This window comes from Microtus oregoni, unplaced genomic scaffold, assembly GCF_018167655.1.
Source record: "Microtus oregoni isolate MIOR12 unplaced genomic scaffold, Mior012 000025F_ref0000491, whole genome shotgun sequence".
NCBI lineage: Eukaryota > Metazoa > Chordata > Mammalia > Rodentia > Cricetidae > Microtus > Microtus oregoni.
This window is the reverse complement of record NW_024543084.1, coordinates 7,621,223-7,693,064: the sequence shown is the minus strand read 5'-3', so window position 1 is coordinate 7,693,064 and position 71,842 is coordinate 7,621,223. Positions and strand designations below refer to the sequence as shown.

Sequence of the window (71,842 nt, the reverse complement as noted above, 5' to 3'; positions counted from 1 at the left end):
TATAAAAACATTTCAGACTGGGGAGGTGATGAGTAGAAAAGAAACAGGTTACCAGTGAGAGTGATCATACAGTGAGAGAGGACACCAAAAGGATGGAGGAGTCAATCTGATACTTTCATAACAACTATTTCTCAGGTGAACTAACTGGGGTCTCTCAAGAACTATGTCAATCCATGTTAAATTAATCTAATATTATGCTAATAGAGTAAAATATTATATTAGCGATGTTAATCTCCTCTGAGGTTGGAACACCCAGTGACATAATCCCTTTTCTCTAGGCTCCTTTCACATGGTTTAATATGCTTTTAGTATGACCACATTGGGAACCAGTCTTCCATAAACACCATGGGGCATACTCAAGCCATATCTAAACCATACCAGGAGTGATGATGATAAAGAGGAGGAGCAGAAAACAACTCTTGAAGAGCAGCAACTGAGAAAGTCATCCAGAATTCTTATCTCAGAAATGAAATGGATAGATATTGTGAATATAAGGTCCCCTAGCATCACTTGAGATGATTACCAATATTAACACTAGCTGTTGGACCATGATCATGTTGCTTAAAAATGAGGCCACCTTAAGAGATGTGGCAGGCTGAGAGGGATCTAGTTATACCTCCCTCAAGCCCTGGTCCTAGTTCTTCTATTCTATAGGTACAGTAGCTATGTCAATATCAAGGGTCCCTCTCCCATCTCTGCGGCTGCAAGTGAGCACAACCTTACGGTCCTGCTCAAAACAGAAGTGTCCTAAGTTATTCTAGAATGTTAGATCACAGATCCTTTCATTGCCAAGTTGTTATCTTTCCCCTGAAACTCAAGCCACATCCTCCCCAATTTCCTCTACCCTGCCTCTCCCTCCCTGCCTCATTACAGAGAACTGATAAGCAAAGTTTACTATGGCCTTGCAGTCTTCCCCCTTGTTGCCCATGGCAACTGTGAGCAAACCCAAGTTAACCTTGAAGTATAATTTTACATTTATCCAGTACCCTCCAGCCTCTGACTAGCTGGCTGGCTAGGTCAGGCTAGGTCACGCAGTAGGTAATCTTCCCTCCCACTCTTGGAAACCTAAAGGACAGAGAAGTTCCCTTTGTGTTATGGAATTGAAGGATCTGCTTCTCCTTTCAGGGACTCCTGATAGTCGCCTATAACAATAGCGCTGTGTATTCCTAGGCATTCAGGGGACTGGAAGAGGATCCCCTTCAGAACCTATGTCAGGCTGTCTTCCCAGACGCAGGTCTTCCTTGGGCCCAAAGGCTCGCTTTCCCACTTTGAACCGTGATGATGTCACTTCTTCATCTCACGAGTGGCTCCTCTCGGCTTTCTTTCTATGAGCTGTTATGATGTCCTTGGTTATTTCTGAGAGCTAAAAAACACAGCAGAATTTTGCTGCTAAAATAATCCAGTTGCCAGTGCTTCCTATTAATGTTTTGGCATCATCTAGAATAGTAACAACAATGGCTTTAAGTGTGCTTGGAGCTGAATCCTGGTAAGTACACACATGGCTAAATGTCTTAGGTATGGAAAATAGTTTCAAAATAATTATTAGTCCAGATCCTAATTTTCAGACTCTAAGAAGCTACTATCCATTGGCTTTTTTCCTTTCCTTTCCTTTTCCTTTTCCTTTTCTTTTTTTTTTTTTGTGTGGAGAGAGAGTTAGATAGAGAGGATAGTAATGAGTCCTACAGACTGATTCACCTTATTAGATTGAGGAAAGATCAAAGCAAACTGGGTAGGGTGAGAGTATTTCCGTATCGTGAGAATCTGTAGATACTTTATAGGTATCATTACATAATCTGCACTCATATAATCAGGTTGACAATCAAAACTAAAACGTCAGGGATCCTGCAACAATAAAGGCCATTTGACCCTTTCCCAACACTTATCAACTATACAGAAGTGCTAGTGGAGCACTAGAGTCTCAAAATCACGTACAGAATTCTCCACTGACACACTCAGAGGACCCAATCCACTGTTGCTTGTAATCTGTCAAGAGCAATCTACAAAAATGCCTAGCATTCTGGTCAGGGGCTGCCACTGTAAAGGATAGAGCCTTTAGGGCAACAGGTGTACACCATGAACGACAGAGACCACTGAGGGGTCACTTGCACTCTAATAGACTTGAGGAAGTGTCATGGAAATTTCTGGGGCAGCAACTGGTGTAGCCCCTGTAGATAAAGCAATAGTAGGGATGTCCATGTTGAAAGGCTTCTGCTCTGTCAAGCAGCCCAACCCTGTGGCCTAAGACCTGCGTCTGTCACATCTTTCTGAAGCTGGTCTCCATGAAACCCGCATTCTATGATGTGAGCCAACACGCTATTTAACTTCATCCCTCCCTTGCATGAAAGTGAAGGGCAAATTTACAAAAGTAACCCCTGAACTACTCAACAAAATAGCAGAAGTAAATAGAAGTATCGAAAGAATTCTTGTCAAAGAATGGAACCATATAGGACCGCCATGAAGATGTTTCTCATAATTCATGGCAGCTAGGGATCATTGTGCAGTTCTGGGCAAGTGGAAAACTAAAGCAACGCAAAGCACTAATTAGAACAGAACATACAACATCACTTAAAAAATAGTTAAATGCCTAACATTTAAAGTTTTTGGATAAAAAGCCAATGGCAGAGAATTCTTAGTCATTGCCCAATGGTCTGCATCCTAAAAACTGCTAATGAAAATCTGAGACATTAGGTGCCATCAAAATGCTCAAATTTCAGAGAAAATGTGGACCAAAGACACCATGAAAGAAAACCAAAAAGACAAGATACTCAGGAAAAATTATTTACAACACACTGAAGAAAAGAAGCAATTCATACCCAAAGATTTTGGTTACTATTTGCTAACTGGTAGGAAAAGTTAGATTTAAAAGCATTTTACCAGATACGAACTACAAATATTCAATAAACAAGTAATTATAATTACCTACAATAGTTATTAGCAATATACAAATCAAAGCAATAAATGAGGTTTCCACTCACCAGGAAGTCACTAATTACAAAAAGAATACTCAATGGTGTGAGGAAACCGAGTCTGTGGCTGTTTCTCCATGTATCGTGTGTGAATCAGCATAGGGAATTTATGGGAGATGAATTACAGAAGGTATTAAAATTTCAGTGCGTGTGCCCTTGCCTTGGTAATTCTGCTAACAAGAACGTATCATTTTGGGGGCTTCCAGCTCCAAGAGCTGGAAAAGCCATACAGAAGAACCTAACACCATCGAAACCTCCTTAAGTTTTAGTGAAAAACTGGAGCTTGCTCTTACAGCACATTTGAAAGCAGGTTCCATGTTTGGAATGCCCACTAGCAATTCCCGATCCAACCCTCTTAGCAAGGATCTTTCCTTCTACTTTCTTGGCTGCCATCATCACTAAAAAAGTGTTCATGCAAGAAACACAGCAGTGGTGTTGATCATCTTCTAGGTACCTGTAAGGACTCTCAGTGCTCTTAATTTTCATGGGAAAATAATTCTATAACACACTTTCCATTATTGCAGCCGTATCACCGGTACACCGGCCCCCACAAGGCTTCAGCGTTTTATTAATATCAAAGTGCTACCTGCACTGGTTAGTTTTAAAACAAATCAGTTACTTGGGAAAAAGGAACCTCGGCTGAGCAATTGGCTCCATCAGACTGGCCTGTGGGTAAGCCCATGGGAACATTTTCTAGATTGATAAGGGAAGGCTCAACCCACTGGGTGCCGTGCCACTCCTGGGTAGGTAGTCCGGGGTCGGAGTTGTATAAGAAAGCAAATTGAACAAGCCGTGGGAAGGAATCTAGTAACGCTTTATTCCTCTATGGTTTCTGCTTCAGTTCCTGCCTCGAGTTCCTGCCCTCATCTAACTACCAGAAAAGGACTCAGATGAAAACTGAGGCTAACAAGAATTTTAGGGTTAAAACGGCCAAGTCAGGATGAGAAACAAAGAGCTCGCAGCTGTGCATGAGACAACCAAACTATAAATAAGAGGAAAGATGGATCTCTTGGCTGCAGTCAGAAGTCCCAGTGGCCCCTGGCTGCTCATTCAGCTAACTGTAACAGAGTAAGTAAAGATGGGTTCTAAGAAAGGCTTCGCTTATTTCAGAAAAAAGACCTCGGACTATCTTGCAGAAAGGTATTAACTAGGAACCACTACAACTACTTCTGTAGCTGGGAGAACAAGAGGGAGTTCAGTATAATTATTGAGACACCTGCAAGGTCAGAAGTAACAAGGCCAGCAAAAGACTCACAAAGCCAAGGTCAGGTACGGACAAAGGCGGGGGTTCAACTACTCCTGTGTAGGCATGCATGATCAACTCCAGGTGGACCAGCAGAGCATGCCTCAAGTGTGTGCATCCTCTATTGGCTCAGCCATGACAGTCCAGGGAACTAATCAATGTCACAGCGATAGCCTCAGCCTATGCCCAGTTTCTGCCATTGACAGACAAAACCCCCAGATAAGAAAGATCAATTTTTTTTTCTTGTCGGGTACCCCTCCTAATACTTGGGTGTTTTGCCTTTCCTTAATTTCTTATTTTTTCCTTACTATCTCTTAATTAAGCTTACTTCTGCTTTGCTTATTCATAGGAGTGCCTCTTGCATCATTGGCATGAACAAATGAACTCAGGGGCTACTTTCCCCAGTCAGTCTTCGGTGACTGAGTGTCTGGTACCCTAGGTCCTTGGGCTAAGCACAAAATACCCTGCAGCAGTTCCTCTGATGTTTTCAATATTTTTTATGTAAATAAAATATTTGGGCTAAAGAATAAAGTAATAAATGGGGCAGTCAGATTGAAACTGAGCTATTCTGTGATGTAGCCCCTGATTGGTAATTTTAATTTTTTCTTGTTTTATATGAAAATAATGGTGGCTTGGGAATCTGAGACTTTCTAGCTCCAATCAAAAGTTATGCATAATACTGACTGCAAAATAAGCATGTTTAATACAGTAAAATCTATTTACATGCCAAACTCATAGAAAACTTTACATTTCAGAGAATTAATTCGTTTTTGGTTGTAGTTTGTTTTTGGTTTTGTTCTGTTGTTGTTTTTTGAGAGAGGGTTTCTCCGTGTAGCTCTGGTTGTCCTGGAACTCATTCTGTGGACCAGGTTGGCCTTCAACTCACAGAAATCTGCTTGTCTCTGCCTCTCAAGAGCTGGGACTAAAGTAATGTACCACCACGCCCATATGAGAATTAATTCTTTAACAGTTACTATCTTTAAAAATATTTTATCCCAAGTCCCCCAAAATAATTGATAAGCCCCAAATTTGTTAACAAATTAACTTTAATCCACAATGAAATTTCCAGGATATTGGCAAAATATAAGAAAAACAAGAATTTAGGCATAGCTTAGTGGTAGAGAGCTTGCCTAGAGGGGATCGCCACACCTAGATTTCTCAGTTCTTATCCCAAAGCACTACCCAGGAACTGAGTTGCACTATTAATCGGTTCTGTTGTCTTACTGCTGATTTAAAAGAGAATCAACATACAGGTTAAAGAAACACTCTCCCATTATTTCTAATGCAAAGATTTGTTTTAACTTAGAAGTAAATGTTGAAAGCTAGCAAGTGTTTTTTTTTTGTGTCGAGTGCAATAGCATTATAATTTTAGTTGTTAATTAATGTAGCATTTTTTCTAGTGAACTTTTTTGTTCATAGGATAAACCTTTTATGACAAGAAATATTTTAATACATTGTTATATTTTAAGAGTTATGGATATTTTGTTCATTTGTTTTCAGATTTTGGAACTTTTTCATTAGCAACCAAAGATGGTATGATACCACATTGCCTGCTAATATCATCATTCTTTTCTGGTTCTAAAATAAAAAGCATAACTATCCTCATGCATCTGATAACTTTTCACCCAGAATAATTTGGTTATGGCAGGAATTAATTGTTCCTCAAAAATTTGGTAAGATCAGTCCATAAAATGTCCCTTCTCCAGTACTTTTGGGGAAAAGAGATCCTAGAATGTTCTTCCGTTTTCCTGCTGTGTTGCCTGGTTTCTTCTATTTAGAATAGGTTTATTCTATTCTATTTAGGAGAATATTTATTTCAGTATAGCTTCTGTTTTCTAATTTCTTTGTTGTTTCTGTGGTATTGCCATTCCTCTAATGTAAAACACAGTGGCTTCTTGATGACACTTATCTTTCCTGCACTGAAGACTGACCCTGATGAGGGTTCCACAAAAGTTTGCAGAAGCAACAAATGATAGGTGTTTTGACCCTCGTTTGCTTAAAAAAATGGCTGAGCCAAGTCATGTTTCTTTCCACTGACTAGACTGGAGGTGTAGCTAAATGGTAGAATAGCTGTGGATCCCACATCAAGACTTGTTCAAAACGCTAGAAAAGTGCCAAATAATGTAAAAGGGAAATGAGAGTGGAGAAAGCAAAAGGAAATTTAAAAATAACGAACATTAACTCTTTTTAGTTTTGTATAACGCTTAAATGAAATGAATACTTTTTCTATGGAAGGATAATGTATCAAATTGTATCAGACTCTTTATGGGCTTTATTCTGTTCCTTAGTTTGTTTTTTAGAGATGGGTTTCTCTGTGTAGCTCTAGCTGCCTCTGTAGACCCTGCTGTCCTGGAATCAGAGATCCACCTGCCTCTGCCTCCTGGGATTAAAGTGTGTCCACCATGGCTGACCGACTTTTGTGGGTTTTACCAAGACATGATTCATCTGCATAGGTGTGGGAAACGTTGCATACTCCAGAAAGTCTGTTAGTCATTATGAAAGGACTTTGGGTGCTGTGTTGGGAGGACAAGCTCCCCTTGCTGAATGAGTCACACATCTCCCTGAGGGGCAGAGCCACCGCTTTACTTGGGGTGCGTCACCTACTCCACACCATTGGTGATCTCACTGCTTTACCTCCCAACGTTCCACTTCAGAAAACAAGGACAGACAAGCCAAAAGCAAGACACCCACCCTTCAGTTCTGCATCTGCTGTTGCATGCCATAACGTGCTCTAGAAATTGCTTTCTTTGACTCTGGCTTGATTTAAATAGGGCTTGCCCACTGCTAATTGTATAAACCTCCAATTGTCAATGATTTCAAAATGCAGAGACTCAACTCTCAATAAGGTCACTTTGGTTTTAGTTTTTATCAGCAGAGGTAAAGGGTCATGATGGAAATCACTGGCTGCAGAACTGGGGAGGCAGTTTAGTTGGTAAAGTGTTGTGCCAGCATGTGGACCTGAGTTCCCATCCTTAGCATCCACATTAAAAAAATTTTTTAGGTCGTGTGGTATGCATCCGTAACCCCAGAAACTCATGGGGCTAAGATAGGAGGATCCCTGGGGCTTGCTGATCAGTTACTGATTGGTGAGCTCTGGGTTCAGGGAGAGACCCTGTCTCTAAAAATAAGGTTGAAAAGTGACGAAGAAAGACACTCGAAAACCTATCACTCTGTCTGTACACAAAGAACATCTGCATTCAAGGAACACAAAAAGAACATGAATAAATGCCATCATGGAGGCTGCAAACACACAAACGTGCAAATGAAATAAAGAAAAAAACAAGATGTAAAAATACAATTTAATAAAGAGAGAGAATTTAGGAAGAAAAGTCAAACCGAAATAAAACTTGAAGTGAAAAATGTACTGAGGCAAATAGAAGCTCACTGGAGACCTCACCAATAGAATGGATCGAGGAGAAAGCACACATTGCTCTATATGCCATGGTTGTGAAGCTTAGTGCTTTTGTGGGACTCCTAACAGTAGGAGTGTGGGGTATCTCTTCTTGGGATCCTTTTCCTTCTCCTGGGTTGCATCATCCAGCCTTGATATGAGGGTGTGTGCCCAGGCTTATTTCATCTTGTTATGCCATGTTTGGATGATATCCCTGGGAGGCCTCTCTTTTCTGAAAAGAAATGGAAGAGAAGTGGATCTGGGGAGGAGGGGAAGTATGTTTGGGAGGAGTTGATGGAGGGGAAACTGCTGCCAGGATGTAATGTATGAGAGAAATAATAAATAAAAATAAAAGCAACAAAAACAAAAATGAATTAAAAAATAATATATTGCTTAAAGACCAACAACAAATATTTCAAGAAAGTAACTAAAGAAACAATCCATTCACAATAGCATAAAAATAATGCCATGGAATAAATCTAATCAAGGAATTAAAGATTTGACAAGAAAAATGTAAAGACGCTGAAGAAAGAAATTGAAGAAGATACCAAAAGATAGACAGCTCTCCATGTTCTGAGTAGTATTAATACTATGAAAACAGCTATTCTACCAAAAAGTATCCACATCAAAATTCCAAAGCAATTCTTCACAGAAATTGAAACATCTGACGTAGAGAATACAAAGAATTTGAAAAGCAAGCATCAAGTAAACAAACAATTAAAAGTGAAGAATGGAACTAGACCAGTGGTTATCAAACTGTGGGTTGTGGCCTCTTGGGGGTTGAATGACCCTTTCACAGAGGACACATAAGATCATCAGAAAACACAGATATTTACATCACATTCATAACAGTAGCAAAAATACAGTTATGTAGTAGTGATGGAAATAATTTTGTGGTCGGGGGTCACCACAACATGAAGACTTGAATTAAAGCATCACAGCATTAGGAAGGTTGAGAACCTCTAAACTAGACAGAGAGCTCTTAAAAGATGAAATAAAAATGACTGAGAAACACTTTTGCAAAATATTCATCATCCTTAGTCACCAGGGAAATGCAAAGCAAAACTCCTTGGAGATTTTACCTTACCCTCGTCCGAATGGCAAAGTTGTTGTTGTTAAAGACAACAAATGCAGGTGAGGACGTGGGGAAATGGGGAACACTTGTTCACTAATACCCAGGAAGACAAGCTTCACATGTTCTTGAGCACATGTAGATACTATCTTTGAGTTTAGATATCTGTGATTAATCTGCATAACCATGGATCTCATGGAGCTATGGAAGAGTCACTGGGAGAGTCTTTAAGAGAGGGTAAAGGGGATGGAGAGATGGCTCAGCAGTTAAGAGCACTTCCAATTCCCAGCAACCACATGGTGGCTCACAACCACCTGTAATGAGATCTGGAGCACTCTTCTGGCCTTCAGGCACACATGCACTCAGAACATTTATATAATGAATAAATAAATCTTTAAAAAAAACAAGAGAGGGAAGACAAGATGCAGGTGGTATAAATATAGTCAATCAGGGAATAATGGGACAAGAAGGATTAAGTGGGGTTGGGGATACAGGTGCAGGGTGGAGAAGGAAGAAGGGAGAAAGGTAACTAACACTAAAGACCTTTGGAAAAGCTGTATTGAAACCTACTACTGTAGAAACATCCTACAATATACTCATATATACATGTAAAAGAGTTTAAGTGAAGTTACTCTGTAACAGGGGTGGGGGGAATGACAATGCCCTTCCTAGACGTCATAGGCTAATAAAGATCCCAGTACCAGGAATGGGCTATGATTGTGGAGCTGTTGATCAGTGAGATAGTGACTCCTGCTCTTGGTTACTATGGTGATTTGAATGAGAAATGTTCCCCATAGGCTTAAGTCTTTCAATACTATGTCCCCGGGAGTAATGAGTCTACTTAGAGATTGTCAATTATCTGCTTTTTCTTCTAACATTCTTACAACAAATTGCTGGTCTTTCCACATTAAACACTGCCAAGATTTGAGCGTTTGTAAGTTAATTCCCAATATAATAGTATTAAGCAGTAGTATCTTTGGGAGCTAATTAGGTGAATGGGATTAGTGTCCTGATAAAGGGGCTTGAAGACGCAGCACAGCGGTTGTCCCTTTTACAAGCATTCAGTGCTATGAAGCCAAGAGTAAGCACTCACCAGACCCCAACTCTGTTGGACTTCCCAGCCTCTAGAGTTATGGGAAATATCTAGTAGGTTTAAATTACTCAGCAGAGGCATTTTTTTTATAGCAGTAAAGGAGTGGTTGCCTTTACTGACTTCCCAGTAATCAGCTCACGTGACAGCTACTCAACGTTGACACTTTGAGCCACCGCATCTTTGTTAGGCATAGTCAAAACAGATCACGTCTGAGAAACAGGGAAGTGTGGATCAGGGAAGAGCACACCTCAGTTTAGCCATTCTCCTGATTGAATTTACAAATGGCAGGCAACTGGACAGGCAAAGTTATCACTAGGAACTGGAAACATTGAGGGCATTCCAGTCCACTGTATTCAAGTATTCAGATCCACAACCCAAGAAAGCTGCTGCCACAAGGTGGCGCTGAACTCCTGCAAGGGAGAAGATGAATGTATGTTTAACACACAGGAGAGAGGTGCGGGGGGGGGGGGGGGTTGTGCTCTGGATAACTGGAGACATTCCCTAGGTCTTTTTATTAACTTCCTAAGAACACAGGCTGCATCTTTTAGGTGCTTATGTTCACATATGTGTAATTATGCCAACATTTTTACTTTTATCGTTGTTTTGTAGATTTCACATCATGCATTCTGATCCCACTTACCTCCCTGTCCCCTTGAATCCACTCTCTGCTCTTGTAACCAACCCAAAACAAAACCAAATAAAAAAAACAAGCAAAACAGAGAACTAAAACAAAAAGAAAAAAGAAAGAAAGAAAAAGAAAGACAAATCATGTTGTGGAAGTTGTAGTGTGGCCCCGTGAGTCACACAATTTATCCTTTAGTCCATACATCTTTACTTGTAAGTGTTCATTGCTGAGTCATTGGCCTGGTTCGAGGCCCCTGATTTCTGCTGCATCTCTGATAATGGGCTCTCACTGGGCCTCCTCCTGAATATCCTGTTATTGTCCTGGGTCATGGATATCCTGCTGTTTTGGACCTATAAGGTTTGTCCCCTTCACATGCTCCAACAGTCCATAAATTTGGTGGATGTTGATGTGGGCCAAGTCTTCTATAGTCTGAATTCAAGTATCTGTAGTTCTTCCTTTGTCTCTCAAGCGCTTATGAAAAGACCGTCCAATGCTGCCTCTCCTTCTCTCCTTTTCAATAGATGGGTTAGGGATTCCCAGAGTAGGATACAGACAATTGATACCTCCTAATAATTAATAATTCCTGAGGGTTGGTAGCTGTTTCCAAAGTCTTCTCTAATGGACACTTGTGTGTGTGTGTATGTGTGTGTTTATGCATGTGAGTGTGTGTGTGACTGTCTGTGTGTTGTGTGTACGTGGTTTAACAGCTGTTCTAGTAACTAGTTGTCTCAAATATTTTACAGTGTTGACCTTTATACCTTTTCAGGTGTAAAAATCCCATTTTTATATAGCATATCCTGGTCATGTGATATATGGATTATAGTCCTTTCCTTTTTGGAAGCGGCTAATAGGATATCATCCACATAAGGAATAATATAAGCCTGAAAGAAAGGCTGCTTCACAGGCTTTAAAGCCTTTCCTACGTAGTATTTATACATAGTAGGGAAGTTTGTCATATCCTGAGGTAATGCAGGCCATTGATATCAGAACTGAGGTTCTTTATGATTGAGTGGAAGAACAGAAAAGGCAAGATGCACCTCATTATCAGGATGAATATGTACAGAATAGAAGCAATTCTTTGAATCCAAAACTCTTAATAGCTAATCTTTACGAAGAGCTGTGGGTGTAAGGAAACCAGACTGTAAGGCTCCTATTTGCCATATGGTGGCATTAACACTATGTAAGTCAATCAACAGTCTCCATTTGCCAGATTTTAATTACAAAAATGGGAGAAGAGGGGGTCCTATGTGTCCATTTGCTAACTGCTGTCCAACTAACTGGTGAAGAGCCTTTGACTTTTCTTTAGAGAGGGACCATTGAGGTGACCACAGAGGCTCACTGGATTTCCTTGTAATTTTTAGAGATAGTATTTTTTTCAGTGACCCCCCCCCATGAAAAACCTAATCTATGTTTACGATTCTGTCCTTGTGGGAATATAGATTTAGGGACCCCCTGCAACTCTTTCTAATCCTTTCCCTTTTGGTTCCCCATTCTGTGAAGACCAGGCAGCAATAAAGGGAGGGATACAGATTTCTGAATTCATCTATTGTAGAAAGTCTCTTCCCCAGAGATTAAATGGACCATGAGTAACAAGTCTGTAAGACTGCCGTTCTGTCTTCTGGACTTCTGTGGTGTCATTCTGTATCACTTTGTTCAGCTTTCCTAGAGCTCATAGCTCCCAACCCTATTGAGGTTGGATTCACCTCCATAACAGGCCGGTGCGGGGGCATTCTTGTAGTTTATGCTCCGAGGGTTAAGAAGGGTTACCTGAGTATAGTTCCCATGAATTCAAGCTGTGTACAATCACAAGGGAAAAACACATGTGACAAAAACATGTTTTTCCTCAGGGGCATATAAAGGATAGTCTAGACATTTAATAGATTAATAACAGCAAGCAATATTGAGTAAAACTCATCTGGGAGGAGCACAAAACCCACTCCAAGAACAACTTTGTGTTTTGAAGAAACTGAGGTCATTAGACTCTTTCTTGTCTTACTGCTTGGCATGTTCTCACAAGCACTCAGAATTGTCCTCACATAACTCCATGTTCTGATATGCCGCCCTGATGAAGATTCCTGGAAAGAGTAGAATTAACTGGTTTTTATGATCTGAATTTGGGATGTCCTCTACAGGTTCATATATTGAGGGCTTAGATACAAGCTTTGAAGAAGTTACTAGGCCCTAATGGCTCTGCTCCAGTGGTCTAATCCCTTGCGAGATTTAGAATACGATACATTATTTGAACATGTTGGAACTATGAGGTAGGTCCTACATAGAGGAAATAGATCACTAAAAAAAACATATTTTGTCCTAGCCACTCCCCTTTCTCTGCTTCTGTAGGTAGTAGTTTTCCTGTCCTGATCACGTGCTCCTCAGCCCGGTAGCTGCTTCCAAATTACCACACAGACACTTAATATTATTTATAAATGCTTGACTAATAATGCAGGCTTGTTACTAGCTAACAGTTACATTTAAATTGACCCATTTCTTTTCATCTATGTATTGCCACGTGGTTTGTGGTTTTTCCTGTCCTTCAGCATGTCTTGCTTCCAGGGTGGCTAGTTGGCGTCCCTCTGACTCCACCCTTCTCCTTGTTCTCAGTTTGGCTTTCCTGCCTAACTACCTGCCTTGCTACTGGCCTGTCAGTTTTTAAATTAACCAATGAGAGTAATGAAGAGTCCAAACATACAGAAATGTAGGTTCCAAAAACAGAAATGCGGAAATATAGAAATATAAAGTTGTAAACCCAAACACATTTTGGTAAAAATAAATAAATAAAGCCGTCAGCCAGTGTTCACCTTTAACAAACACTTTCTTGCCTTTAGAGTAGACACCCTGGCAGCCACTGTGTACAGAGATGAACTTTTAGCAATTGTCTCCTGCCTCCCAGCTTCCCAGCTAGGCAGGTACTGGGGACAAAGGTTAGCTTCTAACCATTGCCTCTGTGAGACCCTCTGCTTGTATTCCCTTAATTTTCAGCTGTCTCCCTACACCCTATGTGCCTCTACTCTCTGCCTTGCATTCTGTCAGGGAAAATGAAAGCAGCTGTGTCAGTCACAGGCATTTGCAAACATCCTAAGTTAACATCCTATAACCAAAAGTTGTAAAACTTAAAACGTAATGTGACTTTAAGCCTGATCTCAAGGTTGTAAAAGCTCTTTGATCCACACCTGGTGCTTGGTTTTACTGTAAAACGAGGCCCCGAACCAACCCCCATTGCCACAGGTATACAAGCCCATCTGGCTGCAATCACAGCTAGCACTTTAACAGCTACAACTTTGTGTGCCTCATGGTGATCTTTTTTCTTTTTCTGGACTAAAGTTTGCTTCTGGTTTAATAGACTTTGGTGGTCTGTCCCTCATTACTGGGCGACGATGCTTGGACCCAACAGTAATACACATTCACAGTGTACAGAGGATTATCCCACAACAGCTTCCTGTCCGTTTAGTGAGTATTCCCATGACTGTGAGGCTCAGCTTCACCAGACCCCTGGATCGGCAGTGAAATCTCGGAAACTATAAGTTAAATTAAATTTTACTCCTTTAAATCACATCAGGATTCTGTTACAGTTAGAAAAAGTTAACAAAAAATTCCAGCTGACCTAATAGAAATATATCCACACCTAGAAATATATCCAAAGAAAAGAGTATTAGTCTGTCAAAGAAATAGTCCTCAGATTCATTGCAAAAAAAATTTATAACAGCTGGAATAACTCCAAGTGTCATAGTCGACTTCCTGTGGCCTGCTTATCAAGATGTGGACAGCACCATGTCTACCTGCATGCCACTATATTGCATCATGAACCATGCATTTGGAGGGATTTGGGTTTAGTACTGTGGGTTTGAAAGGCAGTGGAATGCTTTCAGTACTGCTTCAAGGACCATACTAGTTGGCGTGTGGAAGACAGTGGTGCTAAGAGTTATTTGAACTATGAGGGGGCTCACTCAAGAGGTTTCAGAGGAGAAGAATTTTAGTATGTTGCCTACAAATAATTCTTGTGGTATGTTAGTGTAGAAAGTGGCTGCTTTTTGCTTTTTGTCCAAAGAGTCTGCCTGAGGCTAAAGTGAAGAATATTGAATTAATTCCTTGGCAGAGGAAATCTCAAAATAGCCTAGTATAGGCTCTGTCGTGTGGTTCTTAGTGGTAACTCTAATGATGATATATAATGAACTTTCCCTCCTTCCCCCTAATCCTTCTATAATCCCTCCTCGCCCTCTTTCAAATTCACATCTTGTTTTTGTTAATTGTTTTTACATACATTTAGGTGTTATGTTTATATTCTAAATACAACCTGATCAGTCTGTATAATGTTACTTGTAGTTTGCCTAAGGCTGCTGAACAAGAGTGCAGCTCCTCTCCATGGGGCCTCTTGGCTTTCTTTGTGGGACTGCAGCTGGATGCCAACAGTAAGCATTCCAGACACGTGGAAGAAGAGTAGAAGCTATCCATCCGTTGAGAATGGGGCCCATTTTGCCATAGCCTCTTGATCAGTCCCAGAGTCTATACTGATACAATAGGAGGGCACACTGAACATCTTTCAGAAGAAGTGTCAAGGAATTTGCATTTATTTTTATTCTATTGTAGTCTTTTGGGTACAAATTATATTCTCTCCTATGAAAATGCCTTCTTTCCTCCATGCTGCCTCCCCAAATCCCATTCAATAATGAAAATGTTTGCAAAATGCATATACAATAGTGTGTCAAGTCCGCTTTTGTGACTTTGTTCCTTTCAGCCTAAGCAAGTACAATTACTGGAAGCAGTTTTACATTATTACTCTATGACCAGTTTGATTGGGGAAAACAATACACATTTACATTTCTTTTCAAGATAGCGTTGAGTCGCTTGTGAACCTTCTGTGCCCAGGCACCAACCTTTCTTGGAGGACATGTTCTTACATCTTCCTGGGGCCTTACAGTTCTGCTAAATGTCGCACCACTTTGTAACACATTGCTTTTTCTTTAGCTTTCTGTAGTCCTTTCCTCACTCTTCCGCCATTCCTACCCGCTTTACTGTGGTCTTCTTATCTTCTACCTGCAATGCAGAACCAAAGCCAATATTTATTCATCAGCTACTGTGGCATTCTGTCCTAGTGCCAAATTCTTTTCTGGCTTCTGGGACAAACTAGCCCAAAGATTCGTACCTTATTCCATGCATAATTCTGTGACTGAGGCAGAATTTAAGGCTCACCTGAGCTGGTTTATTAGGTTCCATGCAGCTCACCAGGATGACTGGGCTGGTTAGTTGATGCTGATAAGAATCAGACATCGGGGACTGTCAATAATGTGGGTCTTGACATGCAGCGAGGCAACTTTAGACTTCCTACACCCACACGACTGTGTTATAAGAAGTATGCCAAGGGAATAGAAGCAAAAGACACCATTTTTATTGCTGGAAAGAGGTTGGAAATGGGTCCGATATTTCCACTGCTTGTTATTGGTAATCAGCAATCACAGAGCCAGAGGAGGGGATCTCACACAACAAGCAGAAAAACATCAAGGACTTTACAATCATCTTCAAGGTGACAAGTCAATGAAACAATGAGATGATAATTATAACCACAACATCATATCTATCCACTCCCATTCTATGACTCCCAGTGAAGCAATAGTCTCTGGGATTATTGCATCCAAAGATACTCCAGAGCTTCCAGCATCTTCTCAGAGCTACCGAAAAGCACATCTGTGACCCAGGTATGTAGTCCTGGCATATCCTCTGGGCTGTGGGACCTGTGACTTAGTTCTTACCAGCTCTGACCCAAACCTACATCTTATTATTTCTTAGCTGTAGGCTTGTATCACTAGGAAAACAGAATGGCACTTAGTAAGTTGGCCTGGCTTTTTTCACTTGTGGCTCTTCTATCCTTTCAATCCTTAACTTTAACTTGTATGCTAAGCAACTTGCTCAAGGTGCAAAAGGAGATGTTTTACCCAGCAGTACTTGTTCCTCAAATTGATAGTATCTTAGAAGTCTGGGCAGAGGTAGGGAATGGAGTTTGAGGTGTAATCCCTGGGTGCACTGTGGCAGAGTGTTGTTGATATCACTTGGTCCTCTCCTAGTGATGTGAATGGATTCTAAAGGTAAACAGCAAATTTGTCTCAGGAGTCACCTCTTTTGGGCTTTTTTTTTTTTCTGTATGGGCAGTGGTCCCTGATAGCAAATATAGCATTTCCTTAAATGAATGGACATGTAGTAGATACCAACTGATATGAATTCTGTCAGCCGTGTGGCCAATGATGTCTGTATATTTATCAGTTTACTGTTATTATAAAGAACCACTAAGGCTATATAACTTATAAGGACATCAGGATTATTTGGCTCATGGTTTTGGATGCTGAAGCCCAAGCAGTGTGATGCCTACCACTTACTGTAAGGGCTCTTCCAGTTGCATAACCTTAGTTCTTGATGCCTGGGAGAGGGATCGGTCATGGCAGGACAGAGGCACCAGAAATGACTGCAGCTGGGCCCTTCCTGATGAAGGCCTTACCTGCTCACATCACTACACTGGGAACAAATTTCCAACTCTTGAAATCCAGAGAGTTGGACCACATCCAATCCACAGCAGTCTGACCATCCTCTGATGTCCTCAATCCTCAAAAGATACTGAATTACCCTGTTTGCAAAATTGAAGTAAAAATTGACTCAAGCCCCTATCTCTGTTTCTGACATTTCACAGATGGCTCTTATTGGGGGTGGGTCCCTGATTTCTTATAATTGCTGATCTTGTTCTCAAGGTGCACCAATTGAAATTGTTTTTCTCTTTGGTGCTAAATTGATTCAAACCTGGATCATCTCCACCACAAATAAAATGAAATGAGCTCTCTCACAAATCAGATGTATGAGCCCAATACTTCTCCAACCTCTGTTGAGTCTGCCTTCCCCTGAGTTTCTTTGGGTGATTCTATGTCAGCCATAATGGATAAAATGCCTCATAGCACGGTGTACCTCAAGATGCAAGTGTGATAGGGATCAGCCAGGCTTCCTGTTAAAAATCCAAGCTCTGATTCTGATTGGGCCACAGGTTCTACGTTTCTGATGATCCGTGGACCATCCTAGTATTGTAGATTCACTGAGTATGCTAGGAGCTAGCAGGCACAGGCTGCCAGTGGCTCACCCTGAATGTCGGACACACTCTTAGCAAGCCTTAGTCAGTGGTGGTGCCCCTCCGAGCCTTCCTACACATCTAATCTCAGCCCCCTGTCCTCCTTATCTTTGTATGTCTCTTAGTTTCTCTATGTTTGTACCACTTGCTCCTTCATCGTTTGACGGATCAGTCTTATCCTGTCCCCAAGCTCACCCCACTGCACTTTAAGACATTCTTCTAATCCCTGGATGTCTATCAAAAGGGTAATTCCAGGGTAGTACTTCTAAACCATAGTGTCCTAAACCTTCCTATTTCTCATTGACATTTGGAGATTTCTTTTTCAGGGTACCTTTAAGCCAAAAGAGATATTTGGTGATTCTGCTTACTAAGAGTTGAATTGAAACAAACTAGTAGTATGTCTTGCCTGGGTCTGTATTCCTATATTTCACTCAAGAACTCTACCTCAGAGCCTCCATTTGAATGTGCTGAGGGGCCCTACAGCTCTCTACTTAAAGGGCTATGCTTCTAAGCTAATGGTTGATAGAAATGTGTTGGTCAACCCTTCCCTTCAGCAAGGTAAGAAAACACTACCAGGTATGTCCAGGTTTTTGACAATATAACATAGCATTGTCATTTATGAAGTTCATGCTTGAGAACCATGAAATTGATTGAATTTTTTAAAAAAGACCCATAGTTTTGTAAGTTTATGATTTGTGTTGGACTGCACAGTTGTCCTCAGTCGCATGTATACCCTTGCTGCAGGCTGGACATGCCTGGGACTAAGCTGGTGCTTGTATCTGTTCCAAAATGAGACTGAATGCCATAGGAGAGGAGATTTCCGGGTTGTCTGTCCCACTACCCATAGGAATCTGGTGCAAACTGGCCATAACACTGCTCTACTCAAAGTCAGTGGGATTTCCAAGGAGTTTGGCAGTTAGATGGAATAAGTAATAAAGTGACTCATCTCTTATCAGAAGCTCTGTCTAGGTGGAGAGCTGAGAAATTATCTGAAAGCTAGGTCATCCAGAAGCCCAACTGGCTTCCGGTTAGGAGCCCAACCCCGCATCACCCTGAGTCTTGGTTCTGCCTCTCCGAGCGCTTTTGAAACTTCTCACTGTCAGAGCAGTTGTGTCCAGCTTCTGAGATGGAACCAGAGATCTAGAACTTTGAAAGCTCCTCATTGCTACCAAGATCCTGCCAGAGCTGAACGTATGGCCCATGGGTCTACTGCACCTCAATTCCTTGGGAACTTCTCAGTACCGCAGCTTTGGCCCCCCACTTCACACATACTAAACCAGACCCTGTATTTTAACAAGGATGCTAGTTAATTAATATGCACTTTAATGTTTGGGAGGATCCCCTGTCCTAGATTGGATCACAGAATGTCATTCTTCCCAACATGTCGCGCGCGCGCGCGCGTGTGTGTGTGTGTGTGTGTGTGTGTGTGTGCGCGCGCATGTGTGTGTGAATGTGTGTGTGTATCTGTTGGGGGGTGTTTCTGTGACCACCACAGTCAGCAGAGTAAGGCAAGCGTGAGGCAAGAAGGAAGTCCAGTTCACCACAACTTAGTAGCCAGTGTTGGTACTTCCAGAGTCGGACACCAGGCGGTTTATTTTAGGCATATTTAAGTTCAATACAATTTGGAAAAAAGTTCCCCTGTTGTAACATAATCCCTTGTGCACTACAAAGCTTAAGATAAAACTACATCGAAATTTTTTTCAAAGTACATGCCACCACTTACACTAAGTAGGGCTTTGTAGTTAGACTACATGTTCATCTTAAAGACTGAGGGGAGGATCTTGTACGGACTTGGTCATACAGATAGCACAAAGGTCACTAGGCTAGTAATCACCTTCAGTCCTGTTTATTAGGGCCTGGGAGGTCAGGTGTGGCCTGGCCCTATAGATAGCATGGAGGTCACCTAGGCTACTAGCCACCTCCATTCCCAGCCTCTGGGAGAAAATAGGTTATATATTTCTTCCTTTGAAGAGACTACTCTGCATGTTTAACATTCCTGCTTGGCCTAGGGCTTATCTGTGAGCTTAACTGTGTCCCCAGTAGTCACCAACATCCTTGGGAGTCCTTAAGAGGCCAGGGAACTTTGATAGCTTGTGTAAACATTTATATATGGTAGCCAAAAGGAGTTGCTGTATTGTCAAAAAAGCATTAAGGACCTGGATTTGAATGTCTCAGCCATGTGATCCTAACTCAAAAACTAGAGACAATTCTCAATTCCAGTTCCTTTACCTATAAAAGTGTAGTAAAAGCTCTTCATGTTCTTAGCAGTCTCATGATGAGAATTTGTTGGCTCACACATGCCAAAGATTTAAAAAAATTTTTTAATTTATTTTTATAATAAGATATAATAAAATAAACAAAAATGAGTTTGACAAAACAAACAAGCAGAAGTAAAAGAGCCCAGGAGAAGGCTCAAGAGTCAGAGACCCTCTTGTTCAAACACTCAGGAATCCCATAAAACACTGAACTGGAAGCCATAATATATATGCAGATGACCTGGCACAGACCCATAAAGGCCCTTTGCATGCTGACTCAGTCTCTGCGAGTTCATATGAACTTTGATCATGTTGATTTAGAAGGTATTGTTTTCTTGGTGTTCTCCATACCTCTGGTTCTGACAATCTTTCTGCCTCCTCTTTTGTGGGATTCACTGAGCCCCGATAGAAGGGATTTGATAGAGACATCCAGTTTGGGGCTAGATGTTCCAAAGTCTCTCACTTCCTGCATCATAATGTCTGGGTGGGGGTCTCTGTATTTGTTCCCATCTGCTGCAGGAGAAAGCTTCTTTGATGATGGCTGACCAAGGCACTAATCTGAGTATAGCAGAATATCATTAGGAGTCATTTCACTATTCCTTCCTTCCTTCCTTCCTTCCTTCTTTTCTCTTTTTAAAAAAATTGGTGGTACAAACTTTGTGCTACCTTTGGCCTAGCATATCTTGCAGGCAGGACACCATTGTAGATCAAAGGGCTTGGAGTTTACATTTATTTTTTTTTTGGTAGCATGCAGAGTACCTTCCTGTACCAAAGATGCTGGACTGTAAGGGTGAAGGCTCTACATAGGTACCAGCTCAATTTTTTCCATGTTCAATGAGTTGTATAGGTGTCTTCAGCAATGGGGCCTTGCTGTCACTGTGTAGAGAGCAACCTATAGTATATAGTATATTGACAACTTGGGTTGTTTGGGGATTCCCATGGGACCCCTTTGGCCAACGACTTGCAGAGGTAACCAAATCCTAGTACTAGAAGCATCATTTGGTGACAAGAGATGGCCAGCTGGGACTCTCTCTCCCCCATATTTGGCAATTTCATTCAGATCATCTTGATACATGTATATATTGTAGGAAGCTTCTACTGTCTTAGGTTCCCATATTGCCCCTCAAATGGCCTGTCATTTTAGCTGTGTTTCCATACTCCCTCCTTCCCACCTCTTCCCCTCCCACTCTGTTCCAGCCCCACCACCATCCATCCATCCATAACTATCTATTCTATTTCCTTTTCCTAATGAGTTCTATCTGTACCCCACAATCCTTTATTCTATACTTAACCTCTGGTTCTACAGATTGTAGCTTGGTTGTCAGTGACTTAACAGCTAATATTCAGAGATAAGCAAATATGTGGCATGTTTTTCATATTTGTCTTTCTGGGTCTGGGTTACCTCATTCTACTTCTATCCATTTGCCTGAAATTTCCTGATTTACATTTTTTAAAATGTCCTAGTAATGCTCCATTGTATAAATGGAACATTTTCTTTATCCATTCATCTGTTGAAGAACATCAAAACTGTTTCCAATTTCTGGGTATTATGAATAGAGCAGCACTGAACATGGTTGAGCAAATGTCTCTGGGGTAGGATGGAGCATCTTTTTGGTATATACCCATGAACAGAATAGTTGGGTCTTGAGGTAGATCTATTTGGATTCTTTTACACGCATCCAGTTTGACCAACACCATTTGTTGAAGATGCCCCTTTTCCAAAATGTGTTTCTGGGTTCTTCAAAAAAAAATCAGGTTTCTATAGGTGTGCGGATTTATATCTGTGTTTTTAATGCAATTCTATTGATGAACACATCTGTTTTGTGCCAATACCATGCTGTTTTCTTTTTAATCACTATAACCCTGTAAAACAACTTGAAATTGGGGGTGGTGACACCTCCAGCAGTTCTGTTATTATTCAGGATTGCCAAAGTTGTTGTTGTTGTTGTTAAACTACAATATACTATTTAGCTCTAAAGAAGTGAGATTTGGACCCTACAACAGGAGTGTGATCGTGAGTCTGATCTATTCCGGGACACTCACCAGTAGTTGGGTCTTTTAGAGCCTTGCTGCCTTCCCAGTGTGACCTCTGATCTACCACCACCACCATCAGCAGCAGCATTATGAAGATATTAAAAATATAGGATTTCAGGACTCTCCAGGTCACTGACTCAGAACTGCATGGTTCCTAGAAAGTAAACTTATATGGAAAATACAATATACCAAATGCCTGAAAGTATATGTTTATTTAAAAGAAAACCCAGAATTACTTTTGTAAGTAAAATTAAACTAGAATTACCCTATGAATGGGAATAAAGCTGGTGTCGTGGCATTAAGGCAGCATTTCAAAGTGGAGTCGGGGCTATGTCCTTCAGGTATCAAAGATGTGAGGAGGCTTTCGAGGGTTGAAAGTTTCCTTAGTCAAAATTCTCCTGTGCATGCTGGCTTTGCCTTCCCTTCCCTCTCCCACTGTGTTCACTCTCTGCTCAGGCTATGGCGTCCTCACCCAGCTGCTCAGATGTGAAAATGTCCCCCACGTGCCACAAAGACCAGGATGAACCCCATACAGAGACAAAAGGTAAGAAACCCATTCCTGGTCTCAAAATGGGGTCTCCAAACACAGGGACTGTGCTTAAACCCTTCCACAGAAGCCATGCTTTCTCTGACCAGCCTACAAGACATCTGAGCGGCAGGAATTCCTACAGGACACTGATGGAGATAGACATGTTAGAGTTCAGGATCTCAGGCATATCATTAGCAAACACAGGATTTTTGTTATTATTTTTACATTGTATTTAATTACTGGACAGGAGGACAGGTGCCATGGTGCAAGGGTGGAGGTTGGAGGACAACTTTTGGGACTCAGTTCTCTCCTACTACAAAACCCAGGGATCAATTCAGGTCACCAGACATGGCAGCAAGTGCCTTTACCCACTGAGACACCTTGCTGGTCCTTCAAATCAAGTTTTGATACATACGTTCAGATGAATTTTGAAGCACTGCTTTTCCAGTAGATCGTTTGGCCGCCTCCAGATTTTCATCTTTAAAAACAAATGAACAAACACAGGCATCAGACAAGAGGGATCTGGCTGGCTAGGTCAATAAATTATAAATGTTCCTGTGATTTAGAAAATTATTTTTAAATCTTTATTTTTAAATTTATTATATGTATGGGTGTTTTGCCTGCAAATACATCAGTGCACCATGGGCATGCAATGTCTGTGCAGGCCATAAGAGGGCAATCAATCCCCCTGGGACTGGCCTTACCAACAGTAATTGAGCCTACTCGTGGGTGCTGAGAATTGAACTCAGATCCTCTGGAAGAGAAACCAACACTTTCTCCAGCACCCAATTTTTGTGATTCTTATTAAAATATTTTGAGAAAATATATCTGCAAATTCATGCTATAAAATAATCTTACTTCATGTTGTTGAATCCGGAACCTCAAAAAGTTAATGGATGTAGAATTTCTTTAAAAAGCATTTGCATGCCTTCAGCATATGTGCTTATAAGTGATGTAGAAACTGTAGACGTTAGGAATGAAATCATCCCAGAGTCCAATGAAATATGATCTCCCAGCTCATGGAATTGACGTGCTAATCTCTTGTCTTTGTTTCAACAGCAAAATGCCCTCTACTGTCAGATCCCAACCCTGTTGCTACGATTTCCAACCATGCAGGTGATTTTCCAAGGGATCTTGGGGTGACAGGGTGGGGTGGTCGGCTCTTCGGCATCCTCAACAAAGGAAGCAACTCTTTCTGATGACATCTAAGTCATATGCAGTGTGGCACGTTTCCTTTCGTTTATGACTTCACACTCTTTAGCTTTTCAGATAAAATAAACTCTGAAAATCAACACACAACTCGGTGCCCCAGTGAATGGTTAGATTTCAATGAAGAAGTCCAAACCGCATGGCAGGCTGAGCACAAATCGCAGGGTAGGCAAGGTATGGGCAGAAGACAATTGGGAGGAGAGTCCAAATTGGGGGTGCCAGTTGAAGGCATCGTGTTTGTGAGGCAAGGGAAAAGCCCAGGTGTGTGTGACTGTATGCATATAATATACAATCATAGAGCACAACTGATGACCTATTACACTACCATCTGCTAAGTAGATTCCATCATCAGCCCTGTATTGGGCTCAAACTCATCTATCACGTAAAATCTGACCTCTGTCACTCATGGACAACTCATCCACTCCAATAGAGATGGCAACATGAACAAGTTCTCTGTCCGTAGTAAATCCATATTCAGACAAATCCCCAGCCCCAGCGGCAGCTTGTCCCTGCACACATAGAGAGTCTCAATAAATGCAGGTATCTCCCTCTGGCAACCTCCCATTGCCATGCCCTTTCTGACATGGAGTTGCTGCTTCTGGCTGCCTGCTGCCCTACCCTCTCACCCCTATCCTTCTATTGTCCTCACCACTTGAAAGGACAGAAATCCATGGCATTAGGGCACAGCTGAGGGCACAGGCCCAGCAGGGAGAGGATTCAGACAAGCAAATTCTCAATACCATGACTACTTGGAATGAGGAGCCCTTACAGTGCCCTCACTCTTCATACCAACCCCGTGAGAGTTACCTTGTCTAATTCCTATTTTTTATTGGTCTGCAAAGTAATATTTGGAGAAATTTAGTAACTTATCTTGTGAACGATTGAAGAGAGGTGATTGTTTCTGAGTCAGCATGGTCTCACTGCCCCAAAGGGTCCAAAGTTCCTGTATCAGTGAGTTGGGGTAAAAAAAAAATAACAAGAGTTCTGTTGTAATAAGGGACGTGGCGGGGCTGCGTCCCCAATACCCCAGCCGCATGCCCGGCTAGCTTATGCCCCGAAATAATTACACGAACACTGTATTCTTTTAATCACTGCTTGGCCCATTCTCTTCTAGGCTAATTCTCACATATTAATTTAGCCCATTTCTAATCATCTGTGTATGGCACCCCAAGGTGCGCTTACCAGGAAGATTCTAGCCTATGTCCATCCTGGGTCGGAGCTTCATCCCGGGAGCGGGGCATGGCGTCTCTTTCAGGCGTCTGCTCCCGAGAGGAGAGCTGTCGAGACTGAGCTCACTTCCTCTTCCTCCCAGCGTTCTGTTCTGTTTACTCCTCCCACCTATCCTCTAACCAATAAAATGGGCCAAGGCAGTTCCTTTATTAGCCAATGACCTTCCTCCATCACAAGAGGACTATATAGTGTCTGAGCCTGAAGCCTGAAGCAAAGATTTATAGCTGGACTCAGATTGGTTCATTATTTGTAACCTCTGTTCCTCTTTTGTTTTTCAGGTCCAAGTATTAAGCCATCTTCCCCATATAAACATTTTATTCGCGACCCAAACCATCAGATTCTTGTCCTGGAAGGCGGCACCCTTGTGGCGGTTCCAGACAAGTGCGGCAGACGTGGAGGTGACCCTCAAATTTTTTCTACCCAATAGAGATGATATGTGCTCCCCTACAGCCTGCGAATCTGGGCCCTGCCCCACTCCAGGGGGATTGCTCAGCTCCTCCTCCTTTTATTTTGTTTTTTGTTTTTTTGAGACAGGGTTTCTCTGTGTAGTCCTGGCTGTCCTGGAACTCACTCTGTAGACCAGGCTGCCCTGACACTCACAGAGATCTTCCTGTCTCTGCATCCAGAAATGCTGGGATTAAAGATGTGCTCTATCACTGCCTGGCTTCCTTCCCTTCTTAAAAGGAGGAAGAGGGGGGTGAGTTTGGAACCAGGGATGAGCATGAATGAATGAGTGAGGTGATAGAGGGAACCAAAAGGTGTCCCCCACCCAAAATAAGTCTCTGCAGACAGGTGGGAGGTTCAAAACCAGAGAGGGGGAGATTCTGAGAAACAAACTGTTCTAGGTTTCTGAATCAATGTGTGAGGATTTACCAAGCTTGTTATTCCTAAAACTTTAACAGGAAAAAAAAAAAAAGGAAAAGGAAGGGGGAAAAAGACAAGGTTGTTTTTTTTTTTTTGTTTTTGTTTTTTTTTTTTTTTTTTTTGTTTTTTGAGACAGGGTTTCTCTGTGGTTTTGGAGCCTGTCCTGGAACTAGCTCTTGTAGACCAGGCTGGTCTCGAACTCACAGAGATCCGCCTGCCTCTGCCTCCCGAGTGCTGGGATTAAAGGCGTGCGCCACCACCGCCCGGCAAGACAAGGTTTTTATTCCAGCGCTGACCCAGTTTTCTTTTCCTAGAGATCTTTTATGTGTCAGCCTTACCCATGAGAACACTCAGGAGTGCAAAGGCAAATCGGATTTCTTTGGCCGTATGTAAGGGAAAACGCTTCCTCTGCTGCAAAAAATCAAAGTGTCCCTCATTAGAATTAAAGGTAAGAGCTAAGAAGATCTCCCCCATCCTACCACCCAGGGAAGTAGAAATCCTTATTGCTATGATCACCCTGAAATTGCTTCTTTCTCCACAAAAGTAGCCTGGTCTTGTGTTAGCCACTTCTCAGTCACAGTAACAAGTACCTAAGAGTTTGGTTCACATCTTGGCTCATTGACCCTGGTGCTCCGGGGCCTTTGGTATACCACAGCGGAAGTGCACAGGAGTGGGGGCTGCAGACTGCTCATTTAATGGTTAGGATGCAAAAGAGGAAGAAGGGGTCGAGGTCCCACCATTCCCTTTGAGGGCACACTGCCCAACGACTAAGCCCCTCTTAATGTAGTCATTGCCTCCCAATAGCTCCAAGATGAGGATCAAGGCTTTGACATGTCGGCCTTTGGGGGTACATTCTAGATCCAAACTGTAGCAGCTACTAATGAATTCTCCTTTGTATTTCCAAAAGAAAATGAGAGATTTGACGAACCTGAGCTCTAAGAAGATCCTGCCCTTCACCTTCCTGAAGGAAAAGGCTGGCTCCTTCTACACCCTGGAGTCAGCTGCTAATCGGGGGTACTTTATCTGCACCTGCAGTACACCCCGGCAACCTGTAGGGGTGACGAAGGAGCTGGGCAAACAGAAAAACACCCACTTTGAATTTATAAGTGCCAATGTGGATGTCAGGGAGTTTGAAGACTGAAAAACACAATAGGACAACGGCCAGATCAGCTCTGACAGCAGAATTTGGTTTCAGCCTGACACAAATCAACAAATAGGAATAAATAATTCTCCTTATAAATGCTACCTTCATTGAAGGGCATCTAGGTTCTTTCCAGGTTCTGGCTATTACAAACAATGCTGCTATGAACATAGTTGAGCATATACTTTTGTTGTATGATAGGGCCTCTCTTGGGTATATAATAAATAAATAAATTAAAAAAAAATAAATGCTACCTTCAATCAGCAAGCCCGGGGATTTGATTTTTATTGTGTGTGTCATTTATTTCTTTAAAGTGTTTGTAGTTAATTTGGAAATGTCTAGGTTGAAATAACTTTATAGAGAAAAACACTCACAAACCTCAAATTTCCTATTTTCTGAAACGTATTTGGCCGCCTCTGGATGAGTCTATACTCCATGACATAGCCAGCATGGCGGTGAGTTATTTCTCCCAGGAGATGGCTGGAGTGATGATGCAGGCTTTCGGATTAGTCACACAGAATGTGGGCGTTAGGTGGACGCTAGAGAAACTCACCAAGGTGCAAGTGCAAACACAAAGGTTTCTGGGGAGCCCCAGGGCTTTGGAGCATGGCAAGGCTCTTCTGATGAGTCTTCCCAGGGAGAAGGGGGAACATCAAGTATGAAAAGACGGGAAGAGGAGAAGACCAAAGGGTCTGGAGTAGGTGGCAGGCAGAGCCGGAATCAGGGAGACCTGAGGGCAAGCAGCAGGGCCCTTGTCCCTCAGTGGGGCATTCCAGTCAGTCAGATGAATCTAGCTCCAGTCCTCTGCAGGATCACAAGCAGGGAAAACAATCAGACTGGGAACTTGAAGCAGGGGCTCAGAGATGGAGAGGAGAAGGCTGTGTGCATTTAACTTTGAGGGATGCGTGTAATATATTTAATACTTTGGTGTAGAAGATTCCTGGCTATTCAGAAGCTTTCGTCTGCTACTAGGACCAGTCTGAAGAAGATCGCATGTCCCTCTGTTACCTGCCATTCTGTATCTGAAAGACAGACCCTATGTGTGTTACCTAAAAGTCAATTATTTACCCAGTCTCTGGCTGTGCCTTTATCAATTAGTGAGCAATAGCAATCACCATCGAGTTGAAAATATTGATGCTTATATTAGCTTAGTTACTCTTGACTCATTCACTGGCTTAGAGTTTAAAACGTCCAAGTTTAACACCAAAATGAAAGCAAACAGCCCTTGATGAAAACCAAGATTTAACATTTCAATGAAAAGAATAATAACAAACTAAACATTCCATTTTGTATTATTATGAATACAGTATAATATTTAAATGGAAAATTCCAGAAATAGATAACTCATGCATTTCTTTGTATACAGTGATGAAATCTCACATCCCCTAACTTAGGAATCATTCCAGTGTATCTGTGCTGTATATGCTTTGCTTACTTATTAGTTGTCTCAATTGTTGGTTCTATTCTCATGGTACCCAGGGCTTGTGTTCAACTAGCCCCTTACTGAACTTCATAACAGCCCCACAGTCCTAGAGTCCTCAGTGATGCTGTGCCTCTCAGGAATCAGTCAACACCCAAGAAAGCTATAACGTGCTTCCTTTGCATTTTCTATGTTGTAGGAAAGGAGGGTGGCTTAGATGCTGAAGTTGCTGAAATACATGACAGGTTATAACGTGTCCGCTGAAAAACTGAACTTTGTAACAGGTATGCAAACATAGAAAAAAAAACCTAGCAGCAAGTATAGGATTTGATACTATTCACAGCTCCAGCATCCACCAGAGGCCTTACACCATCCTCACAGACAAGGAACGTTTATCTGTTGATACTATCCGCAGCTTCAGACATCCACTGTAGTCCTTAGACTAGATTCTCGTCATCGAGAAGGATAGTTTAACTGTTGATACCATCCACTACCCATTAATTCAGACATCCATTGTGGCCTTGTACCATATCCTCTTAGATAAGGAGAGTTTCGTTGTTGATATTATCCACAACTTAGCTTATCTACAGTAGGCTTTATAGCATGCCCTCTGTGACAAGGACCTTTAACCTGTCGGTACTAGCCATAGTTTCAGAAAGCCACCATAGAGTTTAGAGCATGTCCTCACAGTGACAGAGAATTTAACCGATGATAGTATCCACAGATCAAAGCTTCCATCATAGACCTCAGACAAATTCCTCACAGAGAAGAGTTTAACTGTAGATAATCCACACTTCATGCCTCTACCATAGGACTAGGGCCATGTCCCCCACACAGAAGGAAAGTTTAAATGTGGATGGTACCCACTACAGGCTTTCCACCATGTCCTCAATAGAGGAGAGTTTAACGGCTGACACATCACAGATTCAAGCATCCTTTATAGGCCTTAGACCATGTCCTCACAAAGAAAGAGGGGTTAACTATTGGTACTACCCACAGCTTCAGGAATTATGGTAGGCTTAGATGATGCCTTCACAGAGATTCAGCATTTAACTGTTGATATTTTCCACAGCTTCAGGAATCCACCAAAGGCCTCAGACCATGTCCTCACAAAGAACTAAGTAAAGTTTAATTTGTTTTTGAATTTTTTACAGCATTGGGTTAATTCACTTAACAAACATTTTATTAATAGCCACTTAGCATTTTTAAACCACATTGATTTAATCACATTCTAAACTGGTTCATTTGAAGGAAAAAAATCATTGCATTTCAATCCATGCTTCATTCAGATAGCACTTACTTAATTTCTCAGTTGGTTAAACCATGTCATTGGTTATTATTTTTTTTTAAAAATAATCATGCTAATTCTCTCATTACAAACAAAAGAGCTAACACAGAGAAGTTTAAATTGACAAAATAGTGAGGTTAGGTGTTGACTATCAAATAAACCAGACAATGTATGAAAGACCTTCGGTGTGTGGTAGGAATTATCAAAACAAGTCTATATTTTACAGTATGGTTGGGAAACATGTTTTTTAATTTTTTTTGTTTATTTATTTTGCAGGGCTGGCATTAAACCTAGAGACTTGTACATGCTGGAAATGCTTTATCACTACGAAAGATCCTAACTTGTTACAGTGATATGGGTCAGAGGAGATCTGAGCCTCTCAGCACTGGCTTATGCTAGACTCTCCTTGAAACCTTTTCTCGTCTCAGAGAGTCTGAATTCACAAGGCAGGTGCAGGTTGATTGAGTTCCTGAGCTAAACTAAGCCTTTCCACTTCCTACCTTTTACTATGCCCTGAATCATCTGCAGATTGTAATTGGTAGGTCTGGTTGGGCTGAGGTTCTGTCTTCCTGGTTCTCGCCAAGGTCCCATGATACACTGAAGTCAGCCTTTGAGTGGCCTGACCTAAAACAATAGTTTTTAACCTTGGCTGTACACTGAGCACTGAGAATGTGATATATACAGACCATGAATGCCTAGGTCCCCACCATACCTATTGGGTCATACGAATATTTCATATACAGATGGTCTAATTTGAGACCAGACATTGCCTTGGAAGTACCAGTACTGCGCTTTTCTACCTCCTAAATAGTGTCTCTTAAACCTGCTTTTGCTTTCACTTTGTCTTTCAATCATTGTGTTGTGACTGGGCCTCACCATTATGGGCCTGTATAGTAGTAGTATTCTCACTCTCTGGCCCCTATTCTCTTCTTTAAACTTCCTTCCCAAGGCCAAGGTTGAGGCACGCATGCTTTCCAGGCTCTGGTGATTATTACTATTTCCTATAGGGTAGTCTTCTTAGACTTATGTGTGTATCACTATAACCTAGAAGCTCATATATAAAACAGACCCTTGAGCCTGAATTCAAGAGTTTCTGATGCAGGAGGTCCCTGGTCTATGTTGGGGATTTAGAATTTACATCCTCAATATGTTCCTAAGAGCTGTTGCTGCTGGTGATCTGAGAGCTACATTTTGAGAAACTTGTATATCATAGAGATCACAACACTGACAAGGAGGCATCAGAACAGACCCAATAGGTGGGTAAAATGGATTCTACCCAGGTGGAGCATGACACCAGTCAGGATCCAACAACCTTACAACTAAAAACAAAAGCATCTACAGCAGCAGCAGTAACAGTCACCAGGGACACAAGAGTGGAGGAATGACAGCAGCCTCCCCATACAGGAATGGGAAGGAGCCAGGCACCTTTACGTTCCTAGCTCCCTTGGTCCTCATTATCATTTGACCTGGGAAGAAATGAGACTTGGCATTCCCACATAATTCTGTGATAGTTATCTTTCAAAACAGATGTTCTTAACATGTCACCTGGGTCAGGTAACTCCCTGTCTTAGTTAGGGTTTTACTGCTGTGTAGAGATACTTTGACCATGGCAACTTACTGTTCAGAGGTTTAATTCATTATCATCCTGGTGCAAAGTGTGGTGGCATGCAGGCAGATATGGGTCTGGAGAAGAGCTGAGAGTTCTACATCCTAATCCACATGCAACAGGAAGTGAACTTACTTGAGCTTCTGAGACCTAAAAAACCCAACCTCTAGTGAAGTTCTTTCTCCAACAAGGCCATGCCCACTCCAATAGTGTCACACCTCCTAATAGTGCCACTCCCTATGAGCTTATGGGGGTTATCGTCTTTCAAACCACAAACTTCCCTCTGGCTTTACTACCTGGATAATGGGATATTAATAATCTCTTCCTGGGTTGTTGTAAGGTACACAAGGCAGCATATCAAGGTTCTGTCTCCAAAATGGCGGCAGTGAACACTCAGGGGCACCTTCTGCTGGGCACGCTCTTCCCTTTCAGCAGAGTTGAGAGAAGGCCAGGTTGTTGCTTCCTTCTAAAGATCAATGTTCAGAGGGTCCCTGAGCTCCAAGCCTGAGTTCCCTGTACTGGATTGCATTTAGTGGCTACGTATCTTCTGCCCCTTCTACAAAGGCCCACCTTCAGCTCATCTTTCTTATTCTCTCCTGATAGGATTAATCTTTGTGAAAGAAAACCCCCAGCTCACCCCCGAACCCTTAGATGTACCTAGTCTGCCCTTGCTCTATCCAGAAACCTCACTTGAATGAGTGAAGGTCACAGAGGACTTGAACCTGTCTCCAGAAAATTTCTGACTGGCTCTATGGGAAGAGACGATGAAGATAATCAAGTGGGATTTTCCAGGGTGAAATAAGACACAGCAGAAAGACAGCTGTGTAAATATTTGTAAAACAGAGATGCATTAGCCATAGGGTTAGCCTGTGACAAATTGCAAGTCTTATCTTTCGCATTCCACACATTGGACAAGTCATGTGACCAAAAGCCTCCTCTCATTGCCATCTTTGAGGTGACACCCAGGTTTCTTCCTCCGTGAAAATTTCAACCTGCCTCAGAAAGCCCTTCCACCATTGGGTACCATTGGGCCCCATCATGGGCCTGGGCAGGATGGATGGTGAAAGATTCATTAGAAGAATATAGAGCTGTCTCTTTTGTGGATGCGCCTAAGGCCTCAAGCCTCTGGGTGAAAATGATTCATGTCTATCACCTGAGCAGTTGGGTACATGAAGCAAATCTTTCTTTTCCCTTCCAGGACTTCTCTTGTCTAACTCATCAGCTGGGCATGCTCTAAGGTATACCAGCCCTGCAAAACCTGAGGTGAAGAACTAGCAAGTGCCTACTTTCAGAGTTGTACTTTGTCTCTTACATGACTTTTCCAAATATCTGACCTGAGTAGCTCTGGGGCTTGCCTTTTCCCTAGTCACTGAGGTCCTTTTTTATTTCTGAGTTCTGTAGTAGGAGGCCACTTGTTCTTTTCCCTGCCACCCAGACTCCCGAAATAGCCACACAGAAACTGTATTAATTAAATCACTGCTTGGCCCATTAGCTCTAGCTTCTTATTGGCTAACTCTTAACATCTTAATTTAACCAGTTTCTATTTACTCTGTGTATTGCCACATGGCTGTGGCTTACTGGGTAAAGTTCCAGCGTCTGTCTCTGGTGGAGCTACATGGCATCTCCCTCACTTTGTCTTCTTTTTCCCATCATTCAGTTTAGTTTTCCTTGCCTGCCTCTGTTCTGCCCTGCTACAGGTCCAAAGCAGTTTCTTTATTAATCGCATCATACAGAGGGGAATTCCACATCAGAATTATTCTCCAAATCAGATGTTCTCAATGTTGATGAAATAGGAGGAAGGATGGGGTACAGGGTCTGTGTTGACAGGAAGAGGATCTGTCACAGCCAGCTATCACCTCAGAATACCAAATACCGTTAGTACTGAAGAGGCAGTCAGCCTTGATCTCTAGAAATGCTCACTGCATCCAAGGAGGCTTTTGAGGTAGACTGCACCATTCTGCCTACCTCTCCACCTAAGCAATGTTTTCCAAATGATGGTTTTCAGTGTCAACATATGGACTGTGAACACATTTCTGTGGGTCTTTTCTAAGTATTTCATAAAAATGAAATAGTTTCAAAGTACAGAGCTCTAGACCTGGGGCTAGAAAGCCCATGTGCAAATTCTGCTTATTTTTTGTTAAAATTTTATTAGGAAATAGTTGTGTCCTTGCTAACTTATCATCCATAGTTGCTTTAAAGATGCTATAGGAGGGCTGATGAGATGGAGATAGACAGAGAGAGAGTTGAGTAACTGGCCAGCAAAGTTGCAAATATTACCTGAGCTTTTGCATAGCTTGATAATTCTCTAAAATAGCCTGATTTTTGTCTAACAAAAACAACACATTTACAAGCTCTCATAAAAAACCAAGTTTACAGAGATCACAAAAAGCTTAATTCCTAATATCCAGATATGGTGGCTCATGGTTGCAATCCCATCACTAGGAAGGCTGAGGCAAGATGATCATGAGTTAAAGGATAGCCTGGGAAATAAGGTAAATTCCAGGCCAGCCTGGGCTACAGAGTAAACAAGCAAATCATCTTCAACTGGATCTCAGCATTGGTCTAGGACAACACAGTGAAGGAAGTGGAGCAAGGACTGATGTTGTAGTAATAAGAGCGGCGGGGCTGCGTCCCCAGCACCCCGGCTGCCTGGCTAGCTTATGCCCGAAATAATTACACAGACACTGTATTCTTTAATCACTGCTTGGCCCATGTCTATCTAGCCTCTTCTAGGCTAATTCTCACATATTAATTTAGCCCATTTCGAATCATCTGTGTAGTGCCCCTAGGTGCGCTTACCAGGAAGATTCTAGCCTATGTCCATCCTGGGTCGGAGCTTCATCGCGTGCATCTGCCTGGGAGCTGGGAGCATGGCGTCTCTCTGAGGCATCTGCTCCCGAGAGGAGAGCTGTGGAGTCTGAGCTCACTTCCTCTTCCTCCCAGCGTTCTGTTCTGTTTACTCCTCCCACCTATCTTCTAACCAATGAGGGCCAAGCAGTTTCTTTTTATTTAACCAATGACCTTCCTCCATCATTTCTCCTTTTTCGGTTTAAACAAAAAAAAAAGGGCTTTAACTTTAACATTGCAAAATTACATATAACGAAACAGTTATCAAGTAAAAGTTACAATAATCTTTATCATAACTAAGGAAAACTATAACTATAACTAACTATTCTTAACTCCATCAAAGACTCCAGAAAGATACAATACTACCGAAGCAAACAAGAAAAAAGCAACTTTTAAAACTCGAGAAATGACAGACATCTCGCTGCCTGGACAGTCACCCAAAGTTCCTCTGTACCGTTGGGGCATCCATCTTCAGCCTTCAGGCCCATGCTATCCAGCAGACATTTCCATAAAGCAGGAAAATTCAAAGTCAGTTCAGTCACTATCTGTTGTGTCCTGCAGAATGTCTCGCAGACTCTTTCATGAATCAGGAACCCCGAAAGATCATCTCACCTTAGGCAAGTTCAGTAGTTCTCTCTCTGTGGGTTCTCTGTGTCCAGTTTATGCAATAGTCCAGGCAAGAGCAGTTTCTTGCCCAAATGGCTATCAAACTCCATAAGGATCCTCTTCGATACCCATCTTCTTCTTTAAGTAGATTGGTGCTGCCAGGAGCAGACATGTCTCATTGGTGTATCTCCTAGGTGAGTCTACATCCAGTTGACAATAAACATGATCCATCTCAAGTTTGCTCCTTGTCGGTCAATATGACGCTGAAACACATTATGTTAAATTCTAACACCCCACTCCTGGCCACTAAAGTCTCATGTTCATTGTGCAATGTAAAAATCCATCTTAAAACTCTCAGAATCTTAACAGTTCCAACTTGGTTCAAAAGTCCAGTTTCTTCTGACAGTCAAAACAACTCTTAACTGTGAAACCTACAAAAACAAAACACACACACATAAACTCATCCAGACACATACACACACACACACACACACACACACACAGAGAGAGAGAGAGAGAGAGAAGACACACACTACACACACAGAGATACACCATACTCACACACACACATACACACGGAGACACACCATATACACACACACAGTGTTAGTTTGAGTGTAATTGGACCCCATAAACTCATAAGGAGTGGCCCTATTAGGAGGTGTGGCTTTGTTGAAGTGGGTGTGGCCTCGTTGGAAGAAGTGTGTTACTGTCAGGGCAGGATTTGAGATCTCTTTTGCTCAGGATACTGCCCAGTGTTTGAGTTCATTTCCTATTGCCTGCAAGATGTAGTACTCTCATCTTCTCTAGTACCATGTTTGCCTGTGTGCTGCCTCGTCCTACCATGATGATAATGAACTGAACCTTTGAACTGTAAAAGAGTCTCTTCAGTGAAATGTTTTCCATTATATGAGTTGCCATAGTCATGGTATTTCTTTACAGCATTAGAAACCTAATTACACACACACACACACACACACACACACACACACACACACACACACATCCATTGAACAGTGGCTCCTCAAGGACTGGGAGTTTGTGGGAGGGTCCAATGTGTTTGGGTTATGCCCAAAGGTGACGACATGTGGGAGGCAGAATGCTGAGTGGGGAGATCTAGAAAGTGACAGCAGAGAGGAAAAGGGGCATGGACTCACTCCTGTGCCCTTGTGCAAGACTTCTCAAGGTCCTCGGGAAAGGAGCTCAACTGCCTGCAGCATGTGGAACGGTGTTTGAGCCTGTCTTTACTAAACCATGAAAGGAGAGCTAAGTACAGCCAGCTGCAGAAGTTAGAAACACCTGGAAGCTGACAGCTGGCTCCCAATTTCACTCTCATGGAATCGTATAAGTAATGAGCAATGGGAGGCTACATGGCCCACCACCTCCTCCCAAAGAAGGCGGCCCCTCAGTCACCCAGCTGCCCATCTGTGGTCTCACTCTCATGATTTTCTATGCTGGGGTAATGAGTTGCTGCTTTGTGGGTCTCTGGGGTGAGCGGATGGCAGCTTGATTTAATACCCACTGATTCAGAGGAGGAAAGGGCCCTGGCTGGTCTCTGATGTAGGTGGATTTCTGTTTCTTCTCCAGCTAGGAGCTGGCTAAAGGCGGACAGACAAGCATCCAGAGACCCAGAAGCCCCGTCTTTGCTGCTGCTCCGGTGAAAGGCAGAAGGAAGGAAGGATTCTAGATATTGCTTCCCAGCTATTTCCTGTTAGCCCCTCTGTAAGCAAACTGCCGCTAAAAAACAAAAACAAACAAACAAACAAACAAACAAAACAACAACAAAAAACAAAAAACCATAGGAACCGTTCTGTGTTCCTGTCACATAGGAATTCTACCAGGCAGGGCGGTGTCTAGGAAGGCTGCCTGGCATACCACTCCTCAAGGACCGCTGCATGTGGAAGGAAGAAGCGCTCAAATACAGGACACGGTAAAACAAAGTTCAGACCGAACTGAGTCAAGAGTCATAATGCAGGCATCCAGAAGAAAAGGCACCATGACTGTGCCATGGGAGATGAAGGGAAGGTGATCCACGTGGAAGTGGACTAGGAGGAAGTCCCAAGGGAGGGGGCCTGGAAGGTGACGTCCCAGCGAGTCCACTGGGGGCGCTAGAGAGCGGTAGAGACCGGAGGTGTTGCCCGGAGACCACAGAACTCTGGAGAGATTTTGTGGTTTTGATTCCATGCTTAGGAATTTGTGTTTTATTACGAACACCGTAGGGAAACTACTGCAGGTTTTTTTTAAAGCTTGGAATGAAGAAAATGATACGCTTTAGTAAGATGGTGTGTTTTCTAGAAATATATCTGGAATTCCCTGTGCTCCCATGAATGGTTAGGCAATGAACCAAAAGTTTCACGTGTTATTTTTTATTTTTTTTATTTTTGGCAGTTGTTCTGTTTGTCTGTGCACTTGATTTGAGACAGAGTATTACTCTCTCCTCCTCTCTCAACCTTCCAAGTGCTGGATGACAGGTGTGTGCCACCATGCCCAGCGGCAATTGCTTTAAATATTCTCTATTCACAGACAGAAAGACTTCGGCTCAGAGGGACCTAACTCCATCAGTCACGCATCTGTGCAGGGACACCAAATCCAAAGCCAGTTCTCCTAGCCTGGTACTACTCTGCTTCCTCGGAAATTCAGACAGAGAGCTTGCCATTAGCAAAAGTTAAAGAAAACAGGACAAAGCAAACAAAGTGACTTTACATCCTTGGATAAAGCTTGTTTCCCTCATGTTTGTAATTTTTCTATTTCTCAACACTTTTTTTTTTGCCAAAGTACAAAATATTATAAATTCCGAAACGAAAATAAGTCAGTATACTCAGCTACCGAACAGGGGTGCTTACTGACTTGGGGTGTAGCTCAGTGACAGAATGCTTGCCTGGTGTGCATGAGGCCCTGGATTCATTCCACAGCAATGCGGAGGATGGGGAGGGAGCTTAGTCCCAGCTCTGTCATGACACTTAAGTGTAGTCCAGACATGTGAAGCACTTAGCCTAGCTCTGATTCAATGGAAGCACGCCCGTCTTTAATCCCAGCAAAACAAACAAACAAACAAACAAACAACAACTGGATATTGAGTTTTGCAGTATCTTCTTGCATTGTCTGGACCCTATCTGTGGAATACCCCAGCTGCAGGTAAATTCCCTGTAGCTGCTGAAAAGCTACCTGGGCTGACACAGCTGTCGGTAGATTCCCTGTGATTGGTGAAAAGCTACCTGAGGTGTGACGGTGAAAAAAATCATAACAGAAATGTCACATCTGGGTGGTAAGGGGGCTCAGCGGGTAAGGGCTCTTGCCACCAAGCTTGCTACTCTCGATTTGGAGCCTCCAGTTCCTTCCACATGCTGGAAGGGGAGAATCTATTCCTGAAAGCGGTCATCTGACCATCACGTGATCTCTGTAATGCGCCACATGTACACGCACACATCAACGGAGATAAACAAATATAATAAAGATGCCACATCAGAGAAATCCGCGAATGGTGATACGCTCTGTAATCCCAGCACTCAGGGGCTGGGGGACGGTTTGTGGCTAGCCTGAGCTGCATGCAAAGAGAAGAGGGAGGGGGGAAAAGGAGGGAAAGAGGACGGAAGGAGGAAAAGGGAAAAAGGAAAAGAGTAAGAGAAAACGCATTTTTTTTTTTCTCACAGCGCATGTCGCTAACTTTCTGGGCTCTCCTGGAAGCATGGCAACGGGTGCAGGCCCAGTGGTGGTGGTGGGAGCGCCAGTGGGGGCTCTGCCTGGTCTGCCCCAGCCAACTCAGCAGCCCTTCTCTGCCTCTGGGTGCCACCAGCTGTGTCTGGCCAGGCTCATCAGCTCCTTCTCTGCCTCTCACCTGGTTCCTCAGCTCATTCACGCCATCTGTGCAGGTGGTAGACCCAGCAGACCCCACCTCATTGTGTCCTGCCCGAGGCTGATAAAGGTCATCAGCGCCTGAAGCTGGGCTGGTTCCACCAAAGCGCCTCTGATTTGCTTGGACGCTGATCCCTTTGCTTGTTCCCAGCTCTTCGTGGTGGGCTCTCCCTCATGGAGGAGGAGGACGCGTACCTGGACCTCTTCCTGGAGCCATACTCCATCCAGGTGAGCCTGGCAGCCACCTCGCTGAAAAACCGGGACTTGTGTTGGCCTTGGGGAGTCTCTTTGAAATGCCAAATCTTCCCTAAGAGGCAGGTTCGATCCAGGCCCTTCAGCTGAACTTGGGAGTTCAGTGAGATAATCAGGGTTGTCAATTTAGACATCCTAGCCATGAAGTTAGATGGCCTGATCCTGGTGGTAAAGGGACATGCTGCCTGCAGTCACCTGGGCTTCCAGCGCTTCTGCTGTGCTAGGTTCAGGCCACGCTCACGGCATCTGACCTCTCAGACTGGTTGTGAACAACTAGGCTCAAGCTATGCCTCTGCCTCAGTTTCTACAGTAGCTGGAACTACACTTGCGGCCCACCACCTGTGACCACACTTGGTTCGTTAAGATTTTTTAACTATTTCTCTCTCTCTTTTCTCCTCTCTCTCTCCCCTTCTCTGCCCCTCTATTTCCCCCTCTGCACCCTTCTCCTTCTTTTTGTCCCTCTCTCTCTTTCTCTGTACCCTCTCTTTCCCTCCCTCCCCTTCCTATTTTTGGGGGGGGGCAATGGGGCATATCTCTTTATGTAGCTTTGGCTATCCTGGAACTCACTAGAAAGAGCTTCAGATTCACAGAGATCCACCTGCCTCTGCTTCCTGAGTGCTGGAATTAAAGGTATGAGCCAGCACCACAGAGGCTGAGGCCAGCCTAGGGTATAATGAGACCCTATCTCCCAAACAAATGTCAATTTAAAATATCCTTAATATTTCAATATCAGTAACTTATTTATCTGTTCTACATTCACGTAAGTTGTAAATCTCTCCTTTGATGAGAAAAAAGCAATGCTGAGTCTTTAAAGAGTGCTGACCAGTCAAGTAAGACTAAGTCCCAAGATTCACCTGCTTACTCTAAACTGTGATTTTTTTTTTTTTATGGGGCCACAGAGATGTGGCTCCGTAGTTAGGAGCAAGAACCAATCTTGCAGATTGCCTGAGTTCAGTTCCCAGCACCCATGTCTGTGGCTCACGATTTTCTGTAATTTTAGCTCTAGGGAGATCTGGTGCCTTCTTCTAGATTCCTTAGGCCCCTGCACTCAAGTGTCCATATCTCCTTCACACATATACGTAATAAAAAAGTAGTTAAAAAAATCCTCAATGTGAATTTAAAAGAGCATTTAAAAGTTATCTGATGCTTACAAATATCTAACAGAGTACAGCTGCTGTCTTCAACTTTCTAGGCATCTTGGGTTCAACTATACCTATTACCCAGCTGGAGTTAGGGACAACTTAGCAAGCTATAACTGAAGTAGGAAAAACATTGTACAGTGAATGCCTTCTCTATAGTTTAAGATATAGTTACCACAGATTTATTTGTTTCTATTTTCTGTGTATGAGTGTTTTGCCTGTGCGTATGCGTACCATGTGCATGCCTGGTGCCCCGTGAATGAATCCATCAGCGCATGTCAGATCCCCTTAAACTGGAGCCTCTAGAAGAGCAGGCAATCCTCTTATGAGCCATCTTTCCAGCTCGAAGATAGGCTCTTAAGCATGCTGGTGCTCTGTAGTAGAATCTTGGTGGGACTTTGTAGGAGGCGGGTGTGAATCGAGGCCATCTTGAACTGCCTTTCAGACTGAAGCCATTGGCTTCCTGCCATAGTGGAGTCCCACTGGTGTAACCCACTGGCGTTTTGATTTCTATTTTGTTTTTGCTTTGCACGTTGCCTAGGATTACTATCCTCGAGCCGTGTCTCAACTGTTCAGCCCACAAGCGCCTTTAGACGTGCACCCGCTTAATCTGTCCCATCCAGAGACTGTGTTTAATTCACATCTTGGCGGAGGCAAAGAAGCATCCAGGGACTTCTCACCTGTGGATCTAAGCTTCCTACCAGATGAGCTTATTCAAGAAAATAAAGACCAGACTGTAGTTGGAAACGAGCATGAAAAGGAGCCAAATTGTGAAGCTCAAGATCAGCCCTGTCAGTTGCAGTTGCCTGGTGGGGAGGACAGCGGGCTGAGCTTGAACAGCTGCAGTTCACCGGATTCCCTCCTGCGCCCCGATGGTGCCGACTCCAGCCAGCCCGCTCCAGGAAAACCTAACTCTGATGCCTTACCTATGACATCCTTAGTGTCCATGACACCAATGAACCCTGTTCCAGAACGCTCTGGAATTGTGCCTCAGTTGCAGTAAGAGTACTTGCTTTTAAAGGGAGGGCTGTTTCTACATGCACAGTTTATGTTTCAGACCATGAGAACTAGCTTAAGGATAATGGTGGAAGGAGGAGCATTTCAGATCGCCTTATTCTTTTTCAGTTCTTAATGGATCATAACCAATGGCAGACTGGTTACTTATTAAAGGAAACACCAGTTCTTGGCCCCCTTAGAGGAGGGTCAAGATTAACAACACATTCTTGAAAGATCATATTGTCTATACTAAAGCACTGAAGTTGTTAACAATGATAGTTAGGGGCTGGGTAAACACAAAAGATATAAAATTGAGTTTGATTAGCAGACTCCCTTGGGTTTGTGGTTTCTGTTTTAGGACAGTGTGGTTTTTTTTTATTAATTATAAAATTAAGTTCCAAAACTTAATTTCAGTTATGAAATGTAAGAAAATGTGGATTTTAGCACATTGAGGTTTACAGTTAACTAAGGACTACATGCCTTTGCATTTCATGCTGAGAATTCTCCCCCAAGCAAGTTGCTAAGGCAGAGTCTATGAAATAACTTAATGAAGTAAGCTAAGTTGGTGTTGAAACTATGCCATTATGATCTTCTGGATTGCCTTGTTTCTTCAGGAATATAGTTTCCACTGCAAATCTGGCTTGTAAATTGGACCTGAGGAAAATAGCTCTGAATGCCAAAAACACAGAATATAACCCTAAGGTAAGAGACTTCGGTGTCCCTTTCACCCATTGCAATTTTCTTAGGTATTGTTCACTGTACGGATATGACATTGGCTCATTTATTTTCTTCAAAGAAATTCTTAGTGAAAATTTTTGTTAATTCAGAAGGTTAACTATCTCATTTTTTATTTTGAAGTTATAAAGTCATCCATTTTCCATGCTGAATAGAGCAACAATTGAAAATCCTGAAACTAGAGCTTTCCTTGTCATTCACAAAGATTTTTCAGCATGTCTGTTTTCAATACAGTGGAACACTAACTTGGAACTAACTTGAATTATCACACCTGTGGACCTGTGGATTCTTTTGGATACTTTTTTTTTTTTTGACAATGTCTTGCCACATAGCCCAGGTTAGGTTTGAACTTGGACTCTTCCAGCCTCTTCTTCCAAAAGGCTGGATTGCTGGGATTATAGGTCTGTGTAACCATGCCTGGTGAGAAATACTATTTTTCTAAATGCTGGCTCACATGGCTGACATGTCTGTTTTTCCATTTTCGGTTTCTTTTGTCCAAAAAAGCTAAATTGAGCCAGGTGGTGGTGGTGCATCTGGGAGGGAGAGGCAGATGGATCTCTGTGAGTTCAAGGCCAGCCTAGTCTATAGAGTGAGTTCCAGGACAGTCAGGGCTACTCAGAGAAACCCTGTCTCAAAACAGCAACAAGAAGCACATAATCAGAAAACAGGGAAAAAAGCTAAGTTGTTTATAAGGCTCTAGCTTTGGCTTGCACATGGTTGATTCAATGGTTCCCCACCTAAAGGTTTTTTTCACTATGTAACTAAGCCAGCCTCAGTCTCAGAGATCCCCCTGCCCATGTCTGCTGACTGCAGTTTAATAAAATATGAAGACATCCTGTCTTCATTGACATATTTGCTTACAGAATTTGGATTTGTTAGCTTCCTCAACATTTAGTGATTCCTCAGGCTTTGTGCTTTGTAGAGGAAGGCAGGGTTCGAAGCTAAGTCCTGAGCCAGTACAATTATGTGTACTTCACATTCACTGGAAAACAGCTCCGTGTACCCAATGGCAGAAGATTTGTGGTCAGATGATAAAGAATCACAATAGTGAGAGAGACTATGTAAATCAATTCTTTATAGACTAAGCATTTGCTTTCGCTGACATCTGAATTTAGTGTTATGTTATTATCCAGATACCAAATAGCTTTTCCTTTTCTGTCTCACGTCTCTGGCTAGAGTATGGATAGAAACACCTGGTGAGGCTGGGCATGGTGGTACACACCTTATAATACCAGCATTTGGGAGACTGAGGCAGATGTAGTTCTGTGGGTTCAAGACCAGCCTCATCTACGAACTAAGTAAGGTAAGCCAGGCTTACATAGTGAGATCCTGTCTCAAACTATTCTCCCTTCTCCCTACACACACAAGGAAAAAGAAGAAGTGGAAGCAAAGAAATAACAGCTGTGAGGTGAATTCTTAGGGCGGCAGCAATGACAGATTGCATTATTGGAAAAAGGATCATTGTATGCATATTTTCCTCATCGTCTTCAGCTCCCCCTGCTGGAATGTATAGGAAGAGAATGTATAGGAGCTGTCTGGAATTGTACTTTCTATGCAAATTCAAGTTCGTGCTTTGAATTATCTTAAATGTTTAATAAAATCATGATGAGAATATAACAATTGCTGGGCATGGTGGTACCGGTTTTTAAATTCCTTTTCTTGGGAGGCAGAGGCAGACAGAGCTCTGTGAGTTCGAGGTTAGTCTGGTCTACACAGAGAGTCATAGCCAGGGTGCATCGTGAGATACTTTCTCCAAAAAAAACAAAAACAAAAGAAAATGAAATAGTTGGTTCACACCTGTGCTCCTAGTACTTGAGAAGCTGGGGCAGGATTGCGAGTCTGTTTGCTTGGATCATCTAGTGAAGATATGTATATTTCTCTCTTATATTAGTGAATACCAGGGAAAATGATATATTTTAATAAGCACACAAAAAGCAATAATGAGAACTCATTCAATCTCTGGTGTTTCCAGTTCAAATTGCAATTGCTTGTCTGAGCCTGAAGTGATCCATGATCTTTTGGAGTAGCTGCCCCCACAAGAGGTGATCTTGCAGGGGACCCACTCCAATTTCAACTGGAAAGTTGAAGTGCGTGTGTAGGACCTATGGGAGGACCAAGTCATTTAGTGCCTTGCTAATGTGATAAGCTGACTGTGTCAAGGGCTTCAGTGTCCTTGAGGGGTCTTATCAATGAGCAAGCCTGGGAACACACATTGAGAAGAATTATACAGGTTAGACCTTGATGAAATGGATTTTCCCTTTGTCTTTAGCATGCTTGTCATTGTGTATATTGTGTTATGCATTTTAGTTTCCTTGGTATTCTAGAATATTGGCAGTAACAGACATAATAGCATACTTTTCTGTGATTTTTTTGGGGGGGTCTTGAAATGAGATTAAGCTATGTAGCTTATGTTATTCTTAAACTTGGAATCCTCCTGCCTCAGCCTCTCAAGTACTGGGATAATAGGCATGGACCACATCAGGCTCATCTAATTTTTGTTTTGGGTTAAGATGAGATCTCATATATTCTAAACTGCCCTCAAATTTGAATGCAGCTGAGGATGACCTTGAACCCCGCCCCCCCACCTCGTCTCCACCTCCAGAGTGTTAGGATTCCAGGTGCACCACCAAATCTGGATGATTCCATTCTGGGAATCAGACCCGGCACTTCATGTGTGCCAGGTGGTCACCTGGCTAACAGCACCATATCCTCAGCTTGCCATCTGCACTCTTGCTCTTAATTTTTTAAAAAGGATTCTGTAAGAGAAAAAGAAAGTATATCAATATAAATCTAATGAGCTGTGATTTTATATCATATCTTTACCAAGTTATGATAATGTTGGAGGTGAAAACAATGGACTTTGTTAGTCTTGTTGAGTGTATAAATGAGAGAAAGTCTAAAGCTCATATCATCAGACCTTAAATGGAACAGATGCTCTAATTTTAGCTGATCCTTTGGAAACAGCTATAGAGTAACATTTTGTAATTATAATTTTGGTTAACGTGGGAGGATAGACCCAGACATTGTTCGGTTTTTCTCGTCCATTTCAGTTTCCTCAAGATTTTCATACACAGTCCCAACTTTCTAACTGGGCTACAACTGTTCACTCCCAGTAGAGACTAATTCTCCCATTGGCTTTGGTGTGCAGAGGTTTGCTGCAGTCATAATGAGGATCCGAGAGCCAAGGACAACAGCCCTCTTATTTAGCTCTGGGAAAGTGGTCTGCACAGGAGCCAAAAGGTATGAGGATGAAATTTTCCTTTCTTACCCCACAGGCGACTCACTATGTAAGGAAAGAAGTGTAGAATTTGTGTGAAAACTCATAGTAGGAGCAACATATTTTTCTTTGTCAAACAGTTAATATGGGGTTAAAAGTTCTTAGTCTTGGCTGGGCAGTGGTGGTACATGCCTTTGATCTCAGCACTCCGGAGGTAGAGGCAGGGGAATCTCTGTGAGTTCGAGACTAGCCTGGTCTACAGAGTGAGTTTCAGGACAGACTCCAAAGCAACTGGGAAACCCTGTCTTGAGAAGCAAATAAAATTGTTCTTATTCTTACTTTTAATACTAAGCTATATCCCATACTTTATAGTACTCAACATTTGGTTAAGGTTCAAGGAAATTAATTGGGTTATGGGAACTTGTTTTTAACATATACATGCATGTTACATGTATATTATATACACATATGTTATATATAACATATACATGTTAAAAGCAAGTTCATGTATACACACATAATTTTTCATCTGCAGTCATGACAAGATATCAAAAGCCTAGGGATATTATTGTGGATTTTCTTCATTGCACAGATGAAGATATTTTTCAGTTGTATTTCTTCTTTCTTGAAAAATTTATTGGATTTTAAAAAATACCAATTCAAGTTCCCACTCCCTCCTCTCATCCCATTCCCTCCACACACCCTCCCACCCATCCCTATCTAATCCTCAGAGAGGCTAAAGCACATTGCTTTGGGGAAGGTCCAAGGCTATCCCTACTATATCTAGGCTGAGCAAGGTATACATTCAAAAAGAATAGGATCCCAAAAAGGCAGTACATGCAGTAGGGATAAATCCTGGTGCCACTGTCAGTGGTTCCTCAGTCTGCCCCAGCCATGCTACTGTCAACCCCATTCAGAGGGACTAGTTTGGTCCTACGCTTGTTCCTTCCCAGTCCATCTGGAGTTGGTGAGCACCTATTAGCTCAGGTAATCTGTTTCAGTGGGTGAACCCATCATGGTCTTGAACTCTTTGCTCATATTCTCATTCCTTCCATTCTTCAACTGGACTTTGGGAGCTCAGTCCAGTGCTCCGATGTGGGTCTCTGTCTCTGTTTCCACCAGTTGCTAGGTGAAGGTTCTATGGTGATATTTAAGATATTCATCAGTCTGACTACAGGGCAAGTCAAGATCAGGCCCCTTTGCCTCTATTGCTTAGGGTTTTAGCTGGGGTCATCCTTGTGGATTCCTGGGACTTTCTCTAGAGCCAGGTTTCTGCTAACCCTAAAATGGCTTCCTCAATCAAGACATCTCTTTCCTTGCTCTCATCTCTGTCCTTCCTCCACCTCAACTATCCCATTCCCTCAAGTTCTTCTCAATGCTTTCCTTCTTCCCTGCTCTTCCCCTTTTACCTTCCCTTCTGCCCCCATATCCATGCTCCCAATTTTGTCAGGAAATCTTGTCTGCTTCCAATTTCCAGGTGGGCCTATATATGTTTTTCTATGGGTTCACCGTATTACTTAGCTTTTCTAGGATCAGAAACTATAGGCTCAATGTTCTTTGTTTATAGCTAGTATTCCCTCATGAGTGAGTCCATACCATATTTATCTTTTTGGGTCTAGGTTACCTCATTCAGGATAGTGTTTTCTAATTCTATCCGTTTGCATGCAAAATTCAAGATTTCATTGTTTTTTTTACCACCAAGCAGTACTCTAATGTGTAAATATGCCACATTTTCTTTATTCATTCTTCTGTTGAGGGGCATCTAGGTTGTTTCCAGGTTATGGCTATTACAAATGATGCTGCTATGAACATAGTTGAACAAATGCTTTTTGTAGTATTACTGAACATCTTTTGGGTATATGCCCAAGAGTGGTATTGCTGAATCCTGAGGTAGGTTGATTCCCAATTTCCTGAGAAACCGCTGCAAATTTCCAAAGTGGTTGTATAAGTTTGCATTCCCACCAGCAATGCATGAGTGTTTCCCTTACTCCACATCATCTCTAGCATAAGCTACCATTAGTGTTTTTGATCTTAGCCATTCTGACAGGTGTAAGATGGTATCTCAGAGTTGTTTTGGTTTGCATTTACCTGATCGCTAAGGATGTTGAACATTTCCTTAAGTGTCTTTTGGCCATTTGAGATTCTTTTGTTGAGATTTCTCTGTTTAGTTCCATTCCCCATTTTTTAATTGGGTTATTTAGAATTTTAATGTCTTAATTTATTTATATATTTTGGAGATCAGTCCTTTTTCTGATGTGGGGTTAGTGAAGATCTTTTTTCCATTTAATAGACTGCATTTTTGTCTTATTGACTGTGTCCTTTGCTTTACAGAAGATCCTCAGTTACAGGAGGTTTTGTTTATATATTGTTGCCCTCAGTGTCTGTACTACTGGGGTTATATTTAGAAAGTGGTCTCCCATGTCCATGCACTGAAGACTACTTCCCACTTTATCTTCTATGAGGTTTAATGTGGTCAGATTTATATTTAGGTCTTTAATCCATTTGGACTTGAGTTTTGTGCATGGTGATAGATATGGATCTATTTTCATTCTTCTACATGTTAATATCCAGTTATGCCAGCACCATTTGTTGAAAATGCTTTCTTTTCCATTGTATAATTTTAGCTTCTTTGTCAAAAAACAGGTGTTCATAGGTGTGTGGATTAATATCCAGGTCATTGATTTGATTCCATTGGTCAATCTCTCTGTTTTTATGCCAATACCAATCTGTTTTCATTACTGTAGCTCTGTAATAGAGCTTGATGTCAGGGATGGTGATGCCTCCTTTATTGTACAAGATTGTTTTGGCTATCCTGGGTTTTTTGTTTTTCCATATGAAGTTGATTATTGTTCTTTGAAGGTCTGTGAAAAATTGTGTTGGGATTTTGATGGGGATTGCATTGAATCTATAGATTGATTTTTGGTAGGATTGCTATTTTTACTATGTTGATCCTACCTATCCAAGAACATAGAAGATCTTTCCATTTTCTGGTATCTTCTTCAATTTCTTTCTTCAAAGACTTAAAGTTCTTGTCAAATAGGTCTTTCACTTCTTTGGTTAATGTTACTTCAAGATATTTTATGTTATTTGTGGCTATTGTGAAAGGTGATGTTTCTCTGATTTCCTTCTCAGCTTCTTTATTGTTTGTGTATAGGAGGGCTATTGAATTTTTTGAGTTGTTCTTGTATCCTGCCATATCACTGAAGGTATTTATCAGCTGTAGGATTTCTCTGGTAGAGTTTTTGGGGTCACTTATATACACTATCATATTATTTACAAATAATGAAAGTTTGACTTCTTCCTTTCCAATTTGAATACACTTGATCTCCTTTTGTTGTCTTATTGCCATTGCTTAAACTTGAAGAACTATGTGAAGAAATATGAAGAGAGAACAAAACACCTTTGTCTTGTTCATGATTTTAGTGAATTGCTTTGAGTTTCCATTTAATTTGATATTGGCTATTGGCTTACTGTTTATTGATTTTATTATATTTAAATATGTTCCTTGTATCCCTGATCTCTCCAAGACCTTTATCATGAAGGGGTATTAAATTTTGTTAAATGCTTTTTCAGCATCCAGTGAAATGATCATATTTTTTTCTTTCAGTTTATTTACATGATGGATTATTTTGATAAGATTTTTGTATGTTGAACCAGTCCTGCATCTCTGGGAATGAAGCCAACTTGATCATGGTGGATGATTTTTTTGATGTGTTCTTAGATTTGGTTTGCCAGTATTTCATTGAATATTTTTGCATCCATGTTCATGAGTGAGATTGGACTGTAATTCTCTTTCCTGGTTGAGTCTTTGTATGGTTTTGATATCAGGGTAACTGTAGCCTCATAAAAAGAGTTTGTCCCTTCTGTTTCTATTATGTGGAATACTTTAAGGAGTATTGGTGTTAGCTCTTCTTGGAAGTTCTGGTAGAATTCTGCACTAAAACTTTCTGGCCCTGAGGTTTTTTTTTTTTTTTATAATTTTTTTTATTAAGAAAAGAAGAAAAAAAACATAAACAAAAAACAAGTTTCCACCTCCTCCCAGCCTCCCATTTCCCTCCCCCTCCTCCCACCTTTCTCCCCCTCCTCCCACCCTTCTCCCCCTCCCCCCACTCCTCTCCCCCTCCCTCTCCAGTCCACAGAGCAGTCCAGGTTCCCTGCCCTGTGGTAAGTCCTAGGTCCTCCCCCCTCCGTCCATATCTAGGAAGGTGAACATCCAAACTGGCTAGGCTTCCACAAAGCCAGCACATTAAGTAGGATCAAAACCCCGTGCCATTGTCCTTGGCGTCTCATCAGCCCTCATTGTTCGCCATGTTCAGAGAGTCCGGTTTTATCCCATGCTTTTTCGGTCACAGTCCAGCTGGCCTTGGTGAGCTCCCAGTAGATCAGCTCCACTGTCTCAGTGGGTGGGTGCACGCCTCGTGGTCCCGACTTCTTTGCTCATGTTCTCCCTCCTTCTGCTCCTCATTGGGACCTTGGGAGTTCAGTCCAGTGCTCATGTGTGGGTCTCTGTCTCTATCTCTATCCATCACCAGATGAAGGTTCTATGATGATATGCAAGATATTCGTCAGTATTGCTCTAGGATAGGGTCATTTCAGGTTCCCAATCCTCAGCTGCCCAAGGAACTAACTGGGAACCTCATGTTGGGCACTTGGGAGCCCCTCTAGGGTCAAATCTCTTGCTCACCCTAAAGTGGTTCCCTTAACTAAGAATTGCGGTTCCGTGCTCCCCTATCCACCTTTTCTTTATCCCAATTCTCCTGATTCCCCAAGTCCCCCCTCCTTCCCTTCTACCTTTTCTCTCCCCATCTCCCCTTACCCCCATCCCACCCCACTCCCAAGATCCTAATTATCTCCCCGGCAATTTGGTCTACTTCCCTTAGCCAAGAGGATAACTATATGTTTTTCCTTGGGTTCACCTTCTTACTTAGCTTCTTTAGGTTCACCTATTGTAGACTCCGTGGCCCTAATTTATGGCTAGAAACCAATTATGAGCGAGTACATCCCATGTTCATCTTTTTGGGTCTGGGACACCTCACTCAGGATAGTGTTTTCTATTTCCATCCATTTGCATGCAAAATTCGAGAAGTCATTGTTTTTTACCGCTGAGTAGTACTCTAATGTGTAGATATTCCATACTTTCTTCATCCATTCTTCCATTGAAGGGCATCTAGGTTGTTTCCAGGTTCTGGCTATTACAGAACCTGGCTATTATTTTTTTTTTTGGTTGGGATGTTTTTGATTACAGCTTCTATTTTTTTGCAGTATAGGTCTATTTAAATTGCTCACCCGGTTTTGATTTAATTTTTGTATATGGTATCTATCTAAAAACTTGTCCATTTTGTTTACATTTTCCAATTTTGTGGAATACAGGTTTTTGTTTTTTGTTTTTTTTTTTTTGTTTTTTCGAGACAGGGTTTCTCTGTGGCTTTGGAGCCTGTCCTGGAACTAGCTCTGTAGACCAGGCTGGTCTCGAACTCACAGAGATCCGCCTGCCTCTGCCTCCCGAGTGCTGGGATTAAAGGCGTGCGCCACCACCGCCCGGCTGGAATACAGGTTTTTGTAGTATGACCTAATTATTCTCTGAATTTTCTCAGTGTCTGTTATGTCCCCCTTTTCATTTCTGATTTTATTAATTTAGATTTTTGCTCTCTGCCTTTTGATTAGTTTGGATAAGGGTTTGTCTATCTTGTTGATTTTTCTCAAAGAACCAGTTCGTTGTTTCATTTATTCTTTGTATTGTTTTGTTTTTATTTTGTTGATTTCAGCCCTCAATTTGATTATTTCCTGTTTTATACTCTCTCCGGGTGAGTCTGCTTCTTTTTGTTCTAGAGCTTTCAAGTGTGCTGTTAAGTCATTAATGTGAGCTTTCTCCGTTTTCTTTATGTGGACACTTAGTGATATGAACTCTCCTCTTAGCACTGCTTTCATAGTGTTTCATAGGTTTGAATATGTTGTGCCTTTTATTTTTGTTGAATTCAAAGAAGTCTTTAATTTCTTATTTCTTCCTTGACCCAGGGATGGTTCCGCAGTTCACTGTCAATTTCTATGAGTTTGTAGGCTTTCTGAGAGTAGTATTGTTGTTAAATTCTAACTTTAATCCCTGGTGATCCTATAAGACATAGGGGGTTACTCTAAATATTTTTTTTTTGTATCTGTGGAGGTTTGCTTTGTTACCAAGTATGTGATCAATTTTAGAGAAAGTTCCATGATGTGCTGAGAAGAAGGTATATTCTTTTGTATTTGGGTGGAATGTTCTATAGATGTCTGTTAAGTCCATTTGATTCATGACATCTGTTAGTTCTCTTATTTCTCTGTTAAGTTTCTGTCGGGTTGACCTGTCCATTGGTGAGAGTGGAGTGTTGAAGTCTATTATTAGTGAATTTGATGTGCGATTTAAGTTTTAGTAATGTTTCTTTTACATATCTGGGTGCTCTTGTATTAGGGGTATAGATGTTCAGGATTGAGATTGCATCTTGATGAATTGTTCATCAATATAGTGTCCTGCTCCATCTTTTCTGACTTATTTTATTTTGAAATCAACTTTGTTAGATATTAGGATAGCTACACCCACTTGTTTCTTTGGTCCATTTGATTGGAAAACCTTTCCCCAACCATTTACTCTGAGGCAGTGTCTGTCTTTGAGTTGAGTTGTGTTTCTTGTATATAGCAGAAGACTGGAACCTGTTTTCATATCCATCCTCTTAGCCTGTGTCTTTTTTATAGGTGAATTGACTCCATTGATATTAAGCAATATTAATGATCAGTGGTTGTTAAATCTGGTTATTTTTTGATAGCAGTGTTTGTGTGTTTCCCTTCTTTGAGTTATGCTTCTGGGGGATTATCAGATGCCTGTGTTTTTGTGGGTGCAGTTAGCTTCCTTGGGTTGGGGTTTTCCTTCTAGTACTTTCTGTAAGGGTGGGTTCCTGGATACATATTGTTTAAATCTGTTTTTGTCATGGAATATCTTGTTTTCTCCATTGGTGGTGAATGAAAGCTTTGCTGGGTATAGTAGTCTTGGCTTGCATTTATGGTCTCTTAGTGTCTGCAGCACACCTAAACAGGACCTTCTGGCTTTCATAGTTTCCATTGAGAATTCAGGTGTAATTCTGAGGTTTACCTTTATCTGTTACCTTTTTTCTTTGAAGCTCTAAATATTCTTTCTTTATTCTGTATGTTTTGTGTTTTAATTATTAGGGGATTTTTTTGATCAAGTTTATTTGGTGTTCTGTAAGCTTCTTGTGCCTTCATAGGAATATCCTTCTTTAGCTTGGAAAAGTTTTCTCCTATGATTTTGTTGAATATATTTTCTGTGCTTTTGAGCTGGAGTTCTTCTTCCTCTTCTACCCCTATTATTCTTAGGATTGATCTTTTCATGGTTTCCCAGATTTCCTGAATATTTTCTGTTAAGAATTTGTTGGATTTAATGTTTTCTTTGACCAATCGATTTCCTCTATAGTATCTTCAATGCCTGAGATTCTTTCTTCCATCTCTTGTATTCTGTTGATTCTACTTTTCTCTGTAGATCTTGTTCATTTACCTAGATTTTCCATATCCAGAATTCCCTCAGTTTGTGTTTTATTACCTCAATTTCAGTCTTCAAGTCTTGAACTGTTTTCTTCACCTGTTTGATTGTTTTTTTCTTGGTTTTCTTGGGTTTCTTTGAGTGATTTATTAATTTCTTCCAATTTTTTTTGTTTGTCTTCCAATTTGTTGTTTGTTTTGTTTGTTGTTCGTTTTGTTTGTTCTTTTTGTTTGTTTGTTTGTTGTTTATTTGAGGGATTTATTAATTTCTTCCAATTTTTTGTTTGTCTTCCAATTTTTTGTTTGTTAAGGGAGTTTTTCATTTTCTCTTTAAAGATCTCCATTTTCATAAAGTTATGTTTAGAGTCATTTTCTTCTACATCTTCTGTTGTGTCACTGCTGGGTTCTGGTGTTACCATGTTGCTTTTTAGGTTGTTGGAGGAATTCTTGCATTGGCGCCTACCCATCTCTCTCTTCAAATGAGGTTGGCAGTGTCTTTGTGTCTTGGTCCAATCCTTGCAGTGGCTATCTGAGTGTTTGGGAGTTTTCTTGGTCTCCTCTGTACTGTCAATGTCTGTCTCAGAGAGCCTCTGTAATCTCTATACACCTGCTCTCTTGCTCTTCTCTCCTGGTTTGCTCCCTTGGTGCTTTCTCTTAATCCCCTCAGTGTTGTAGCAAGCTATTGGTCCCCTCAGTATTACAGCAATCTCTAAGCTCTTAGGCGGGGTATGGCTAGTAACTTGGAGGGTCCAGTGGATGGGTTTGGGTTTGGATTTGGGGGGAGCCTAGCCATAGGAAACTCCCTGTTGGCTGGCTAGAAATGCCAAGGGAGTTGGGGAAGGGACCTGGGATTTTGTCCCATTGTGGAAGTCCTAGAGAGCAGGGCGTCCCACTATGTGGCTATTCACTCACCTCTTGAGTCCCCTCAGAATTGGACAAGATAGAGTTTTCTAAATGGGACATACCTTGAACATTCACTTAGGAGCTATCTCTGGAAAGATTTCTCTTTCCTGGATCTCCTACAGGAGAAGTCTGAGCTCTGATGTTTGCTCCACAGTCGGTGGAGAGAGCTGGTGTTCTCCTTGTGTCAGATGGACAGCAAGTCCCCTTTGGAGAGGTGATATCAACCTGTAGCTACAGAGGCACCAATCATTCTTTTATTCCTATGAACATGGGCTGCCAATAAACTTACTTATATCTGCTAAACTTATTGAAAACACTTGCATCGTTTAAATTTGTATTTTTATGATTATGACATCAAACATCTCTTCATGAGCATGTAAAATGCTTATTATATCTTTTGCCCAATGTCCTAGAGATATTTGTCTTTTGGTAGAAGTCTTTTGCATTTTAAGTATTTTGCAATTTTATGCTGCAAATATTTTTCCAGATTACTATGTATTGGTTTTCAAACACAACTTAAAGTTGTTGGTGTACAGTTGGCCGATTCATTTTTCCTTCATTATGTTTTCCCTTTATCATTTGAAATCTTGTTTGGAAAAGCATTCCCCTTGTAGCTCATGATATAAATATTGACCTCCAATATTTTTCTAGCCCCCAATATTTTTCTAGCCCTTTTAATATCTTATATTATATAAGAAATAATAGAGAAAGGATTGTGGCTTTTGATTCATTTAGAGTAGTGGCTTTCAACCTTCCTTATGCTTTGATCCTTTAATGCAGTTCCTCATGTTGTGGTGACGTATCTTGTTCTTGAGTTCTGCAAAATGAATTCTGAGTGTTCGGTTTATACGAGAGAGAGAGAGAGAGAGAGAGAGAGAGAGAGAGAGAGAGAGAACGGTATTATTGTCCAAACTCTATCCAAATCTATTTTCTGTAATGATAAGGATGAAGGATAACATGTTTGCTTAGGGATATGTACAGAAGGTAAAATTTAAATAGTTCTTACCACCTGTGATGAAACATTAGGGTTTTAAATCTATTCTCTAATGTTTGCGCAATGAATATATGTGTAGACTTTGAGCTCTAGCTAAAATAGGAACCCGTATGTGAGGTTTACAGCAGAACAAGACTTCTTTTACATAATGTCATCATTTCATTACTTACTTGGGACATAGTCTTGCCATGTCAGGAGTTAGAAGTGGGTGGGGAACACAAGAGTGATTGAAATAAAGTGCATGGCCCAATTCACATACGAGGACAGTGAGGGATCTAGGGAAGAGAATTCAGCACTTCGCTTGTCCAGGCAAGCTGAGTCCAAGTAGCCTTTCCTTTAGGAACTGCTGGTTTATAACTTAAGATGGGTACACCTCACAAAGAGAGGTGTGTTCATAGAATTTACTCATGGTGGCCCCTCCCTGGCGCCCTTGCTGCTCACTATTGTTTGGGCAAGTGAACAATGTCAGATGAAAACTAGAGGCCCAAATCTCAAGCCTGCCATTTCTCTAACATGTATTTGGGGTCGATCGTAGCTATGAGTTTGGATACATTTTCCCCTCATGTTGAGTATGAATCTCATAGCAGTTGGGTGAGGAAGCTGAGAAAACTGGGCAAGTTTTAAGGAATTTAAACTTGTTTTTGACAATTCGTCTCCTAAAGACACAAGTCTATGCCACTCACTTGGCCCATATCTGCCTTCCTTGCGTTGATTAATGTTCTGCATGTCTTTGTCCTTATTTTTGTCCCTATACAAATGGCTCACACATTTTTAGACCAGGGCAGTTCTCAGGCTGCAGTGAGAACCAGAAGAACTTAGAAGACTACAGACAGCAATTCGCTGGTGCCCAGACAAGAGTGTCTATGTGCCGGAGGTTACACCTGGGTCATGGCTCCTCTTACAAGATTTTAGGTCTGAGGACACATTTTGAGAAATAGTGCAGTAGTCAATTTTTCAAACAACATTCAAAACAAGTCAAAGTACCTTATCGATGAGGGATGACCAATCAAGGTGATGGGTGCCGGTCAGTTCAACAACCAATTGTCCATTGTTCCAAACATTTTACACAACACTATGGACAAAGGTGAGCGAGGGAGATCCTTCTCATGGAGGCTCACTTATTTTTATTTTATTCTTGTGATTCTGGGGACCAAATCCAGAGTCTTACACATGGTAGGCAAGTGCTCTGTTGCTGAGCCACACCCACATGACCAGCCTACAGTCCCATAGGTACATTCAAAGATGAGCATAGGACATAGAGTAGAGAGGTGGTCAGAAGTGCAGGCTACAAATGCAATAGCAAAGGGGCCATTAATCAACCAGTTTGATTAATAGTAGATGCCATTAATTAAGTAGATGTGGTAATGCATGCCTGTAATACCAGCATTTGGGAGACGGAAGCAGGAAGTGCACGAGTTACTCACTAGCCTGGGCTGTACAGCCAGACTCTCTCATGAAACAACAAGAAAGTGTCTTTATTTGTGTTTCCATCTCCCCAGTGAAGAGGAGTCTCGACTGGCAGCGAGAAAGTATGCTCGCGTGGTGCAGAAGCTTGGCTTCCCCGTCAGATTCTTCCATTTTAAAATTCAGAACATGGTTGGAAGCTGTGATGTGAAATTTCCCATCAGGCTGGAGATTTTGGCGCTCACCCACCGGCAGTTCAGTAGGTATGAAGGCTTCAGGCTCAACCTCACTCTTGCTAAGCTGCAGCAGTTATACAATTCAGGCTGTTTATACAAGATAGCTGTCAGAGAGAGTGGCTCCTTTCCAGAAGATCAGAGGAGAAGGCAGGGTAGATGAATGGATTAGGATGCTGTGCCCCAGACCTCAAAAGTTGTGGTATGGGTCAGGGTCTTGAAATAGTGCTTCTCACAGTGACATTGCAAAGTGGGCCACTTTGGCCCATATCTCTGATTGGGAAGTTCCACCGGAAGAGATTCAGCTTGCCATCCTGCAAAGTTCATACCCAATGATGGTGCTGAAGCTCTGTATTGAGGGCCACTGATGGACTAGGTTTATAAAACTGGCCCAAGTGGCTTTGGAGATGGCAGTAGAAGTGAAGGGGTGAGGCTGACAGCTGGAGGGTGGAGAAGAGCGGGGAAAGACGGCTGTGACATACATAGTCTCTGAGCGAGATCCTATCTAGTCGTGGTTATTTGGGAGGGGGTGTCTTTGTATAGCTGTAGCTGACCCAGCTCTTCTGTGTTTACAGTGTTCCTAGCCTAAGGGAGCATTCTAGCCTTCCTGCTTCTGTAACCCTAGTCTCCACAGACAGACTGGCTCCCTGGCCTCAGCTCAGCCCTCAGAGAGGACAGCTAGGGCTTCAGAGGCCAACTCTACACCCCCACTCCCCTGGATACACATTTGGGTCAAAACAACTGACCTAATGTAAAGGGCAGATGCTTTTACTCTCTTGGTCAGTACAGTCTCATTCCAACCTTTTACCTCCTTTGTGAGTCAACAGTGGGTCTGTTCTGTCATGTGGCTAAAGATCAGTGGAAGGGGTTTGTTGGTTTTTCTCTCAGATCCAAACCCAACAGAAGATAAAATGTCTGGACTTAACTGCCGAGCTATAGTTTATTCTGACATTTCTCTTGGGTGATGGCTTTCTTCCTCCTTCTCAACTATATTTTTCCCTCTTCCACACAATTTGCTTATTGAGCGACTATGATATCTATCATGTTTTTTTATTTTTCAAAAGTCAGCTCCGTGGTGAGCTTCCTCATGCAATATACATCACCTCTGGGTGTGTTTCCTTTTTCAACCCAGGGTAATGTATAGACATAGTACATCCTCCATTTTTAAATGTGAACACAGACATTTTATCATCCAGTATTTTGAGCCACAGGAGTCCAGTCTGCCTCCTCAGACACACGAATGAGGTCCACCTCAACTTGGAGCATGACACCTTGCTCTTTTCAGGCCGCTCAGGACTCGTCGTATTGTGCGTACTTCCCATGCCTTCGTTCCCTTCCCTTCTCAACAACATACAGAAGAGATTGCAGTTGACAGTAAAAGTCCCTTGACATCATTTTCACTTTCTGAAAACCAAAACTGGCCGAAGAGCAAGATCAGAGTCAGCTTCTTGGCTTTTATCTTCTAGAAGAGGCCCACACCAGTCTCTTGTTCCTAGCCGGCCAGGTTTATGAACTCAGTCACTTTTGTTGTGTCTGACTGGAAAGTGTGCTTTGTATTCCAGAGGCCTCTCTTTCTTCTCCCATGCTGGCCTCCCTCAGAAGCACTCTGTCAGGCCTCCATCCTCAGGATATGGATCTCAACTGCAGAGCACGCGCGTGTATGTGTGTGCTTATGTGTGTGCGTATGTGTGCATGTATGTGTGTGTGTGTGTGTTCTTCACATTGGGAACCTTAGGGATACTTTCCTAAGCAGAGAAAGGGATTTCTTTTTAACGTTTTTCAATGCCTGTAGCTTGGGAAACATCACACCCATCAGGCATGATCAGGTCAAGTGTGTCTTATGTTAAAAACCTCACGTTCATCTTTAATTTAGAGTCTGAAAATGTGCATTTCAACATCTATTACAGGCGTGTCCTGGTTTTGTATTTAGTTTTGGAACCAGGTCTGGCTATGTAACTCAGGCTGGTCTCACACTATAGCAATCCTCTCGTCTCAGCCTCCTGAGTGCTAGGATTATAAGCACCTCCGTGTCCAGGGTGTTGAACCCGGGGCATCATGTCTATAAGGCAAGAGCTCTACCGCTGAGCTACATCACCATTACAGCCTCTTCCTTGCTACCTTCTCTACCAATCTACATCACATAGTTTTCTATGAGCATGTCCCCTTCAGTTTTAAAGTCAGAAATATGCTGATAATAAATGCTCATTAAGGGTCTAAAATCCAAGTGAGTAATGTGCAGTAGATAAGGTCCTACTGGCCACCTATGCAGCCTTAGTCCCTTGCCCACATGGAGTTTGCTGACCAAAATAAAGACACACTGTCACTGTTACGGTTGAACTCTGGAAGTCTGTGGAGCTGAGACTGCTTTGTGTGCAGTGGGGTCCTGAGCAGGGTACTCTGTAGATTTTGAGAGGCAGAAATGCTTCTAAAGAGGTAATACTGGAAGGCGACTCAAGGCTGAACTGGCCATGGACTCATCAGGTGTTTGCTATTCAGTCTCCACTGGATGACCTCCTTCCTCCCTTTCTCTGAGCTTCAGCCCTCTCTTATTTACACCAAAGAATAGGATAAATAGTACATCTCCAATCAGGAGTTTATTGTGCCTGTCATGTTAAAAACATGGTTTTGGAAGTGACCTCCATACTCTTCAGGAGTGTCACTTCCTTTATAGGATCACCTTCCTGTTTCCAGCCAGGGCTGCTACAGTTTTATTGGTTGACGAACTGCAGGTGCTTGCCAGTGTGGTCTGGTTCGTCCTCTGAGCATGAAGAGTTGGGTAGATCCTAGTGAGTCACTCTCCAGGGTCTTGTTTTCCTTTTGTCTGTTGTCCAAGAGCAAGTACTCTGAACAGTTGTATTTTCTTTTCTTTATTGTTATTATCACTCTATACATTTTTTTTTTCTCTGACTTTCATGACCTCTTCTTCTAAACAGCTATGAACCGGAACTGTTTCCTGGTCTTATTTATAAGATGGTGAAGCCACAGGTGGTGTTGCTCATCTTCGCGTCTGGAAAAGTTGTGTTGACAGGTAAGTTTAAGGTTATTATCTCATATTCACAAGATGTAAAACTATGTGTGCGTTTTGCTTTTCCTTCCTTCCTGAATGGGTTTTCCTCCATAGCAAGGTACTTTTTGCTATATTGGGGGAAAGAAGAGAAAAAAATGACATTACTCATAAATCTCAGTTCCTAAAATGATACATTTTTCATGTATCCTGTTACCTGATGTGTATTTTCATCTTCTGCTTTATATCAATCATTGCACACATGCAGCTTAACTTGCTGCTTCAAACCCTTCCTGGATGCTTTTAATAAAGCTGCGCCATGTTCCTAAGGCAGGGATTGGTACATATTCTCTGGAAAGGACAAACACTGAATATTGAGACTTTGTGGCCCCAGGAGTATCTGCTGTAGGTGGTCTCATGTAGAGCTTTTGGAGTGTGATTTATGTGACTCTGTGACTCTGCTTTAAACATGTCACCAAATAGAACTCTTATTTTCTCCCAATCACTAAACGATCTAGAAGTCAGTCTTGGGTCACAACTGACATATATAGTCAAGGCGCTGGGTTTCTCAGCTGCCCCGCACTCCTTGACTCCTGTTCTAACAGGTCACCGAGTAGAACTTGTCTTCCCACTGTCACATGCTTCTGTGTTCCTTTGTGTTCGTTACTTATAAATGGGACAAGCATTTGACTATTTTATTTGTGGAGAATTGTTAGTACGCGTGCTCCGAAGTCAAACTTTGGTTTGAGTATATCACTGTTTTCAAAGTTCTTAGCATGAATTTCCAAATTCCATTAAAGGCATCTACAATATACTTTCCTATATCAAACCTCCCTTCCAGCAGTGTATTCTAAACATCTTTGGACCAAACTTCCAGCAGCATTTTAAAAAATTGTATGGAAAGCTGGGTACTTGCCATTAGTCTTGACACTCAGGTAGCAGAGGCAAGCAAATCTCTGAGAAAGAGGTCAGCCTGGTCTACATAGTTCCATGCCACCAACCAGAGTTACATAGCAAGACCTCCCTCCCCCCACACACATACCTAGTTCAAGTCATTGTATTGCTGGTTGGTGTGTCAATTGGCTAAACTATGGAGATGTATTCATAGACCTGATGTCCAAATGATGGACCCTGAATCTCAGGTGCCTACCAGGTGCATGTATAGTGTTAGGATGCAAACACTCATCTGGCAGCAGTCCAGCCCTGTGGAGACAGATGGTGAAGTTATGTTGCATGGCATCTCACCGAATCAGAAGTTAAGCCATGCATACTTAAACCAACCATCCAGTGTCCCTAATCCTGCCATATATTCTTCAAGGGCAATAAAGTGGCCTAGGTTTTTGTGAAATGTTGTAGTTTTCTAAGGCCTTCACACAGACATTAGTGCGCATAACCCTCTCACTACTCTGTGAGGAGGGTTGCTGTCTTTTCTGGTGGGTAACCTGAAACTTGGAGGTCGGGTAAGACGCCATGGTCGCAATGTTAGCTAGTGGTGCAGCTGCCACTTGGGCTCTTACTCAAGTTCAAAACCTGTCCTTTCTTAGTCGATCAGGCCACATCTTGCTACCAGGGTTAGGAAGGGCATGCATGCCAAAGGGCAGTCATTATAACATGCAGAAAATGCATGGTAATCTTTGCCTAAAATGCTGGGGTCGCCCAGTTGATGCTGCTGCTATAGGGCAGCGGCTGTCATTATTGATTGTTAATTGCCCTGTGAGCTTGGTTTTTGTTCTTACTTTAGTGAGGAAATGTCAGGTGAGGTCTGGGACACAGTCAGAAGGAAGAGAGTTTACTTAGAATATAAAAGTCCCTGGTCTGATCCCTAGTGCCACATCTAGTACTAACAACAAAATCTTGTTTTTAACACATGGGAGCGGGCACAGGTGGTATTTGGTTGATGGTTTCTGGAGGGAACACTGGCTGCATGTGTCCCTTATTGCTGCTTTATGATTTTGGTAACTTCAATTTCTTGGGCTTCACTTTCCCCCTTTATTAAACAAGGGAACTGTGCACTCTGTTGTATCAGGAGTCACTGTTGCTAATGTAAAATACTGGCTGTGTTTCTGCTTCCCAGGGGTCTCCAGGTGGCATGCTCTTCGTGTTTGAATGCAGCCATAGGTACAGTATTTTATATAAAGCCTTATGAAAAAAAAAAAACACAAATCAGTGTTTATCCCAAATGCCGGACCTGGATGCCCTGTTCCTTAAGGAACAGTAAGCAGACTGTCTTGCCCTGGGATTGGTTTTGGCATGCATGTTTGCGTCTCCACTCACAGGCCATTGTCGGATGGTAAGAAGCCTATTCCAGATACAGGTGTGAACAAGCCAGAGGCAAGTTCTTTGTCAGTAGCCTTGTTCCTTTAGTGTCCCCATCTCACTGATTTGCATAAAACTGATCTCTTTGGAAAGGGAAACTGTGATATTCTACCTCTGAGAAGACTCTGGGGGGATTTCCTATCCAAAGGTGCAGAGTTTCTCGTGTCTGTTAGTAACACGCCGTCTTCCTCTTTAATCTTTCAGGGTGCAGAAAAATTCCTTAGCAAGGAATAAATGCCATTTTGCCATTAGCAGTCCAAAAATAATTAGACTTACAAGGATTTCCTTCTCCTTACTACTTTAAGTTTTTTTTAAAATGAGATTTATCTAACAAACTACTTGAAAGTAGGCATTTATTTCATTTAGTGTCCTGCAATACAACATGACTATACCGTCACCTCCCGTTCTAAAACAGTCCATGGCTACAAAGAAACCTCCATAGTTTGCCATGTTCTCCAGCAGCTACCAGTATCTGCTATCACCATGGATTTACCTATTTTGACTGCTTCATCTAAATGTAACTTTTCCTACCTTATATGGGTCGGTGGGTGTCTGGATTTGTTTAGACTGTTGAGGCATGTCCAAATTTTGTACTGTTTATGGCTGAGTAATACTCTCTTGTAGACATACACTGAGGCTTTTATTCACTGAAGGCCACAGAGGCTGTTTCCATCTCTTCGTTATTATAACTGCTGGAGCAATTCCAGTCTGCACTGTGTGCCTGCTTCTGGTTTTGTAAGAAGTCTGCTCAGGAGGAACTGCTGGGGTGTGTGGTGACCCCATAACTCTTGAGGAACACCCAAACTTGGGAGCTGAACCCAGTTTACAGTCCCTCCAGCCGTGCAGAGGCTGCTGAACTTTTCTTTAATAAAAACATTACAGCTCATCACTGATCTGAATTCTGGTAGATGGTTTTTTAGGTCTTCTCCCTCACTGGGCCTGGAGCTAAGCCAAATAATCACTCTTAGGTTTTCTTCTTCCTTCCTTTTTCTGCACCTCTGAAGGTCCTAGGACCCCAGCTAATCCAAGTTATTAACTTACTAACAGGCTGTTGTTTTTGTTTTTGAAACAGGGTCATCTGTGTATCTCGGGAGGGCCTTGAACTTAAGATTCTCTTGCCTCAGCCTCCCAAGTGATAGATTAGAGGCATGTATCACTAAACCTGGTACTAACAGAACAGTTTTTTATTGTTTCTTCCATTAGCATCATTTCTTTGCTTTCTGCCCCCAAATATGTCAGAAGCTAATTCTCATTTAGCTGAAGCCCGAAACTCCTATAAGAACCAGCCCATAACACTCACTGGGTTTTCCCTTATCCAGTTTTGAAGGTGGTAAGGGTGATGATTGATTGTTGTCAGTGAGAGGCAAGTGGGAACCGACTAACATTTCTCCAGGGAGAGTGTCTAATCTTTGTTTAGTGCTATAAGTCATATCAATTATTAACAATTAACAAATTAACAATTGCCAACACCTAAGACTCCAATAACGAAAATGGTGTAAATTTTTCCTCTAATTACTTCCTATGTGTCAAAATTGTAAATTCTTAGAATAGTCTGCCTGGTCTGATACCATGGAAACAAGACACTAACCAGAAATGAAGGGATCCAAGAAAGACATTTTTGCCATTCATAGGAGCTGAGTTCACAGGTGCTGAGGGTGGCTCCCTTAATGTCGTATGCTAACACATTTGCAGACTATCCCATCTACGTTCTACTGAGCCCGGTATGACTGAAGACGGCATCCAAAGAGAGGAAATGCTGGAGGAACTTCTGCCCTATGGCATGCATTTTGGGGAGACTATGGCTATTGTGCCCCTCCAATTCTTCTCTTTATTAGAAAGAAATGCCACACTTATTGGGCACATCTAAAGAGGTGTCATCTGGAAACCATCACAAAAGTGCGCATCCTTGTAATCCCAACACTGGGGAGGTAGACACAGACGGATCTATTCTGAGGCCACCCCAGGTTGTTTAGCTAGACCATTTCCCAAAATCAAAGAAACAGTCATTGAATATGGTGAAAGGAAATTTTAGCATGAAAAAGAAACTGTTGTTGTTGTTCTTATGTTAAAGTTCACACTCACTTGAATTTCTTTATAGGTGCCAGAGAGCGTTCTGAGATCTACGAAGCATTTGAAAACATGTACCCTATTCTGGAAAGTTTTAAGAAAATCTGAGCGTGTCCCTGGGCTTCTCATGTTGTAGTGATTTGGATATGTGTTTAAGCACAGCAGAGAGGAGCAGGTTTCTACACATGGCTGTAGGAACCTCCCATGCTTTCTAGCAGTCCCTGTTCATAGCTAACAGGGTTAAGTTTCTTGTTTGACTTTTGCCTTGGTTTGGAAGTAGGGTCTACTGTGTAGCCTGAAGTACGGTTTGATTTATTACAAGGTGATTCCATGTGAATAGCTGTGATTAAGAAATGGAATTTTCTTACTTTAAGGTGATGCTTGTATGTTATTTAATTATAAATAAACAAGAACAAATGAACTTATTTCAGAATTTGAGACGGTTCAGACCTTGCTAGACTGAGGCACCGGGTCCATGCTTTATTTTTAAATATATAATGTGTTAAAATGTGTTCTTTGAAGACAGTAATACATCTGAACACTAACTATAATGTTATACCTATCAATAGAAATCATGTTCAGTTTTTTCTTATTTTTCCATTTGAAGTATAGGAGATGGAATTCAGACCCTTTGGTAAGAGATACTGTGAAAATCGCCTTGGGAGAGCCAGTGAACTATCCCAAACTGGAAAATCCTTTGTTTGAAATGGCCACGTGAAACTGTCCTCCAGCTGCCCCCAGCCTCAGTTATTCTGTTATTGTGCTGATAGCATTGTGTTTGGTTGGTTGGTTGTTCAGGAACCGTTCTGGTTTAGGGAAAGCTATTTGGAAAGCAATATAGGGAATTTGTTGTTGTTGTTTTTTTTAAAATTACTTTTCCAATACTACCTGACTGTATTTAAGCAGACTCTGGAGAAAAGAGCAAAGAGTTCAGGCCAAAGATTTAGCTAGATTGGGGTTGCCAGCATTTGATGATGTGCACAGGAAGATTGACAGGCAGCCTGCTCTTGTGATCCAGGCTCTAGGCCCCACATGGCTACTGGTATCATCTTCTCTGAGGTAGACTTCAGTCTTTAGGTAGAATACATGGAAAATGCCACTTGGTTCCTAGGAGGCATCCCTGAGTGTGTGACTTGAGGGGAGAAAGCCCGGCTGGAGAGAATTCAGAGTTCTCATCGGTGGATTACTGGTCCAGTAGGACCTATAGCTCCACTTCTCCTGTCTCTGCAATGGTTTAGAGGCACGTCCAACAATCTGATATAAACACTGTTGGTGGAGTCAAGTCCATATTCACTGCTAAAGCACGGCACGGAGTTAGAGAAGGACGAAGCCCAGTAGAATTCGGTCTTCTAGCTTTGCTGGTGGGGTCGTGCCTGTCATTCCTTTACCCAGGAGGCTGCCACAGCAGGGTTGGGACTGTAGGGCAGCGTGGGCTATGTAGAAGGCACTAACCATTAAAACCAGATTTTAAAAATCTACAACTTCGATTTGCAAGTTCAGTTTGTAAAGTGTTAGGCTGCTATAGGTTTTTGTATTGACCCTTTGGACATTATGTGGATGCTGCAATTATAACCACGACGGGGTGAGTATCAGGGAGAGGGTAAGGGTTTTTTTTTTTGTTTTTCCAAATAGCAAAGCAGAAAAGGAGGAAAGGTGAGTCCAAGGTTTCAAACCAGTCCTGAGATGGAGCTCTCTCCCAACTTTGCTTCCTGCAGTTTTAGCCAAACCTAAAAGTATCTTTAGTTAATAAAATGAATAATTCCCTTGTTCTGTTCTGTACCTTATGCAGAGAATGGAATCCTTGGGATACCCTATTAACATACCTTGAAAAACAGACATCGCGTTACATGGCTCAGCAGGTGTTACAGTCCCAATTCTGAGGGCACTGAGGAGGATCCTGGGCTCCCAGACTCACGCCCCTCTCCAGGCCTCTTTCACTCCACACATGACCTTTGGACCATCCTCTCCCCTAGACGCACCCCACCCCCACCCCTGGCATCCATTCGCCCGTGATTCTGACTGACTACCTAAGTTGCATGGGACCCACATATTAGAAGGGACACAGCATTTGTTCCTTGGCCTCCACATACACACCGTGGAATAACCTCCCCACCCTTCACACACGAAGTCAATGAATTAGCAGAAATGTGCCGGCTGCAGTCTTGGGCTGTGTGTAAAGGTTCTAATGCAATGGATGAAAAACTAAAGGTGGTGTTTGGGCGACCTCTTCTGGCAAATGGGTCTTCGTGCACTTTTCCTAACAGGCTGGGCAGGCCACCCACCTTCAGTCATTTGTGTCAAATGACATTGGTCACTTTAGAAAAAAGACATTGGAATGGTTCCTAGGTATCTGCTAACCCACAAGATCGGCCCTGTCTTAGTTAGGGTTTCTGTTGCTGTGAAGACATTCCATGACCACAGCAACTGTTATTTAAAAAAAAAAAGCATGTAATTGTGGTGGTTTCCAGTTCAGAGGTTTAGTCCATACCATCATCCAGACTTGGTGCTGGAGAAGGAGATGAGAGTTCTGTATCTTTGATCTACAGGTAGCAGAAACAACTGTCTCCCTGTGCATGACTTGAGCATATACGAGACCTCAGAGCCCCCCCCTCCCCACAGTGGCACAGTTCCTCCAACAAGGCCGCACACCTACTCCAACAAAGCCACAACTCTTAATAGTGCTACTCCCTTTGGGGGCATTTTCTTTCAAACCACCACAGCCCCGCTGCTCCCATTTGCTCCTCTCCTGCCATTTGGAGCGAGAAGGCCGTGGTGAAACAAAATGGCATTCACAGCCATTCCTATGTCTGGAGGTAGCCTCAGGGTCACGGGAATGTTCCACTTTTTTAAAATTGAAGCTGTGACCCTGGGCATCATTGTGTTAGGTTTCCTAGCTTTCGTACACACTGCATGTGTTCCTCCACACAGGAAATGCCTACAGTAAATGGCAAAGACGTTATGAGAAGCCCTAAGGGTACAAAAAGAGCTATGGTTATAAAGCGAGCCGGGTAGGGCTGGGGTGGAGGCTGAAAGACTTCTCAGCAGGTAAGCACACCAGAGGTCTTGGGTTTGCTTCTCAGTACCCACAGAGAGGCTATCAGCCACCTGTAATTCTGGTCCCAAGATTTGCAGCGCCCCTTTCTGGTCTTCACCAGCACCTGGCACTCATGAGATGTACCCTCCAATATAAGCAGGCAAACACCCAGAGACATAAAATCGAGGTGGGGCACACAGATGGGGTATAGGTCCTCATTTCAACCAAGACCAAAAGCCCTAGTCAGGAACCCCAGATGTGCTTCTATCCGAGTGGAGTCACAGAACATTCTGCAGCCCAGTAGAATAGCCTGCAACCTGATGCCACAGAAACACCCTCATTTACGAACAAGAATTGTTTGCTGGGAAAAGGCACTACAAAGTCGCTCACCCCAACCTAAAGAGGACTCCCCCTTTTTCTCCTCCTTCCCCTGCTGCTTTCATTATCATTGAAAATATATTATATTCCTCAAATACTATGATTATGGTTCTCCTTCTATTCTTTCCAATTACTCTATATTTCCCATTCCATTCAGATCTACTCCCCTTCTCTAGTCAGAAAAGAACAGGCTTCTAAGAGATAATAAAATGTAACAAAATATAAAACAAAAACTGTCACGTGGAGTTGGACAAGACAGAGGAGGCACAAGAATCAAGAGACTCACTTAGGCGCTCACTCAGGAATCCCATAAGCATACTAAACCGGAGGCCATAATACATGCGTGTGTACACACACACACACACACGATACACATATACATATATACATGAAAAGTATATATGTTCATACATACATACATACAAACATACCGTGGTATGTGCACACTTGTGCAGACCCTATGTATGCTACTTGATTCCTTGAGTTCATGTGAGCTTTGCTAATCTTCATTTAGAGGGCTTTGTATTCTTGGTGTCCTCCATTCCCTCTGTGTGTAGTGTAGGGCTATTTATGTAGATCAGGTAGGTTTCCTACTCCCAGAGATCTGCCTGTTCCTTCCCTCCTCTCTGAGTCCTTGGATTAAAAGCTTGCACTACTACATCAGGCAGTTTCTTCCTGGTTTCCCACAACCATAAACAATTAAGTTCATATTAGTTCATTATAAAATGTACTATTCATTTATGGGATTCAAGATAATGCCTAAATTCTGCCATGGCATGTAGAGTGAGAGCTTTTAACCCAGTATTTGAAGTTCAGTAGTGTCCCATGGGACTAGACAGAAGACCGAGGCGTGAATTGTTCAATGACATTCAGTGCCATAGGGTTTGGGTTGAGGCATGAGTGTGGATCTCACTGGAGTGTGAGTGTGTCTCTCCTTGGCTGGGGTTGGGTTTCTGTCTCGGGGAGGAAATGTCCTTGTGGAGAGGGTGACCCCACTTTACCCACACTCTCGCTTTTGGAATGGACCAAGACAGTGGCTGAGATGCACTAAATTCTTACTTCCACAAGGTGGCACCCTATGCCTTGTGTGCCCATCCTCAATTCCTCAGGACAACCTTTGCCAGCAGAGGTGGAAGAAGCACCACCCGTTGTTGCTCAACCTGGTAAGTGAAGTGAGTGTGACTAGTTAGGTCGGGACTACATTTATACACAGAACACAGCTGTGGTCAGAAGAGAGGAAGGAGATATTTTAAGCCTGTCACTAGAATAAGAAGTTGACATGGGGCACTATTCTATCATGCAATGTTGTATTCAAGTCTTTAGTTAATACTTGGTAATATAGAGACATAAGAGTACAAAAGGAGGAAGTGTTAGATTATTTTTAACTTCAGATGGCATTTCTAACCTCAAGGCTCTCAATGCAGAAGCCACTATCATATTCCAGCTAGGGAAAGAGGTGGGCTAGTTGCAGATCTCCCAAATTCATCACCTACTCCTTCAAATTAATCTCCCAGTCTCATCCCAGCTCTGCATCAGAACATCTGTTGCAGTCTCCCTTCCCTTCCTGCTTACATCTCTAGCGGGTCACACAGATCTTTCCATCCGAACTTCCCTTCTCCACTTGCTGATTTCTCTCAGCCCCAGCTCCAGCACTCACTCGCTGGGAATGCACAGGTCACTCCTGCCGGGAAAGCAGGTAGGTAAACTGCAGAACTTTGCCTCTCCCTTCATTCCTTAGTTGCATTCCCAGCTCTGCAGCAGAATACCTGTGGCAGCCTCCTCCCACCTCATCTCTGGTGGATCCCATAGATCTTCCCCTCCATTTCTATCCTTCCTTCCTCCACGACTTGCTTTGTCTCTCCCCTCAACTCCAGCAGGCATTCTTTGAGAACCCACAGGCCACTCCAGCCGGGAAAGCAGGTAGCCTAACTGCAGATCTCCACCTCTCCCTCTGCTCCTTGAAATTAGTCTTCCAGTCTCATCCCAGCTCTGCAGAAAATCCCCCGCTGTAGCCTCCTCCCCCTACATCCTGCACCCACATCCAGTGGATCATAGATCTAGTTCCCCTTCCAAACTTCCTTCCCCCAACTCATTGCTTGTCCCAGCCTCCAGCAGGCACTCTCTGAGAACCCACAAACCACTCTGACCATGGAAACAAGCAGACTAACGGCAGAACCACCTCTCCCTCTGTTCCTCTGAGTCCAGTCCCCAGTCTCATCTCCAATTCTGTAGCAGACCTTCTTCTGTGGCCTTACCTCATCTCTGTTCCCATTTCCAAGAGACTAAGCAGATCTTGGCAGATCTTCTTCCTAATTCTGAAGCTTCTCTACCATCTTCATCCCATCCCCATTCTTAAGTTTTAGGTCCAATAGCCAGAAACATATTTTACTTGGAACCTCCACTCCCAAGTATCAGGACCCCAGAAGATTTTTCAATAGGCAACACACAGTCCCCACAATCTCCTAAGAATCAGAGAGGAAATAGAAACCAAGGAGCAAAACACCCACCCAACAAAGACAACACCAGATATCAGCACCTTGCAATCTTCCTAATCCTAGATGCCTAGACACCAGCACCAAAGCCACCATCAGTGGCCAGGGCAATATGTCACCACTAAACATAGGACTTCCCTAGGCAAAGATCTTCCTAGTAATCCTACCACAGTAGACCCAATTACTCCAACATAGTTGAATTACAAAGACCTTAAAATAGTCTTTATGCATATGATAGAGCTCTACAAAAAGAAAGCAAATATAAATTCCTTAATGAAATATGTGAAAATATGAATAATCAGTGGAAGGAAATGAATAAAAATATTCAAGACCTGAAAGTGGAAAGAGAATCAATAAAGAAAGCTCAAACTGAGGGAAATCAGAAAATGAAAAATTTAGGAACTTGAACAGGAACCAACCACAGAGGCAAACTTCACCAATATAATACAAGAGATAGAAGATAGAATCTCAGAATTAAAGACATAATAGAAGAAGTGGATACATTGGCTAAAGAAAATGTTAAACCTAAAGAATTCCTGACACAAAATAGCTAGAAAATCTGGGGCAATATGAAAAGACCAAATCTAAGAACAATAGGAAGAAAGGAAGGAGAAGAAACCTGGTCAAAGGCTCAGAAGATATTTTCAGTAAAATCACAGAAGAAAATTTCCCTAATCTAAAAAAGGAGATGTCTATCTAAGTACAAGAAGCATACAGAATGACAAACAGACTGGAGTAGAACAGAAAGCTCAAAATGTATAGAACAAATAAATAATACTTCAAGGAAAAAAGACCAAGTAACATAAAAGTAGACCTATTAGACTTATACTTCTCAATGTAAAAAAGCCAGAAGGGCCTGAATAGATGTTCTGTAAACTTTAAGAGATCACAAATGCTAGCCCAGACAACCATACTGTCTTAGTTAGGGTTTCTATTTCTGCGAAAAGATACCATGACCATGGCAATTCTTATAAAGAAAAACATTTAATTGGGTGACTTATAGTTGAGAGATTCAGACCATTATCATTATCATCATGGTGGGACATGGTAGCATGCAGGCAGACATGTAATCCAGCCTTACAGCAGGTGTTAGAAGGTAAACTCCAACCAAGAAAGGTTAACTACATCCAAGGAAACACACACCAGCAATGTTAAAAGAAGTGAGCACACACATACATACACACTACCACTTCCAACAACAACAACAACAACAACAACACAATAACAACAAAGCAACAGCAACATAAGGACATTTGACAATCAGTGGTCATTTATATCTCTCAATATCAGTGTCTCCATTTCCCAGTAAAAAGATACAGACTAACAGAATGATTGTGAAAACAGCTGCTGCATCCAAGAAACACACCTTAACATCAAGGATAGACTTCAACCTCAAGATAAAGGGTTGGAAAAAGATATTCCCAGAAAATGGAATTAAAAAGCAAGCTATTACAGCCTTCTTAATATCTAACAAAATAGACTTTAAACCAAAGCAATCAGTAGACACAGGGAAGAACACCACATACTCATCAAAGGAAAAATCCACTAAGATGACATTACAATTCTTAATATCTATGCCCCAAACACAAAGGCCCCCGAGTTTGTAAAAAAGAAAAAAAAATAAAACCAAATAGCACTTCAACAGCTTAGATGACATATAGACCTTCACACACTGATAATGGGAGATGTCAGTACCCCATTCTTACCAATTGACAGGTAGGTTACCCAGACAACCGAAACTGAGAAATGTTGGAACAATATAAACTTATAAATCTAATGGACCGAGCAAATATCTAAAGAACAATTTACTAAAACACTAAAATAATATACTTTCTTCTCAGCACCTAATGGAACTTTCTCCAAAATTGACCACACACTCTGAAACAAAGCAAGTCTCAACAGATACAAGGAAATTAAAATAACATCCTGTATCCTATCTGACCACCATGGATTAAAGCTGGGTATCAACAAAACCAAAAACAACAGAAAGCTTACAAACTTATGGAAACTGAACAACTCTCTACTAAATAAAAAATTGGTCAAGATATAAATAAAGATTTTCTAGAATTGAATGAAAATGAATATTCAGCATATACAGACTTATGGGACACAATGAAGACTGTTCTAACAGACAAGTTCCTAGCATTAACTGCCTACATAAAACAATTGGAGAAAACTAATACTAGCAACTTACAGCACACCAGAAATCTCTAAAACAAAAAAAAGCAAACACACTCAAGAGCAGTAGATGGCAAGGAAAAGTAATGAAAATCAGGACTGAAATAAATAAAATAGAAATGACAACAATAAAATTATTCAAATGATCAATGAAAGAAAGAGTTAATTCTTTGAGAAAAAAAGATTGACAAACCCTTATCCAAATTAACTAAAAGGCAGAGAAAGAAGACCCCAAATCAATAATATTGGAAATGAAAAAGTAAACATAACAGCAGACACCAGAAAATCATAAGAGAGTCATAAGGATATACTTTAAAAACATGTACTCCATCAAATTGGAAAACATAAATAATTTTCTCAATAGGTATTAGTTTACCAAAGTTGAATCAAGATTAGCTAAGCAATTTAAACAGACATATAATCCCTAGTGAAATACAAGCAGTAATTAAGATTCTCCCAACCAAAATAAAGCCCAAAGCCAGATGGTTTAAGTGTAGAATTCTACCAGACTATCAAAGAAGAGTTAATGCCTATACTCCTTAAATTATTCCACAAAATAGAAACAGAAGGAACATTGCCCGATTCATTTTATGAGGTTACAGTTACCCT

At 42.0% G+C, this 71,842-nt stretch overlaps 3 protein-coding genes across 3 annotated transcripts in view; 2 read left to right on the top strand and 1 right to left on the bottom strand.

Moving 5' to 3' along the window:
- Window positions 1–15,655, bottom strand: part of LOC121462909 (interleukin-36 gamma-like) — a 22,283-nt gene extending 6,628 nt beyond the window's left edge. Inside the window, exons 1-2 of the mRNA XM_041674886.1 lie at window positions 15,578–15,655; window positions 15,375–15,421 (exon numbers count right to left, since the gene is read on the bottom strand). Of these exons, the coding sequence (XP_041530820.1) occupies window positions 15,375–15,421; window positions 15,578–15,655 (125 nt within the window). The remainder of the gene's footprint in view (window positions 1–15,374; window positions 15,422–15,577) is intronic.
- Window positions 15,656–22,237: 6,582 nt separating this feature from the next.
- On the top strand, window positions 22,238–26,751 carry LOC121462908 (interleukin-37-like). The gene is made up of 5 exons (XM_041674884.1): window positions 22,238–22,322; window positions 23,367–23,423; window positions 25,025–25,144; window positions 25,925–26,058; window positions 26,518–26,751. Exons 1-5 carry the CDS (start codon window positions 22,238–22,240, stop codon window positions 26,749–26,751), a joined length of 630 nt encoding a protein of 209 aa, XP_041530818.1.
- A 449-nt stretch (window positions 26,752–27,200) lies between these two features.
- On the top strand, window positions 27,201–63,259 carry Tbpl2 (TATA-box binding protein like 2). Its single transcript, XM_041674880.1, has 8 exons — window positions 27,201–27,360; window positions 38,522–38,598; window positions 40,303–40,760; window positions 41,372–41,459; window positions 44,641–44,732; window positions 55,627–55,794; window positions 58,698–58,792; window positions 63,183–63,259. The coding sequence occupies exons 1-8, from the start codon at window positions 27,201–27,203 to the stop codon at window positions 63,257–63,259; spliced, it is 1,215 nt and encodes a 404-aa protein (XP_041530814.1).
- Window positions 63,260–71,842: the final 8,583 nt, after the last annotated feature.

Bases quoted from the DNA above. Each gene is read 5' to 3' on its own strand.
- LOC121462908 (XM_041674884.1), top strand. From the start codon at position 22,238: ATGGCGTCCTCACCCAGCTGCTCAGATGTGAAAATGTCCCCCACGTGC. The intron at 22,323-23,366 runs GTAAGAAACCCA...TTGTTTCAACAG, and splicing joins ACCCCATACAGAGACAAAAG to CAAAATGCCCTCTACTGTCA. The intron at 25,145-25,924 runs GTGACCCTCAAA...TTCTTTTCCTAG, and splicing joins CAAGTGCGGCAGACGTGGAG to AGATCTTTTATGTGTCAGCC.
- Tbpl2 (XM_041674880.1), top strand. From the start codon at position 27,201: ATGGCGGTGAGTTATTTCTCCCAGGAGATGGCTGGAGTGATGATGCAG. The intron at 41,460-44,640 runs GTAAGAGACTTC...TTTGGTGTGCAG, and splicing joins ACACAGAATATAACCCTAAG to AGGTTTGCTGCAGTCATAAT. The intron at 44,733-55,626 runs GTATGAGGATGA...CCATCTCCCCAG, and splicing joins GTCTGCACAGGAGCCAAAAG to TGAAGAGGAGTCTCGACTGG.